At 43.1% G+C, this 71,732-nt stretch overlaps 2 protein-coding genes across 2 annotated transcripts; one reads left to right on the top strand and one right to left on the bottom strand.

Annotated features, from left to right (window-relative positions):
• Positions 1-18,630: 18,630 nt before the first annotated feature.
• On the bottom strand, positions 18,631-22,769 carry CIAO2B (cytosolic iron-sulfur assembly component 2B). The gene is made up of 5 exons (XM_084644593.1): positions 22,481-22,769; positions 21,561-21,640; positions 20,711-20,836; positions 19,416-19,461; positions 18,631-18,849 (listed from the first exon to the last, which is right to left on the bottom strand). The coding sequence occupies exons 1-5, from the start codon at positions 22,620-22,622 to the stop codon at positions 18,752-18,754; spliced, it is 492 nt and encodes a 163-aa protein (XP_084500719.1). The 5' UTR covers positions 22,623-22,769; the 3' UTR covers positions 18,631-18,751.
• Positions 22,770-23,658: 889 nt separating this feature from the next.
• On the top strand, positions 23,659-71,164 carry LOC311528903 (uncharacterized protein). The gene is made up of 26 exons (XM_084644398.1): positions 23,659-23,783; positions 33,682-33,886; positions 35,297-35,435; positions 36,144-36,277; positions 36,858-37,011; positions 37,493-37,597; positions 38,465-38,578; positions 40,805-40,945; positions 41,747-41,827; positions 42,411-42,558; positions 44,646-44,795; positions 45,611-45,683; positions 45,785-45,966; positions 54,775-54,897; positions 56,395-56,599; positions 58,522-58,660; positions 59,534-59,667; positions 60,964-61,117; positions 61,625-61,729; positions 62,708-62,815; positions 63,943-64,083; positions 65,514-65,594; positions 65,947-66,094; positions 68,571-68,717; positions 70,050-70,128; positions 70,912-71,164. Exons 1-26 carry the CDS (start codon positions 23,708-23,710, stop codon positions 71,093-71,095), a joined length of 3,450 nt encoding a protein of 1,149 aa, XP_084500524.1. The 5' UTR covers positions 23,659-23,707; the 3' UTR covers positions 71,096-71,164.
• Positions 71,165-71,732: the final 568 nt, after the last annotated feature.

Below are 71,732 nucleotides of genomic sequence, written 5' to 3'. Positions count from 1 at the left end.
GCTGGTAACTATGATAACAACCTCGCAGAACCTGTGTGTGTGTGTATGAATGAATGTGTGAATAAATATGAGATTGAATGGAATGTTATAACTATAACTAACTGCTTACTATGATTCTTTCTGTATTCACAATAAATGTGGTATTTTGCCTTTTCCCCTTTAATAAGATCCTGCTGGTTTTTATTTTATTGGTACAACATAACCTGTTAGGGGGTTTATTCCTTCACCCACTTACTTCCCTGGTCCTTCTCGCATGAACAGAGAGCAACAATACCCGAAGTCCAAAGGTGCAAACAATTTGATGTTTATTTGGGTGAACTTCCAGCAAACGTGATTCCAGGTTCCTTCCTTAGTGTCCCCCTTCCCAGCTCTGACACCACAGAGCCTTACACCTGTGTCCCTGTTCCCATTCCTACCCTTAGCCAAACATGATTCCAATTTCCCCACTCCCATTCCCTGTTCCCATTTCACCCACCCACACCCTCCCTGATTGACTGCAGACTATATAGTAAAATGTGAGTTCTGCTTAGCTATACTTTAACCAATCATTTTCCTGAAATTTAACTAACCAATCCTAACATATTGTAACATGATTATATAACCAATTATATCCCACCACCTTAATTAGTTTACACCCAGCAAAATTAATTATACAGCAGACAGAAACAATCACAGAACCAGACAGAGATTATACAGACAGACAATAGGGAAATGGGGACTACAGTGATAGAACAAACACAGAAATAAGGATTTCACATCCCAGCTATCGATAAGTGAGTTCTTGCCAGACAGGATGCTATCAAACTAAGTTTCCTTTTACATTTTCTAGGCACTTCCCTTTCTCTGGAGGCGATAGGAATACAATTCTGTCCTGATAGTGCCTAACAGCCCAATAGCACCTTATTTCAATGTGACTAGTTTGGAATGTGAGTTGACCAGTCGCTTCCCAGCTTGTGGCTGCCTCTGTTGCTTAGCCAAAGGCCTTAGCCTAAGAACAGGGCCTCAGACTGTCATAGTAAGAGAAGGACCTTACACTGGCAGACAGTGATTTTGATTTTCTTTCTTTTATACCTCTAACTAGCCAAGTGATAATAATACACTTAAATTCTTAGAGTATAGGCCTTTATAGACAGGCCTGAATATCTATTTCCTAACATAACCCTTTATTTTTGCTACAAATGACTCAGTGCTCTTCTTTCTGGAAAAAAAAATGCCAACAGCTCATCACTCATGCGAAACCCTACAATAACAATCAGTATGTGACCTCAATATGTGACCAGTGTCTTGCGAATGTGCAGAATGAGGCCCTGAACATCCAGCGTGCGGGGGGGGGGGAGAAACTGGCTCAGAAACAAACGTCTGTTTCAAGCTCCCCATCGCTTATTAAAAATAGTGACCATCATTAATGGAATGTAACTTCACAAGGTATTTTTCAGGATCTGCCTTCATTGTCCAAAAACAAGTTATAAAATAAATCATTTGCTCACGTAACAGGGTCCACAACCCATCCCTCTTCCTGGGGCCCACTTGCTGCCCCCAGTAAGGTTCAGAGAGGCTTCAGGGTTGTGCAACACCCATGTCTTTATTTACCTGCAGTCATCCCACCACCAGTGTTTATCTATTTACAAGCTTTACAGGACTATTCAACCTCTTTTACAGGCAGAGTCAGCCTTCAGCTAGGCCTCCAGTTCCCTCTCTGCCCACCTGTCCCCCTCCCAGCCTTTATAGCCCATGGCTTGTCAGGTCAGCAGGTGTTGCCAATCCTCAGGCCAACATCAGGCCTTTTCCATCAGCCCCAATCTGTTTCCCCTGATTGGAGCTGACTAGGCAGGGGCTAATTAGGTGCTTTTGCACCAGCACCCTGCTACACTATGAAAACAGAAGCCAAAACTGAGATGGAAGAGTCTGTCGGTCATTGCTGTTTATCAGATTTTTCTTCTCTATCCCAGAAGCAATTGCCCTTAATAAAATGTTGACTACAATGCTAATGCAACCACTTTTTTCAAACACTATATTTTAAATAGCCAGGCCTTATTAAAAAGATGTGAAAAGCTGTTAGTGTCCTTCAGTTTCCACTGTGAAGGTTTCAGATTATTTGGATGATTTATTTATTACTTTGCAAGGGGGGAAAAAGATGGCTGAGTAACTTCTTAACCCTTAAATGCCAGCACTTCCATTAGCACAAATCATCTCAAATTGGAGAATTGCAACCCTCTGACATCAAGGGTTAAGAGCTCTTTCTAATAATACAGCTGCCCCTATAATCCTTTGAGGCTATTGGAGTCTAATTCCTATGTGTTTCGGATGTGATGGCAGCCCACATGAAACCTGACTAGATACGTTGTGAAAATAAGGAATACTATGAAGAACACAAGTGTCTATGAGAATAATAGAAATTCCCTTCACAAAAGCTAAGGGGAAGGTGCTGAACGTGATGGGAGTTTCCCTGACCTGCCAGGGATTGCGTCCAACTCCAGCAGCAGGGAAGGAGAAAAAAAAAGCCTTTTAATAACAGAGAGAAACAATGTAGCATTATGTTGGGGAAACACCACCAACAGGATTCATAACACAACCCATGAGCAAACAAATCCACCCCAAGCAAATTGGGGCATGCCCTTTCCCTTTGGTTCTTGAGTCCAGCAACCCCAAATCACCCAAAGTCCCAAAAGTCTAATGACCCAAAAGTCTCTGTCCCTGGTCAGGGCAACCCCAGATTTCGAAAATTTATCTGCAGAGCTTTACGTCCCAACCTGGGTGGAGATGGGGGCAGGGGTAAGAGGCACCTTACATGATCTGAAGCTGACCGCCCCACAGCTCCATAGGCTTTCGCTCCGCTCCGCCAGCCGCCCCACGAACTGCTTCACTCAGATCCGCTCTGCTCTGCGGCCCACCAGCTGTCCCACAAACTGCTCCGCGTCCCACCAGCAGCTCCCGCTATCCTATGAACTGCTCCACCAGCCTGTCCACAAGGCACGCCAGCTGTCCCACAAACTACTCCACAATATATCTTCAGGCTCCCTCACTACTTAACACAATGCTCAGTGATTTCAGCTCTTAGGTGAATTCAGCTTGTAGTAGGGGAGCCTCAGTGCTGGTGCACTATTAGCCCAAAGTGAGCTCAGCAACCCGTAACTAGACTTCTAATGAAATCAAAATGAGCTCTCAATATTCCACAATGGGGAAAGAAGGAAGGACAATTAGCACATAAGGCCCTCACCAAGGGGCCCATACCACCAAGTATTAATACTTGTCCCCAACCTCTTTCAATTCACAGAGTTTTGGAACCCATGACCCTTGCCTAGCGAGTGCTACTTAGTTGATGGTGAGTCCCTCCATCATAACAAAAGGCCTAGTACAGTTCCAAGCACAGTTCCCATAATCCGGGTAATAACAATTTATTCTTCCTGCCCCAATAACAGAGACACTGGGGATCCCACAGCAGCCAAAGTGACCATTTGGGCAGCTATGGCCTCATTCTAGGCGGGGTGGGTATGCCCATGCAAATGAGATCAGCCCCTGAAGTTCTTTTCCACAACTTGCCACACCTCACCACCAGGTGTCAGGGTGGAGCTCATCCTGACACTGCTTACACAGTATCTTTGAGACTCTGGGCCCAAGTCCCTAGCTCAGATCAATCCTGCTCTGCCAAGGCTGTGTGCAGCTGCTATTCAGGCCTGTTCTGGTTCCCACTGGCCCCTTCACTCATGGTGTCTAGGGGCTCATGGACTCCCTGGTTATATTCTCTCTCATCTTAACAGCCTAACTTTCTGCCACCTGAAGATCTGGGTATCCCCCAGCTCTCCTGGGCCTCTATGTTCCTAGCTGCTGTTTGGGGGCCAGGGATTTGGAGTGACCTATAGGGGGCAGTATGGGATTTCCTTTCCCGTGTGCTGTCTGAGGGAAGTAACAGGGCTGCTTGAATGGCAAGGAAATGAGGAAGAGCTTAATGAGAAATACAGGGCAAAGTTTATCTGCAAGGGAGACAACGGCTGATCCATGATACCTCAACCCCACCCCCATTAGTATCACAGTGCATCACTGAGTGGCCACGACTTGGAAACTGGCTTCTTATCAGATCCACCTCTGAGGACTTATTTTAGGCACTAGTGACACCCTAAGCATGGGGCAGGGAGAGCTTACTCATGTCGGCCTGCAGGTGGGAACTCCTCAGGACAGCAAGCAGCCACTTGTAGGTCTGTCTCCTGCCATAGGCTGAGGGGGACTGAGGCCGGACGGGTAGTGAGGGGTGTCTTGGTGATAGGAAGCACCTGGGTGTGGGGTGCAGCGTGGGAAAGAAGCAGCCAGATTGCTCTTGACTGGTGGGCTTGGGTGTGGCTGCAGCACCTGCTCCCTCCACGCACCATGCTCCAGATCTGCCTGTGCTCCTGCTATGCTGGAAGGTAACCTCCTGCTCCCTGGCTCTCCCCAGAGCCCCGAGAGTTCTCGGGCTGGGCTGGAGACAGCCTCCTAGCTGGGGTGCATTGTACCCTGCCTGCGTTGTGGGGAGCTCTGGTTGGACATGTTGCGGGAGCGTGTGGGGTGGGTTGTACTGCCTGACGAGCATGCCCCCATGGAGAGGTGGTTGATTGTGACTCCTGCGGGGTTTGGCTTGGAGTTACTGGTCCAGTGTGATGCTGAGATCACAGCTGTTAATGCTCAGCAGTGAGGAGTGGTAGAGATCTGTGCCTTGTGTGGACACTTGGCTCTGCTCAAATACATGAGTCTAGCAAGGAGTCCCCAGGCTCAGTGTGTACAGCTGGTTGCACTAGTCGGTTCATACCGGGATGTGCGGGTCTGGCCATTGCGTAAATCACAATCGTGGCACCAGAGTCTCAAGCTCTAGGCTTTGTAGAGCATAATCAGGTTCCTGAATTGCTTGGTATGCTCAGGAAAAATCTTGGTGATGCTGTGAAAGAACAAGCATTGCATGTCCTAAATAACTTCCTGAAAGGCTGGGGGTGTCCAGGCACAATGGCGTCCAAGTTCTAATGCCCTTTCTCCAGAAGGGATCAAGACAGTTGCTGCTTGGCTCGGCAAGGGCCATTTGTGCAATTGCCCACGACAAAAGCTTTGCTGAAGCGCTGTGCTCGGCTCACTCTTTCCCAGCACATCCGAGGGTACTTAAGTGCAGCTAGTAGAGGCAGCAGCAGCAAGTCAGAGAATGGCAGTGAAGAGACTATTTTAACATGCGCTGTCAGGGGCTGGGCCTTGAGGGCTGAAGCCTGTGAATGCTGTGAGGATCCTGGGAAAGCAGCCTTGCTTCCTGTCAGGATCGGTGAGCTGTCTAGAGCATTGAAAGTATGGTGATGAAAGGGTTCCCATAAAAATGACACTGCTCCTCATTGTGTTGTAGGAGTGAACATGCTGGTTGAGTTTTTGGGCTCTCTGTTGTGGAAGCTCCACCAAATAAGAATAGAAGTACTTAGTGTACTTTTGCAAGGTCCTTGTGATGTGAGAAATGCCATTTCCTCAGCAAATGGAGTGGAGCATCTTGTAAGGTTGCTGCTTTCCCAGAGAGAAAATATGGTGTTAAACACAAGCTGAGCTCTTCACTATGTGTGTCTTGGTGTTGGTAGGTGTGCCATGTGAAATCTGGACATGTCTTTAGCATCTTGGGCAGCTAGGAAACAGGCAGTATCATAAAATTACCTTACTGGTAATGGGTTTGCCATAACACTTCAGTGGACTTAAATGCACAAATAGCTGCATCAATTTCAATAGGACTTACTTGAATAAAGTACACAGGATATGGCTCCTGTGGATGGCATTCACATTCTCAAGGGAAAATTTGCTTTTGCTTGTTATATAAAAGTCTCCATTTCAGATGAGGAAACAAACATAAACCATCATTCGCTCACCCTCTCTGTTTATTTCAAATTATCTTTTGTTATGAAGGGGAGAAGTGGCATAGCGGCCTGTTCGACAGACTAATGGGAAACATTTGCAATAACTATAAAACCATTGCAAAAAATGTAGTTTATAAAATGAGATTCCAGAGGGAGATATTTATCAAACTGCTCCATGGATATAAACACATTAATCTCAAACACAGGCAAAAGACCAAAATAACAAAATATTCTTTTTACAGGCTGTTCCAAGTGTGTGTGGGATATATGTTATAACAGCCAGGGATATGAGAAATGACCAGGAAAAGTGTCATCCATCGGTATGCAAAGTTAGGCCTAACACATTTTCCCTGGATAGTGTTTAACTGTGTCTCTAGATACAAAGCTAGCCCAAACCTTTAATTATCCACGCATGGGGCTCTCAGAATCCCCAAGATGAGACTGCTGGAAGGCAAGGACTACACAAATGTTTCCATACTCCATGGAGCAGAACTCTGTGTGCTGGCCCAGAATATGTCAGTGAGTAAAAAGTGGGGGAACTGAGGGCTTCCCAGGAGCAGAGATACTCAAACCATAACAGTGCAGATCCAGTGGCTCAAACCCACCTTAGTGCGCGTATTAGCTACAGCAGCTATTCCAACATCTAGGTCAGAATAGTGCCTGTGGGTGGTCTTGTATTGATGCCCTGCAGCTTGCCTGCAAGTTTGGAGGAATTAATTCTATTCTCCAACCCCCATGGAAATCCTGGCACAAAGCCTATGAACTTCATCTTTTCTACCTTGCTCTATACAATGTCCAAGCGGAAAAACTTTACGGTGCTCTGTGTGAGTTTGAGTTTCTTTGTATCCCATGTGCCTCGTAGAAAGAGGGATATTTTCTGAGAGGGCATACTATATTATGAAGCATTATAGAGACTAAAATACTTTCAAAAAGACAAAGTTTGGTGCAAATTACTTATAAAGCTGAATCTATGTTCAACCTCTTCTCCCACCTTTGTTTTTTGCAACTCACGTTCTTGCCGCCTTTGCCGATATATTCTCATTCAGAATCAATCCAAGTGAGGCAGCCTACAGTGTAGGTTGGGTGGTCCTAGATAAAGCACTCTGAATAATGCCCTAGACTGAGTTCAACTGTAAACAAACATGATAACAAGGTAACTCGGGGTAGCTAGTGGGTTTGTTCTTACTGTGGATTCATGCTTGGAACTGTCATCACTAATACAACATCCACGTTGATCAAAGAAATACAGCAGTTCCAAAGCAATACAGCGTTTCCTCTTCACAAAGCTCTAACGGGTGGTGCCCAGCTGCGTTTCATTGATAGCCTCCAACATGTTCCCTTCCCTGAAAGCTCCTCCTATGTTTAATTAATACAAAACCAAACACTTTAACCACATACTGCTGACTAAGTGACCAGGCAGGTGAGGCAAAGTGCATCTCCAGAGCTGCTGCCTGTGCCAGGTGTCACCATACAGATGCCAACACCGCCAGGGAAAAAAAGCACCAGGTACCACCAGGTAGTGTGCAATCAAGGCCAGCGCTGAAGTTGTTAAACATAATTTCCAGACCTCTCCCATTAGAAGACAGAGTTGTGAATAGAATCCAAGGTTTCCTTCCTGCCAATGCATTACTTTAGACCAGTGGTTCTCAAACTTTTTTTTTTGTGTGGACCACTCGAAAATAGCTGAGGGTCTTGGCGGACTGCTTAATGATCTTTCCAAATGTTGTTTGTACCATTAGCTAACTATTGTAAAGCGCTTTGGATAAAAGTGCTATATAAAAAAAACAATTAAGGTTTTTTTGTTCTACAAATAAAAGCACACAACTCATATTTTTCTATCAGTAGTCTTGCCTTTGTAATGCAATGGATGTGCCCTCTCTCCCGCGCCACAGCAGTCCCCAAGCTGGGGCTGGGAAGAAGAGGGGGTCTCTACCTTGCCACAGAGCTGAGGCTGGGAAGGAGGGCCATCTCTCCCCAGCAGCTACAGCCCTAGAGCTGGGGAAAGTCGCCTCTTTCTCTGGCTTCCGCAGCCTTGCACATCCCAAATTCCCCCCCACCCCCTCTTCTTACCCCACTGCCCCCTCCCACCTACCCCCTATTCCCCCCAAGGCCACCACCTCACCTTACATGTCGGTCTTCTCCAGGGTCCAGGCACCTAATTAGTGGAGCCAAGCCTGTGCAGCTTCTAGGAGCCAGATGCTTACTGAATGCTAATGAATGAGTAATACAATGGTGAAAAACTCTTTTATTTAATAGTATCCATTTTGCAGTTTGCATAGAAACCTGTAGTCACTGATGGGAATGTATTTTGGCAGATTAGTAGCTTGTTTCCATCCTGCTTTCAGCCTTTTAGCTTTCATTTGATAAACAGTACATCAATTATTTCCTTTGTCTGAAAAATTAGTGACTAGTTGGTCTGCTTCTAGAAAAAAAAAATTACTGGCATAAGTATCTTATGCTGTTTTTAATGAGATGACTGACTCCTTTTAAATGCCTGTATCCAGTAGTTTACTACAATCTTAGGACCCTTATGTAATATGCTGGTTTAGTTCACATGACCATATCGGGTTGCCAACTTTCTAAAGTTTCGCGCAAGACCAAACACCCTTGCCTTCCCGACCCGCCCATTCTCTGAGGCCCCACCCCTGTCCTGCCCCTTCTCTGAGGCCCCGCCCCTGCTCACTCCATCCCCCCTCCTTCCGTCGCTTGCTGTACCCCATCTTCACTCATTTTCACCAGGCTGGGGCAGGGGATTGGGGTGCGGGAGGGAGTGAGGACTCCAGCTTGGGGTGCGGACTCTGGGTGGGGCCAGGATGTGGTAGGGGGCTCTGGACTGGGGCAGGAGGTTGGGGTACGGGAGGGGTGAGGGTTGCCAATTTTGGTTGGCGGTATTCCTGGAGGTTTCATCACATGACATGATCTCTAATTAAAGATTAATCTGTAATTCCTGAAGACTCCAGAACAATCCTGGAAGGTTGGCAACCTTAGAGGGGGTGCAAGTTCTGGCTGGGGGTGTGGGCTCTAGGGTGGGGCTGGGGATGAGGGATTTGGGGTACAGGAGGGGGCTCACAGCTGGGGCAGGAGGTTGGGGTGCGGGCTCTAGGATGGCGTTTGGGTGCGGGAGGGGACTTCGGGCTGGGGTATGGGGTTGTGGTGTGGAAGGGGGTGTGGGGTGTGGGCTCCGACCGGATGATGTTTACCTCAGGCAGCTCCCAGAAGCAGCTGGCATGTCCAGCTCCTAGGCAGAGGGGCCAGAGGGCTCTGCATGCTGCCCAGGCCCATAGACACCGCCCCCACAGCTCCCATTGGCTGCGGTTCCTGACCAATGGGAGCTGTCAAGCTGTCACCAGCACTTGGGGTACGAGCAGCACATGGAGCCCCTGTGGCCACCTCTGCACCTACGATTTGGACATGCCGGCTGATTCTGGGAGCCACGCGGAGCCAGGCCTTAGCCCCACTGCGCTGCCGCCCGGAGCCACCAGGATCCCTTTTCAACTGGCAATGCTATGACCATATGACACTCCAGGGACTGGCTCCAGTGTTGACGCTCCGCAATTTACTCTTGGCTGAAGGAGTTTCCCTTTAGCTCAAGAGGTAGAGACTTGTGTGTTCACTGCTGCAGATCCTATGATGCTCACTGACAGTGAGGAGTGTTTGTTGTCCCTAACCAGCTCTCATAGAAGTCAATAGAGAGATTTGCATTGATTTCAATGGGAGCTGGATTAGGCCCTGTGTATATGCAGCTGTGGCTCATTCCACTAGCATCTCTGATTTCATACAGTGAGAGTGTAATGTCCAAAGGGTCCAGAGAGTTCCACAGCAGTTGAAAGCCTTTTTCTATGTAAGCAGGGTGACCATACTTCCCATTTTGGCCAGGGCAGTCCCCTGGTTAAGCCCTGTCGCGAACATCGCAAAGTCTGGGCATTTGTCCCATTTGCTCTTGCCAACTGATCATTAGTTGGCAAATGCCCAGTTTTACCAAAAAAGTGGGGTGTGCCCCCCCAGGGGGTTGTGGAGGAATGTTCAGGAGGGGCCGCAGTGATACCAGGCACTGGCTGGGCAGCAGGGCTCTGGCTGTCAGCCCCAGCCCTAGGCAGCGGGGTGAGTGGCGACGTCAGGCAGCTAGGGCCAGCCCTAGGCAGGGGGTTTGGGAGAGACTTTGGCTAGCCCCATGGGGGAGGGGGTGAAGAGGGTTTGGGCCAGCGGGAGGAGCCGTGACGCCAGCCCCGCATGGTGTCCCGTTTTCACTTTGGGAAATATGGTCACCCTATAAGAGGGGCACGATTGAACTCTCTATGTCTTTCTTTCCAGCTCTTCTTTCACATCTCTCAGTGCCTTTCCCTTTAACATACCTTATATAGCAGCTCTCCCCCATGCTCCCAAGTACGTTATATGTACTCAGATTTCAAAATGCACTGCTCCGTTTTACCAGAGTCTTTCTGGCTGTATTAAAACATCAGTCTTCAGCTAATCCTTGTATTTCTGTTTTCCTTTGTTTTATAAATAAAGAAGACATTCAAAGAAGGCTATGCGTGAAATCCTTGGCCTAACTGACGCTAACGGCAAAACTCCTATTGACTTCAGCGGAGCCAGGATTTCACCCAGTTTATGGTGTAAGGGATTTATTGTGTAAGGGATTTATTTTAATACAAGCACAGATAAAGAGAATTAATTTCAGAGCCACATTCTGAGCACTTTTCAGTTGTAGGTATGAGCTGGCTCATAACTCAGAGTTTCTATTGTGGTTTTGGATTGGAATACATAAATGACTTGTTTCTACTACTGTGTTCGGCCAAAAATGAAAATCTGGAATACAGGCTTCCAATGTACACACATCCTTCTTCTGTTATAGCCCACTGAAGGAGAGAAGCATCTCCTGGCTGCTGGTACCTTAGCAACATTTGCTGGACATACACAAGTCCATGGGGCCAGATGCAATGCATCCGAGGGTGCTGAGGGAGTTTGCTGATGTGATTGCAGAACCATTGGCCATTATCTTTGAAAACTCAAGGTGATCGGGGGAGGCCCCAGACGATTGGAAAAAGGCAAATATAGTGTCCATCTTTTAAAAAGGGAAGAAGGAAAATCTGGGGAACTACAGACTAGTCAGCCTCACCTCAGTCTCTGGAAAAATCATGCAGCAGGTAATCAAGGAATCCATTTTGAAGCACTTGGAGCAGAGAAAGGTGATCAGGAACAGTCAGCATGGATTCACCAAGGGCAAATCATACCTGACCAACCTCATTGCCTTCTATGATGAGACAACTGGCTCTGTGGATATGGGGAAAGCGATGGACATGATATACCTTGACTTTAGCAAAGCTTTTGATATGGTCTCCCACAGTATTCTTGGCAGCAAGTTACAAAAGTATGGATTGGATGAATGGGCTATAAGGTGGATAAAAGCTGGCTAGATTGTCGGGGTCAGTGGGTAGTGATCAATGGCTCAATGTCTAGTTGGCAGCTGGTATCAAGCGGAGTGCTCCAGGGGTCGGTCCTGGGGCCATTTTTGTTCAACATCTTCATTAATGATCTGGATGATAGGATGGATTGCACCCTCAGCAAGTTTGCGGGTGACTAAGCTGCGGGGAGAGGTAGATATGCTGGAGGGTAGGGATAGGGTCCAGAGTAACCTAGACAAATTGGAGGTTTGGGCCAAAAGAAATCTGATGAGGTTCAACAAGGACAAGTGCAGAGTCCTGCACCTAGGACAGGAAGAATCCCATGCACTGCTACAGGCTGGGGACCAACTGTCTCAGCAGCAGTTCTACAGAAAAGGACCTGCGGATTACAGTGGACGAGAAGCTGGATATGAGTCGACAATGTGCCCTTGTTGCCAAGAAGACTAATGGTATATAAGGCAGCAGTAGTAGGAACATTGCGAGCAGACTGAGGGAAGTGAGTATTCCCCTCTATTTCATAGAATCATAGAATATCAGGGTTGGAAGGGACCCCAGAAGGTCATCTAGTCCAACCCCCTGCTCGAAGCAGGACCAATTCCCAGTTAAATCATCCCAGCCAGGGCTTTGTCAAGCCTGACCTTAAAAACCTCTAAGGAAGGAGATTCTACCACCTCCCTAGGCAACGCATTCCAGAGTTTCACCACCCTCCTAGTGAAAAAGTTTTTCCTAATATCCAATCTAAACCTCCCCCACTGCAACTTGAGATCATTACTCCTCGTTCTGTCATCTGCTACCATTGAGAACAGTCTAGAGCCATCCTCTTTGGAACCCCCTTTCAGGTAGTTGAAAGCAGCTATCAAATCCCCCCTCATTCTTTTCTTCTGTAGGCTAAACAATCCCAGCTCCCTCAGCCTCTCCTCATAACTCATGTGTTCCAGTCCCCTAATCATTTTTGTTGCCCTTCGCTGGACTCTCTCCAATTTATCCACATCCTTCTTGAAGTGTGGGGCCCAAAACTGGACACAGTACTCCAGATGAGGCCTCACCAATGTCGAATAGAGGGGAACGATCACGTCCCTCGATCTGCTCGCTATGCCCCTACTTATACATCCCAAAATGCCATTGGCCTTCTTGGCAACAAGGGCACACTGCTGACTCATATCCAGCTTCTCGTCCACTGTCACCCCTAGGTCCTTTTCCGCAGAACTGCTGCCTAGCCATTCGGTCCCTAGTCTGTAGCTGTGCATTGGGTTCTTCCGTCCTAAGTGCAGGACCCTGCACTTATCCTTATTGAACCTCATCAGATTTCTTTTGGCCCAATCCTCCAATTTGTCTAGGTCCTTCTGTATCCTATCCCTCCCCTTTGGCTCTGTTGAGGCCACATCTGGAGTATTGCGTCCAGTTTTGGGTCCCCCACTACAGAAAGGATCTGGACAAATTGGAGAGAGTCCAGCGGAGGGCAACGAAAATGATTAGGGGGCTAGGACACATGACTTATGAGGAGAGGCTGAGGGAACTAGGCTTATTTAGTCTGCAGAAGAGAAGAGTGAGGGGGGGATTTGGTAGTGCAGGAAGGGGCTCAGGACACGGGATTAGGGTGCAGGGGGGGTGCAGGCTCTGGCCTGCCGCCGCTTAACTCGAGCTGTTCCGGGGTGGCAGCGGCGCACAGCGGGCCTAAGGCAGGCTCCCTGCCTGCCCTGGCTCCGCACCGCTCCCGGAAGTGGCCAGCATGTCCAGCAGTGGCTCCATTGGCCGCAGTTCCCCGTTCCCACCCAATGGGAGCTGCAAGGGGCAGTGCCTGCAGGCAAGGGCAGCGCACGGAGCCCTCTGCCTTCCCTCCCCCAGGGGTTGCAGGGATGTGGTGCCAGCCGCTTCTGGGAGCAGCACGGGGCCAGGGCACGTAAGGAGCCCTGCCTTAGCCCCGCTGCGCCACTGGGCTGGCAATCCCATGGGCTGGATTGAAAGCCCTGACAGGCTAGAACCGGCCTGTAGTTGCCTTCCCCTGCACTAAAGCTTAAACTGCTGGGAAAATGGAGTCCTAGAGAATGTGGCTAGGAAATGTGCATTATCTGATCATGGGCTGCACAAGAGTGACCTTCATGCACCACTGGGTGATCACAGTAATGAAATAAGAGTACGGCAAAGTAGAATTTCCTTCTCTTTATACCCCTGCTGCTGGCCCAGAAGTTATGTTACCCTCTGCTAGAGCAGGCAGGGAATGAGCACACTGTCATAAACTCTTTTACATCCTTGTGATTCCCCCACAAGCTTTATGCTCCCTTCCAAAACCCCCCTCATACTCTGTCTCTCTGTCTCTGACAGGCATTTCTTTTCAGTAAGACCAGCAAAACACTACATGTTTGGAGGCTGCAGGCTAGGGAAGTGTGATGGACCAAAACAGTTAAATTGCCTTAATAATGTCAATGACAGGGACATATGTAAACATAATTCTTAAATTCCTTTTCTGATCTGTTACAAACTTCCCAGAAGAATTCTACCCTGGGCTAAGACGTGGGCTGTGAAATTTCAGAGTGATTCATTTCTTTGGGGGAATGTGGGGGCTCTTTCAAATATTGGGTTTAAATTGTAAAGCTGGGTTCAGCTATATACCCACTACAAAGCAGCGTTTTGGTGCCTTTTTTTTGCAATGAGCCCTCTATAACCTGCCTAAATAAGCTAGCGGTGGAACAATAATACATGGGGTCAAGTCTGTATTCACTTGAACGGCCTGGCCTGGAAATCTGAACGGCCTGGCCTGGCCTGGCCTTGAGGCTGAACCTTGAGGTTTGAGTTCTGTTTAATGGGCAGTTCCTTTATGGCCACGCAGACAGCTCACACACCCTTACTGAATGGCAGTGACAAAAGAGAGCACAGGAAAGGGGGAGACATGGCTGTGCTGAGGCTGTTACTAGTGTTAATAATTGGCAGTGTTGTTAAGGGCATAATAGTGCTGCAGTTCCTCCCTCAGAGCTCCTCCAAGAAGTCCAGCACTGCATTCTCCAGTCTCTTTGCTCCATCTGCACACTCCAGGAGCTCTGGTTGGCTCTCTCCTGCCAGCTGGGTCTCTCTCTCTGATATGCCAAGACTTGGCTCTGTCTACTACCTTCTTAAGTTTCCTTTTGGTCCCTTTGATTGTTTCTTTCAGCTTCCCTATGCCCCCAGTGGTTCTCTTCCCCACCTCTACAGCCACAGCTAGCCACAGCTGGATATAGCTGAAGGGTGGATTCTTAAAAGTACCTTTTACAAAGCACTGCTGGAGCTCAGCCACAAATTACCAAGGCTCTTCCATTCTTTAAGACTGTTGCACAAATACATCATTACCATTATACATAGGTGCTTCACAGCCATTTGTTAAATGACAAGTCTTTAGAGTCTACAGTCTAATTCAGACATAGCACCACAAGAAATGACAATAAGCCAAGTTGTGGGTGGCGTGGGAAGACAACGGCGAGGGTAGTAAAAGTCACCATGCATATGTTATATGCACACCATTATCACCTGTGTCTGCATTCCTTCAGGAAGCACAGCATCGATGCCGCTCCCATAGATGCAGATAGTTCACTGTTTTGCCTGCTCTCCATCTCTGCAGACCAAGTACAGGATTGTACTGCTATTGCACTTGGTTATCTAAGCGTCAGTCACATAGCCGAAAGACAACTGCTGAAAAAGTAGAGTACTCGGAGTGCAGCTGGGGGAGGCAGTTACTTTACAGTGTCAAATAAAATGACAAAGTCTGTTTGCAAAGCACATTAAATATCAGCCTAGACATGTTCATATAGGCAAGCTAAGGAAAGGGGTGGGGAAGTAGCCTTTGCATTCCGCTGATCTTTGGCTGTGCCACAACTGTCCTCCAGAGTCACTTAGAGCTGCCTGAGGAGGTTGATTTCCTGTAATAGCATTACATTGCAGTTTGTTAACCCTTATGGTACTGTCTCTGCCTACAGCTGCAGGAAGGAGCCTCATCTTGCTGAGATATTGTCTCTCTGCCCCAGAAGACACAAGGTATCCTCAGCTTTTCTAGAAAGGTGGCAACTCTCCCAAGCATTAAAGCTGCCTCTTATTTGGTTAGTTGTAGTTTACACAGGTCTAGTCATGGTAATTTTATGAGCCTGAAGAGTTGTTATAATTGTAACTTATGCATTTATATAATATCTCATCTCAGGAAGGCACTTGAAGCATTACATATTATAGGTGTATATATATAGAGAGAGAGAGAGAGAGAGCGCGCGAGCGAGCTTACTTACCATCAGTCCAACTGTACCAGGCTCAGAGGAAGCCCTGCAATATTGTTTTTTGGGGGGGGAAACCTCTTACTAATGGTGTAAAACTTCAGCAAGATATTAGACTTTAAAGAAGTGCCATTTTTATGTACAGGAAAACTCTCACACACCCATAATAAATACTGTTTGTCCTGAGCTTGACTAGGTGTAGCTCTGGGGGGCAGAAGAGGAATACATATCTCTGGGATGCTTTTTTTTTTTTTAAATGATGTCTGTCTGAATCTGTTCAGAGAGCTTGGAATGTTAGAGTAAGTCCCATGGAGATGTCCTCTGCCCATGAATCTTAAGTGTGGCAGTCATGATAAACTCTTTTACAATAGGGATATCATCACTGCATATGTGGTGAATATGTGCACATGCATACTGGACATATGTGTGTAAATACAGATTCCCACAGAGCAGCATTTGGGTTAAAATGCATCATCAATTAAACACACAGGTTAGGAGGGACAGGAAGCACACACCTTATCTAACAGGAACTCAGGAATTGAGAAGCAAAATTTAATTACTGAAGATGGAATCTGGTCAGGTGACTGGCACTAGCCTTAATTCTTGTGAAATATTCCCCAGGATCTTTAATGATCTCAAGCAATCAGCCCGTTTTGTGAAAGACTAAAAACCCAGCAGCAGATTTCCCCCATCTCTAGGTTGGAACAGTGGTTTGTTACCACAGAATTACCAGCATCGATATTGTTCCTGTGACCAAAGCACATTGTTTATAAAAACTACAAAAAAATCTGTATTGTATAAACGTAAGAGGCTTCTGAAAGCCATTTAGTCATGACAATCTCAATGTCTGATCATACCAATGGAATAAGACTACATTTGCATCATCCAGCCCAGGAAAAGTAAACTTTTCAAAGTTAAGACCCTCTCCAGTAAGAGTCTTATTTTTATTTTCTATTCCCTCATATTTTATCACCTGGCAAGAGGAGCTGAAATAGACACATGTGGAGATGATGATGTGACTAATTCTGGAAATACAGCAGCTCATATTGGATTGCCCATTTGTTCTCATTGCACTCTCTGATTCATGCCTAGCTCCATAGTTTGTATTTAACATGCAGAAATAACAGGTGCTGCTGAAATATTCAAGGTTTCCCTTTGGTTTTTCTTATAACTAACAACTGGCCCATGAACAATTTTCTGTTGCTACAGTTCTCTGCTGTGACTGTTTTTTTTCTCCCCACCAAAAACCTGAGGTGCCATTAAACTTATGTCAAATAAATGGGTCCCACATGGACTGATTTGGAGGTAAAGGTGTCATAGACAGAGCTGGTATAACGGACAATGAAAACAAACATCTACCAGGTTGTTCCACAGCCACGAGCTGGTTTTATGTATCACTGTATTTAAAAATTGTCAGTTTCCTGTTTTGAGTTCTAAAGACTCACTAACCAACAGTCATAAAACAAGATCTATGAGCAATCTGCATGAAGATACCAGCCACAGCCCTGGAACATTCTTACAACTCTCACTAGCACAACACTCTTTGAGAACACACACCATGCCCAAGTCTGAATGTACAATGGCATAATGAATAGGATAAATATCTGTATTTTCAAATGGAGGCCAATTTGTTACCCTTTCTACATTCTCCAATGCTTTCAACTTCTGCAGTCTCTATATGAACTAGTTGTTGCCTTCATTAAAAATAGTTCTGTCTCTAAGGTGGCACCAAAAAACACTCTGAACTCAGTTGCGTACCTGCTTTGGACTGAAAGCTATACAGAACCTCAGAGTTACGAACATCTCGGGAATGGAGGTTGTTTGTAACTCCAAATAAAATGTCATGGTTGTTCTTTCAAAAGTTTACAGCTGAACATTGACTTAATACAGTTTTGAAATTTTACTATGCAGAAGAAAAATGCTGCTTTTAACCATCTTAACTTAAATGAAACAAGCACAGAATCAGTTTCCTTATCTTGTAAAAAAAAAAAAAAAAAAAAAAGTAACAGTACTGTACTGTATTTGCTTTTTTTTTTTTTTGGGGGGGGGGGGGGGGAAATCTTTGCTGCTGCCTGTGGGTAATTCCAGTTCCAAATGAGGTGTGTGGTTGACCGTCAGTTCGCAACTGAGGTTCTAACTGTATACGTTTACTGTCACTGTAATATGTATACACTGTATATGTTCACTGCCAAAGAACACATCTACAATACTTCTAAGGAAAATGCCATCTTCCCAAACCTTGTAACACAGGATAGGCGTTGCTGTTAGCTGGCCAACTATGATGCCTTACCCCTTGCTGACATTTTTATAGTGAAACTTAACACATTATTATTATATTAACATTGTGATTCAGCCGCCAAAATTTGCAGGGGAGTACAGTGAAGTGTTGCAGCAAGGCAGAACTGGAACTAGCTGTAAGCCACCTTTATTCCCCCTCCTGAACAGAACTGGGCACAGAAGAGCCAGTCCTAAGGATCTTTTATATTATTTGTATTCTGGTTGAACCTACATGCCCTAGTCAGGATCAGGGCCCTGTTGTACTAGGTACTGTATAAGCGTACCACTAGAGGTTGCTTTATCAACAAAAGCTAAGGAATTCAGACTAACATATTCCAATATGTTGATTATATCTTATACCAAATATTGGATGGCTCCTCAGGACACATGAGTTAATGTAGCAAAACAGGTCAGATTTTTAAAAGTACATGCACACTTGTGTATATGCTGTGTGATATACACAATTAAATTCAAAATTCAATTTGCACACTTGTACTTTTAAAGATCTCAACTTCTAAGACTGAATATAAGCAAACTAACAGTCCAGTACAAGTGTGCATAAACTGATCTGAATTTAAAGATTAAACTATTCCATGGCTTAATGTCTGTATAAATGATCAGAATATAAATAGTCTTTGGTTTAGGATAGTGATGACTGGTCAAAGCAAATCTATATTTTAAGGTAGGAGTTCCTTCTCTTTAAGGAGAAGTCACACTGTTACAGGTGATGAATTAAAATATAAAATTATAAATGTTAAGTTCCCGGATTCCAAAATAAAACTGTCATCTTAATTTATTGGTATCTTGGCTGCACCATTACTACGTTAATTTCCACGTTAACTCTTGTAATAGTAGAACAGTCATTTTTAAAAAAAATTATACATTTTAGTAGCTTTATTTTACCCACAGAAACATATACAACTACATATCAGAAATCCCGTTTATGTATAAAATTATCTTAACACACCAGAAAAACAAAGATTTCTTCATCAGGCAATTATGATCGAGCAGACAAACACTGGTTCACCACTTCCAGCAAATGAGAATTCTCCAAAGCAGCTGCTACTCGTTCTTTGTCAGCAAGTTGTTTATTAACTGTGTGAAAAGAAACCCACAATAGATCGGTCAGTACACATTTCTATAGTGATGCATGATAACATTTTACATACAAATTGTTTACCTCCCACACTGTTGTAATGGCAGACATAGCCCCATGTTTTTCTTAATTCTAATGTGCCGCAGAATTGCACTGTACAGTGTAAATTAATGATTTAATGCACAGTACTGCAACTTTTTCCAGATGGCTGGACGTAGAGTCCCTAATATTTTATTGGAGCTCCGTGTGAACGCAGGGGTTCATCGGCCTGGAACAAGTTGTAGAATCAGGGCCTACACTTATTATCTCAGTATTTTAGCACTTATTCAGCTACCATGCTTATCCATTGTTGTTGGAGTCAGTGGCAGATTTTGGTAAGGGTAACTTTGCTGTAAAGGGTGCGGAACTAAGAGTTTAAAGTCTCCTCTGACTTCCAATTCCTTCTCTATCCTGCACTTACAGGTCAGTGAACTTGATGACAGATCTATTCCATCTCTCAATTCTAATATTTATTAGATAATTATATTATAATTATTAGCACCCCTTGGACTTAAGAAAAGCTCACCTGCATGCTCAGAGGCATGGGTTCCTGGTGTTATGTGAACATCCATCTAAAAAATAAAATACTCTATTTGTAATAGTTATTTATAAAACTTGTTACACTACAATAGGTCAGTGTTTACTTTGACTTCACTCTTGAAGTCTTTGTGAAGTTGTTGGACAAAAGCTATAAAGATAGAAGGAAAATTTATTCAGCAGTTCAGAAAGCAGAATGTAGCATTCTCCCACAAAAAATAAATGTAAAGGGTCTTTATCAGCTTCAAACTCATGCCTGAAAAGTCTGGACCTCCCATAGTTACAAGCAACACCTTGGTAAATACTGAAGTTGCTGAGTAAACGCCAATCCTTTCATGTATTTCTACCTGCTCCTGTATTTTCACTCCATACATCTGATGAAGTGGGTTCTAGCCCACGAAAGCTTATGCCCAAATAAATTTGTTAGTCTCAAAGGTGCCACAAGGACTCCTCATTGTTTTAATTAAAAAAAACTGTTTACTTTGTGCATTTGACAGCTCAGAGTCCCCTCTCCTTTCCCCCTCCCACTCTTATGGTCAGTTTCTCCCTTCCTGAAAAGATTATAGACATTTAACAGGACAGCAGAAAAAAATTCTTAAGATTTTTTTAATGCGTTTATCAAAATTCTGGACATACTATTTGAAGGATGTTTTATCAGACTGGGTTTTTTCAATATTAATCAATTTTTTAAAAGAACATGTTAACACTATCCCTTAAAGGAGATTTAACGTTATGACAAACCAACAAAACTCTGGAATTTTGGAGATAAACACTTTCATAATTAAACATGAAAACATTTCTACACAAAGGAATTTTTACTTGGACCAGTCACTTTTTTTTTTATTATCTGAATCAGTTTTCTTTGGGACAGATGCGTAGTTTAATGGTCTGAGCCCAGAACTATAAGTCAGAAACTACTGAATTCTAATCCTACTTTTGCCACAGACTTCCCTTATGGACTGGAACAAAGCATTTAACTTTTCTCTAGTGTCAGGTTCCCCATATATAAAAATGAGAATCTCTTCCACAGGGCATCAGTTAATTTTGAAGTAGTAAGTGTTATTTCTCACACAAATCCAAGTTACCATTTGCCTTGAGCCTGCAGCGATTACTAATTCTGTGCTAGTTGCAAATTTATTGGGGTTTGGGGGTTTTTTGGTTTCATGGAGCATGTCCTTGTCCCAGAGCAGGAGGAGATAGAGAAGTGGTAGTTATTTTTCACTTTAGGTTTTTCTCTTTAAAACACTTTCCCTCTTCTTCTTTGGGGCTGATTTTATTACTCACCTTAAACCTTTCAGGTAGTGATCTGATCAACTTTACTTTTATTGATAGACCAATTAATGTTGCCATGCTGCAGTGAGGAATTGTGGGAGTAAACTCCACCACTACTGTGCTTTCAGCATCACTCACCTGTTGAAAAACAAACATTTTCCATATACAAAACTCACTGATCTGACCACAAGTCAATACTAGCCATTTTAGTTGAACTTCAACTTAATTAATAGTCCTTAACTCCTCCTACTTCCCTGCTTGTTATTTTATCTACGGTATCACTATTGTCAAATGCAGTTTTTTACCATGACAGCTCTAAATATTCGCTTTCCATACCGGAAATGTGTGATAAACTAAGTAGACAATGGACCAAATGCTGTTCTGTAACACCTGTGCAATCTGGCCTCAGTTAGGGGTAACAAACATAACTGAGGACAGAATCTGTCCCAATATACATAACTGCTAAAATAGATATAGATCATATAATTATTTTACCAAAATGTTATAAGCAGAACATAATCCAATAAATGCTCCATGGCAATTTAATAACATTTAATTTGTATAAATAATAATTGTATTTCTTAAGAGATTGATGTTATCTAACTTTGTTGAAAACTGAAGCCCCAACTTTTCCTTGCCTATTTGAGTCATTGCCAGCACCCCACCCTTGGAGGAATGTGATATTTACTGGAAGTTCTTTACTCCAGTTTTAAAACATCTCTACGTTGCATTTCCTATGTATGTTTCCTGAGACAATTATGCGTTTTGCTTTCAAACATGCCAGTACTGAGACAAAATGTGGTTAGTATACCAATGCTTGCTAAGTCCTCTCTATTATAATTTTGTTACTAAAGTAACTTACGTTAACTCTAACTTGTTCAACAACATTCAGCTCTTCCAAAGTAAGGGGATGTTCTGGGTCATTAATTGAACGAATAAGATGTATAATGTAAAGGAAAATAAAGCAGTAAACAGAAATAACAGTGGCACCCAGTATCAATGGAAAGGGACATCAGGTGAATGGGTGATGACCCCCCTCCACACACACACACTCTTTAGGTTTCTCTCTTTTCTACCTATAACATAGATATCCCTTTGTTATTCAAGGAGCAAGTGAGAAGAGACCTACAACTTTCTGCAAAGCTACAATAAAGTATTAGATTAACTGTTTAATTTACTTTTATACTAGTGTAGCTTTCAGAGTTTGCTTTATGGGGGGGAGGGGGGAGGCTCATCCAGCTGTTTGGGATTCAGAGCCCTTAAGTAGTGCCACAGAAGGGCCTGGAGCTTTACAATGTTCTGTAGGACTGACCTAGCAAAGAAACACCCCCACCCTACCAAGCCACTACACGCACAATGCTTTCCCCTGGCGAGGGCATGAGGAAGAAGGGCGCTGATCTGACAGTCACGTCACAGGGCACTACTGGAAGGTGCTCAGAGACTGGGGGGCTGAGGGCGGAGTAAGAACCACGCAGAAACACACAGACGTCCACGAATGTCTTCGTACGGCACCGGCCCTGTCAGGAACGGAGCCCGGCCCTGTTAAGCGCGGGCCGAGCCGCTTACCAGGGACTTGCACCGCAGCTGTTACCAGCGCAGTCAAACCAGAGAAAATGCATCCCACGTTTTCCCACACAGGGAAGAAATCTGCAGCTGGCGGGCAGGGGCTGCCCCAGCCCAGGGGAGCAGGGGGCGAAATGATGGAGCGTGAAGAAAACTCTCCCCCCGCCTCCCCAAAAAAAGCCGCCGCCGCCGCCCCCGGCCTCCCCTAGCGCAGGATATCGAAGATCTCCCGGTCGTCGATGGAGTCGGGCAGCTCATCGTCCTCTTCGCGCGCCGTGACGGGCCGCTCCCCCGAGCGCCGATAAATCAGGGGGTTCGCGTTCTCCAGGGGGCTCCCCCCCCCGGGCCCGGGCCCCACCATCGTCCCCGGCCGCCAGCACCGGCACCCAGGGGCAGGCGGAGAGCCGCGCTCGCTTCCGAGAGATGGGGGTGATGGGTGGGTTACCCGGTCACTCGTCCACTTCCAGCGCTAGGGAGGGGGAAGATGTTCTCTGGTGCACAGACTGACGGGAGGGGCCGAGATTCCTCGCTCGCTCGGACACACTTCCGGTAACGGAAGGGGGCGGATTTGTAGCGCGCACACTTCCGGGCAGCGGAGAGGCGCGCCTGCGCTCTCGCGGCCCCTGCTGGGAGGAGGGAGGTGAGTCTCCTCAGCAGAGGGCCGGGAACGGGAACGGAGAGGCGGGGCCGGTAGAGTCCGCGCGGTCCCGCTCTCGGAGGACAGGCCGCGGGGGATGCTCTGGGTCAGGGCCCGCTCGGGGCTGGGGCTGCCCTGTCCCGCTGCAGCCTCCAGCCCAGACAGTCAGCATCGCATCGTCCCCGCACGCACGGGCACCAACAGGGAAGCGAGTCACGTCCAGTGAGGTGCCTGGGATCGGGGGAGCATGCAAACGAGCCCATAAAGGGCATCCGAACAACACACGTGTGAAAACCACTCGTTCTGCCACCGAATTACAACAGGAGACGCTCTCAAGCTCCCCCGGCACCTTCCTGTGACCGTGGCAAAGCAGTAACTCAGCCCAATCCCACGTCCCTTCAAAGTGCTTGTGTTTGCCAGCAGGCTGAGCAACCCCAAAATGCAGATTTTTAGGTTGCAGACTCACTGGGGCCAATGACCTGTTTGTCAAAGTGCCAGACATACCAGTGGTCAGGGAAAGAATGATGAATTGGAGAATTCCTTGTAGTGGGGTTTGTTGTAGATAAGTGATCAGGGTTGGTCTTGGTAGCTCTTGTTCAACCTGTCTCCAGAACTGGCTTTTTTATTCACTTAGGGATGGGGTGGAAATTAATTCCTTTCTAACACATATCTCCAGGGCCTTTTACCTCATATCTGTTTCGATCTAGAGTTTAGTAACAAGCCCTTAGTCACTCTTCTGGCCATGTGACCTTTGTGCCTGCATTTTGGCAATTAGAAGAGAACGAGCAGTGGTTAGTGTAGACGTGAAAATGCAATCTGCTGTCAGGAGTTTGCTGCTCAGATCTCTGATTTGTACTGCATGGTTCCTTGTGATTGCAACTGAAGGTAAATATAACCTCCTTTACTGATGGGAAAAGTCAGGAAGGGATATAAGCACGGGACCCTTAAGATATTTTTAACATTTTCAGTCTGATTCTGTTAGGGTGACCCATATTAGGGGCTTTGTCTTATATATACAACTAATCTTCCCTCCCCCCCACCCCCCAAAAAAAAAGTGTCACAGAAAGCGGCCAATGGGAGTGTGGAGCCGGTGCTTGGGGCAGGGGCAACGCATGGAGCCTTGTGGGCCCCCCCACCCTGCCTAGGAGCCGGACCTGATGCTGGCTGCTTCCAGGGCACAGCACAGTGTCAGAACAGGTAGGAACTAGCCTGCCTTAGCCGGGCAGCACCACCAACGGGACTTTTAATGGCCCGGTCGGCAGTGCTGACCAGAGCTGCCATGATCCAGTGCTTTACATTCTGTGACCCACTACTGGGTCACGATCTGCAGTTGGAAAACCAATGACTCAGAATATGTGCTAACTATGTATGCCAAACTGTCTTGGTTCTCATATTTAGTTGTGACAGTCTAAGGGCTTGTCTGCACTGGCACTTTACAGTGCTGCAACTTTCTTACTCAGGAGTGTGAAACACCCCTCCCCCGAGCACTGCACGTTTCAGCTGGTCCAATAAAAGACTTTACCTCTCCTCTTGTCTCTAATACCCTGGGGATGACATGGCTCCAGCTGTTATACCAATAAATCAAAAACCAGCAGGATCTTATTAAAGGGAAAAAGGCAAAATACCACATTTATTGTGAATACAGAAAGAATCATAGTAAGCAGTTAATTATAGCTATAACATTCCATTCAATCTCATATTTATTCACACATTCATTCCTACAAACACACACACAGAGGTTCTGCAAGGTTGCTATCATAGTTACCAGCCTTAGAGTTGCTCATGCCAAGCCACTGGCCAGGTGGCCTGGACATGAGGAGGGAGCGGGGCCTTGTCAGATGCTCATCTGACGCTCCTGGAAGTTGGTTTGCAGAATCAGACCCCAAAGTTCTCACTTTGTAGAGTCCATTTTTATAGGAATTTCTTCCTATGCCAGTCTATGGGAATTGCTTCATCATGCTGTTGCTGAATCAATCAGCAGATAGCACATTCCTGATGGCGCTGTGCTGCCAGATGTTATCTTGTTCTTTGGTTCTCCCATTCTTGAGGCTGTTGGGTGGATTCCAGTCTGCCCTCCGGGGGGTTCTCTGGTTATTTCCACTTGACGCCTTGACACTGGATTCTTAGTCTGGCACCTCCCTGATCATTCAGTTATTATCCATACCAAGCATCCATCCACAAACATCCTCTATCTCTATTTTAATCACAATTGTTAATACAACAAAAGGGCGGGGAGTCTCTGGGTGCTGTTTCTGTTGTTACAGAGTATTGCTTTGAGCTCTCTCTGTGTGAATTGCTTTGAGAACAGACTCTGTCTTAGAATATACTAACGCAATTAGCAGCTTGCAAGTTTCACACACAGAGGGAGAGAAACAGTACCAAAAACCAAGAGACCTCTTAATACCCTGGAATTTAAACTCTGGGGAATCAAACTCATTTGTGATTTTAATACGGAACTTCTTTAATATGATCCGACATAATAACACTGCACAAAACTAAGAGGTGTTACCTTCACAATTGTCTGTTTACAGTGAGGCTGTGCCTCACTCAGAGGCCAAGGGTGAATGTATTTTGTTGAAGTGTAATTTTTAGTATCTAGGCTTTCCTCTGGTTTTTTTTGTTTGTTTTTTGTTAGTTGTAAAATGAAAGTGGTAGAATTTTATTCGGTGCTATGAAATTTATTATCTCATAGACATAGTGAACCTCTGCTCTGGGAGTACAAAAAGACAAAGTGCCTAGTTACAGGCAAACTGGTAGGCAAAACTCGAGTGAATTATTAGAAGCATTTTATAATTGTTAGGGCAGGAGCGAAAAATAGACACTGGGGTGAAGTCCTGACTATACTGAAGTCAATGGGAATTTTGCACACACACAAAAAATTTTGAGAAACTGTTGCTGTGGACTCTTTGTTTCTGAAAATATGTAAATGAAATTGGTTGTTACTTGCAAGACTTTTCTTTATTGCTATACATTGATTTTACAATGAAATAGTATTTTTATCTCAAAGTGAAGGACGTTATGATATAAATCAAGCCCTCAACTCATAGGCGGCAGCAGGGCCGTCCTTAGGATTTATGGAGCCCTATGCAGTATTTTTACACTGGTGCCCCTATGCCTGACAGCAACCCGGACTCGCATGTATATTTTAGATAAGGGTGGTCTTTTGAAGGATTTATTTAAAAATCTATATGTTTGAAGATCCAAGCATTTCAGGCTAAAGGTGAATACTCAGAGTGTGCATCTAAAAATTTATGCAAGGATTTTTTTCAGATGTGATTTTATAATCTTCAGCAACACACTAATGAAATATTTTTAAAGCAAATTTTAAACTAAGGTCCTGTAGACTACATGTTCTGAGTAAATATTACAGTAATGCACAACTGTTTTTGTCAGTAAATTCAGAAATTAACAGTATATGCCTGGAGGTTGGCAAATGCCTGTTAAATGGCTTCATTACCACTTGACAGGTTTCAGAGTAACAGCCCTGTTAGTCTGTATTCGCAAAAAGAAAAGGAGTACTTGTGGCACCTTAGAGACTAACCAATTTATTTGAGCATGAGCTTTCGTGAGCTACAGCTCACTTCATCAGATGTATGCCGTGGAAACTGCAGCAGACTTTATATATACACAGAGAATATGAAAAAATACCTCCTCCCACAGACATGAAGGTCGCTATCTTAAAACAAAAAAACTTCAAATCCAGACTCCAGCGAGAAACTGCTGAATTGGAATTCATTTGCAAATTGGATACTATTAATTTAGGCTTAAATAGAGACTGGGAGTGGCTAAGTCATTATGCAAGGTAGCCTGTTTCCTCTTGTTTTTTCCTACCCCCCCCCCCCAGATGTTCTGGTTTAACTTGGATTTAAACTTGGAGAGTGGTCAGTTTGGATGAGCTATTACCAGCAGGAGAGTGAGTTTGTGTGTGTATGGGGGTGATGTGAGAAAACCTGGATTTGTGCTGGAAATGGCCCACCTTAATTATGCACATTGTAGGGAGAATGGTCACTTTGGATGAGCTATTACCAGCAGGATACTGAGTTTGTGTGTGTGGTTTTTGGGAGGGGGGTGAGGGGGTGAGAGAACCGGGATTTGTGCAGGAAATGGCCCAACTTGATTATCATGCACATTGTGTAAAGACAGGTTTCAGAGTAACAGCCGTGTTAGTCTGTATTCGCAAAAAGAAAAGGAGTACTTGTGGCACCTTAGAGACTAACCAATTTATTAGAGCATAAGCTTTCGTGAGCTACAGCTCACTTCCTCAGATGCATATCGTGGAAACTACAGCAGGCTTTATATATACTCAATTTATTAGAGCATAAGCTTTCGTGAGCTACAGCTCACTTCCTCAGATGCATATCGTGGAAACTACAGCAGGCTTTATATATACTGTGTATATATAAAGCCTGCTGTAGTTTCCACGATATGCATCTGAGGAAGTGAGCTGTAGCTCACGAAAGCTTATGCTCTAATAAATTGGTTAGTCTCTAAGGTGCCACAAGTACTCCTTTTCTTTTTGTGTAAAGAGTTGTCACTTTGGATGGGCTATCACCAGCAGGAGAGTGAATTTGTGTGGAGGGGTGGAGGGTGAGAAAACCTGGATTTGTGCTGGAAATGGCCCACCTGATGATCACTTTAGATAAGCTATTACCAGCAGGACAGTGGGGTGGGAGGAGGTATTTTTTCATATTCTCTGTGTATATATAAAGTCTGCTGCAGTTTCCACGGCATACATCTGAGGAAGTGAGCTGTAGCTCACGAAAGCTCATGCTCAAATAAATTGGTTAGTCTCTAAGGTGCCACAAGTACTCCTTTTCTTATTACCACTTGAATGGCTCTTTAACAGTTTCAATGTTGTGCTAATAGGTCTGGCAGGTTTTTTCACTTTTAAGTACTAGATCCCCTCTGGAGGAAGAGTCAACAGGCTGCAGCAGCCAACTGTGGTAGGAGCCTGCAGGATGGGTCAGAACTGGGATAGGAAGAGGCGGGAGGGAGGACACTAAGACCCAGGGGTGCTCCAAATTTTCGAGGGCGGCAGATATCATAGGCAGAGGTAGGCTGTGCTTACCTAAACAGCCTAGTGTGGCCCTGCCCACACTCCACCCCAAGGCCAGGCCCCCTCCTGCTGTTCCCAGCCCTGGCTGGCCCAGGCTAGCTAGCTGGCTGGCCTGCCTCCTTCAGGGAGGCAGGGCGGCTGAGGCTGGAGCCATGCTGCCCAGTGTACCAGGGATGGGGGCTCTGCATCTGCGCTGCCTAGCGCTCTGGGGCTGGGCCACAGGGCACACTGGGGCTGGGGGTGCTGCCATCCGGGGCTGGGGCTTCATCACCTGGCCTTGGGGCCAGGGGCTGCAGTGTGCTCTGGGCTCCTGCGGGGAAGGGAGATAGAAAGGGGCGGCCTTGGACACAAGAGGAGGGGCTGGGGCTGGGGCCTAGCCTCTCCCAAGGGCCGGGTCACTGACGCCCCATGCCTCAACTCCTTTCATACATTTGTCACAGGTTTCACATAACCAGGTCACCTTCTTTCTCTGCCTTTCATTTCAATTCAATTTAATCACTCCTGTGCACGCATGTTGCACAAAATCTAGTTTAATCCCTTTGCTGCACACCTATATAATGGTTCTCATGTCCTTTAGGGGAGAGTAACCGCTAGCCATGGGAACAGATTTTATGTTTAGCTTGGCACTTGCTAGACTTGCAATTGCCATCCTTTGCCTTGTGGTAGATGCTTTTTAGGTTTTTAATTCCTTCCTTCCTCTGAACAACTGTCAGCTTGATCCCCACTTCTTAGAGATATGTATCATACAAGTGCAGATTTTGGATGCTTCTCCCAAAGTCATGTTCTTTGCTGTAGTCACACCAGAGGTTAATCAGAACCCTGGTGTGATCCTTTGGCTAGCTAGCAGCGTGCTTGCTTGGCATCTTCTAGGGCTGTTTGGATGAGGTGAACTGAATACTGCAGAAATGGAGCATGGGTGCATGGAATGAAGAATTAAATGCTGGCCTGGTGGGTATAAACTGGCAGGTAGCTTCAGGCACATAGGAGGCAAGTAGGAAGTGAGTAGGTAGGAGGGCCAGAAACTACAGGTTTAGAGGGCTGACAAAACCTGAGCTGTGACCTGGGCTACATCTTAATTGCAAAGTGGGCTGGTCAGAGCCCACCTTAAAGAGGACCCTGTGCTCTAACCTGAACCCCCAGATGGGCAAAAAGGTATAGGTTCAAAACACATGCACATGCATAAGGGTTTTGTGTGAGGATGATGAGGGGTAAGAACATGGGTTAAGCCTGCAGCGTAGGCATGTCGTCTTTGTTTAATGGTCACATATTGATTTCTTGTGTTCAGTAAATAACAAACGTTGCCTATTTTACCTTATCCTTTTTTATAAAAGTCATTACATATTCATCAGGAAGAGGAAAATTATGTTGAATGAAGTCTTTTCTGCCTTCTGGTGGTTCATATAGATGCTAGTAACTCTGAGTGGAGCTAATACTTGCCTCCTCAAGAGATTTGTGGGAAAAGTCATGCATTATGCTGCTGTTGCCTAATACTAAAGTACAGCCCCCATAATTCATCCAATCGTAATTCTGGTTATAGTGAGCCCAGTCAGTCATACAAAAAGTACAAACCAACATGGTAAAACTGTGAGAATAGACAGATTCTTATTGTTTAAAAAATGATTATGTTGCCACAGTAGATTCGATACTGAGTTCAGCGTTCTGCCTAATTAACTTTTATATTTCAGTCAAAGGACCAGGTCCTATGGAGTACCAACACCTCTCAGAAGTACTGAATGCCTATGCCTTTGCTTCCCATGGACTTAGTTGAGGGCAGTCAGCATCTCTCATGATCAGGCTCAAAGACTTTAGTTGAAAAGTTGGATACATAAGGAAATGCTTATCTACGTGATAAATTGTGCTAAATAGCACACTGTCTTCTGCTGGTCAGAGCTGACCTATAACCACCTGAAGTCTAAGGAAAAGTCAGAATGGGAGAAAGAAGAGGAAGAAATGAAAAATATCCATATTACATACATTTAATAAGTTAAACCCTAAGAAACTGCACCTCACTGCAAAAGGTTTATGGAGTATTTTATTATGAAAATGATAGTAGTATCTTTATGTATTAATAATAATGTGAAGTTCTTTACTATAGTGAGAAGTTAGTAAACACTTCTACTACTTCCTTTTTGTTGCAAATCATGTATGTAGTGTAGCAAATGTACATTGTACTTTAAAAACATAGAAAGTGACATATTCCTTGCCTGAAAATGCTGACAGTCAAGGGCATGTGCACAGAGAAGACTCTTACTCCTGTGTAGAAACCCATTGAAATAAATGAGGTTCTTCACAAATACCCATATGGATTAGTTCAGGATTGGACCTAAGTTTGAAGATACCAGTTTGTATTTTTTTCCAGTTAATAAAAATGTAGCTGCCATTTTTATTTGTTTTAGTTTTAAAGGTGTACACGTCTTTACAGAAAGACCAAGTTGAGTAATGCTTTTTATAAGCCTTTTCCTGAATGTATTATGTACTCCACTTTTTGTAAAGAAGAGACTCTTTGAACACAAGTTATTAAAAGATGTCCATGCCATCTAGAATTCTGCAGACTATCATTACCTTGTATGTGTGCAAAGACCAAAGAAAATCAAACAATAAATTATGGGTGAGATTTTCAAAGTTGCCCGAGGAATTTGTTTCAGAGTAGCAGCCATGTTAGTCTGTATTCACAAAAAGAAAAGGAGTACTTGTGGCACCTTAGAGACTAACCAATTTATTTGAGCATAAGCCTTCGTGAGTTACAGCTCACTTCATTGAATGCATTCAGTGGAAAATACAGTGGGGAGATTTATATACACGAAGAACATGAAACAATGGGTGTCACCATACACACTGTGAGGAGAATGATCACTTAAGATGAGCTAATACCAGCAGGAGTGGGGTGGGGGTGGGGGAAATAAACATGGGGAAATAGTTTTACTTTGTGTAATGACCCATCCATTCCCAGTCTCTATTCAAGCCTAAGTTAATTGTATCCAGTTTGCAAATTAATTCCAATTCAGTAGTCTCTCGTTGGGGTCTGTTTTTGAAGTTTTTTTGTTGAAGAATTGTCACTTTTAGGTCTCTAATCGAGAGACCAGAGAGATTGAAGTGTTCTCCGACTGGTTTTTGAATGTTATAATTCTTGACGTCTGATTTGTGTCCATTTATTCTTTTACGTAGAGACTGTCCAGTTTGACCAATGTACATGGCAGAGGGGCATTGCTGGCACATGATGGCATATATCACATTGGTAGATGTGCAGGTGAACGAGCCTCTGATAGTGTGGCTGATGTGATTAGGCCCTATGATGGTGCCCACTGAATAGATATGTGGACACAATTGGCAATGGGCTTTGTTGCAAGGATAGGTTCCTGGGTTAGTGATTCTGTTGTGTTGTGTGATTGCTGGTGAGTATTTGCTTCAGGTTGGGGAGCTGTCTGTAAGCAAGGACTGGCCTGTCTCCCAAGATCTGTGAGAGCGATGAGTCGTCCTTCAGGATAGGTTGTAGATCCTTGATGATGTGTTGGTGAGGTTTTAATTGGGGGCTGAAGGTGATGGCTAGTGGCGTTCTGTTATTTTCTTTGTTGGGCCTGTCCTGTAGTAGGTGACTTCTGGGTACTCTTCTGGCTCTGTCAATCTGTTTCTTCACTTCAGCAGGTGGGTAGTGTAGTTGTAAGAATGCTTGATAGAGATCTTGTAGGTGTTTGTCTCTGTCTGAGGGGTTGGAGAAAATGCGGTTGTATCGTAGAGCTTGGCTGTAGACAATGGATCGTGTGGTGTGATCTGGGTGAAAGCTGGAGGCATGTAGGTAGGAATAGCGGTCAGTAGGTTTCCGGGATAGGGTGTTGTTTATGTGACCATCGCTTATTAGCACCGTAGTGTCCAGGAAGTGGATCTCTCGTGTGGACTGGTCCAGGCTGAGGTTGATGGTGGGATGGAAATTGTTGAAATCATGGTGGAATTCCTCCAGGGCTTGTTTTCCATGGGTCCAGATGATGAAGATGTCATCAATGTAGCACAAGTAGAGTAGGGGCATTAGGGGACGAAAGCTGAGGAAGCGTTGTTCTAAGTGAGCCATAAAAAATGTTGGCATACTGTGGGGCCATGCGGTACCCATAGCAGTGCCGCTGATTTGAAGGTATACATTGTCCCCAAATGTGAAATAGTTGTGGGTGAGGACAAAGTTCAGCCACCGGGTTTGCCGTGACATTCTCGGGGATACTGTTCCTGACGGCTTGTAGTCCATCTTTGTGTGGAATGTTGGTGTAGAGGGCTTTGACCAAAACCTATTAAAAATTAATAGGAATTAGACATCCAAATGGTTTAGATGCTTTGAAAATTTCAGGCTACAGCTTCTCTGTGAAGTACATATGAAGCAGAGAAAGATTAACACCCAAAAGAAAGAAATCCTTTAAGCCAAAGCAGTCAGTAACAGTGACTAAAGCAAGAGGTCAATAACATATTTGAAGGTATTCCTAAAATATCTAGCGCAGACATTTTTTTCCCCTTTTCAACTGTAAAGCAGCTTTAAAAAATGATCAGTAAAATACCTAGTTTGAGCCAACCCTTAGGCCTGAGAGTTAGTGCTCTGCATGATCATATAACCTGCTGTTGTGTGATTCCTGAATCTGGCCTCATGTATCCTTATCCTGCAAGGTACCCAGCACCTTGCTGGATCGGGACAATAGTTGACCTGCTGAGGGAACACAATGGAAGGAACCATTTGTTTTCTTAGGCACAATGTTGGGTCAACTGAAGGGAATAAATCCCTCTTACTTATTAAGATAATTATTTGTTACCAGCGTCACCCGAACAGTGTCTGAGCTCACGTTCTACAAGAGACAAAACAGTGAGATAGATGAAAGGTCATGCAGGGGAGTATGCTAAGTAATCAAAGTGGTGATTGGCCACTTTTCAACCATATAGGATCAGATAACCCATCGTTTTTGTTGTTTTTTAAAAACTTGCAGCCTATTCCTAATTACACCCCAACTCTCACTATCAGAGCATATTTCTGCTTCGGAATTGGAAATACCATAAAATTCTTATAGTGAAATACTGTAAAGGAAGAAGTAATTATTTTAACAGTACTTTTACTTTGATGTATGATAGCAAACAAATAAAAGGACTATGCTAAAAGCATCGAAGAAAGATTAATAAATTGTAAGGCCAGAAGGGACCATTGGGATCATCTTGTCTGACCTCTTGCATAACACAGGCCATTAAATTTCCCCCAGTAATTCCTGCATCAAGCCCATATCTTGTGGTTGAGCTAGAACATATATTTTTAAAGACATCCAATATTGATTTAAAGACATAAAATAATGGAGAGTCCATCATATGACTTGATAAGTTGTTCCAGTGATTAATTACTATATTGTTGAAAATTTACAACTTATTTCTAGTCTGGGGTTATCTAGTCTCGATTTAGCTTTCAGTCATTGGATCTTGTCATGCCTTTGTCGGCTAAGTTAAAGAGCCCTCTACTATCTCAAATCTTCTCCCCATGTAGGTACTTATAGGCTATGATTAAATCATCTCATAACCTTTTCTTGGATAATGTAAATAGATTGAGCTTCTTGGTATTTCTTACAAGTACAACTTCTTACAATACTTACAAGAATTTCACTGTAAGGCAGGTTTTCCTGGAAAAAAAGTGGAAGATTGTCTGAGCAGCACTTGATGCCCTGGGAAATCTGCCTCATTGAGAATGTGCTAATATCTTATCAATATGTTGCACAGGGCATAAAGGTGCACAACCAGAAGTGACTACCAAATATGGGCGACTTCAAGGAAAACAGACCAGCGTGAAAGGAGCAGACAGGCTCGTGAATGTTTTTCTTGGAATTCCTTTTGCAAAACCACCTCTTGGATCCCTGAGATTTTCCCCACCACAACAAGCAGAGCCATGGAAAGGTCTGAGAGCTGCAATTTCCTACCCACCAATGTAAGATCCGATTGTGTTAGGCTTTGCCTATCTACCCTGTTTAGTAAATGAATCTGAATTGCATCATGTATGCCTTTTTTTGGTTAATGAGGTTGTGTAACATTATGTATCCTAGCAAAGGAGTTCGGCTTTATTGAATGTGTTTGCATGATAATGGTGGGTCCCAAAGTGGAAAATGTGAAATTCCTAAAATCCTCCAGTCGTTTCTCTTGTGAATTGAATGGTGTCCTTGTCCTTTACTAAAATAGCCCAGTAACATCACAACACTAATATATCGTTAGAGATCCATTTGAGTGTGAGCTGTGAAAACCGTTGCTTTATTTTAGAAAAATAAAATGAGAATAAGAGTCTACATTTAAATTTTGGATACTCTGCCAACCTAGTTAATGTTGCCCTCAGTAAATAAATCTGGAATGTAAGCCCTGCTAGGTCAGTTTAAGTGGGGTCAAGCTGTCTGGAAAAGATTTTATATGTGATTGATTTTTAACTGTAATTTCAATTTTATGGCCATTGCAATAAATAATTTTCACTGTTCATCAGTGATGTTCTCTCCCACTTCCTCTTCCTCCTGCTATGCAGACTCAACTGAGGTCAGGGAGACTACTCTCAGTAGAAAGAAAAGGAGTACTTGTGGCACCTTAGAGACTAACAAATTTATTTGAGCATAAGCTTTTGCGAGCTACAGCTCACTTCATCGGATGCATTCAATGAAGTGAGCTGTAGCTCACGAAAGCTTATGCTCAAATAAATTTGTTAGTCTCTAAGGTGCCACAAGTACTCCTTTTCTTTTTGCGAATACAGACTAACACGGCTGCTGCTCTGAAACCTATTTTCAGTAGGAGTTTATAAACAACTGTGCTGTTGACTTCATTATCCAACATCTCCAGCATATTGGCTGGAGGGAGCTGTAAATGAGCAGGCAGCCCCTTGTATACTGAATATTTCCAAATAATGCCTTTTGTAGTATTTTTGAAAATAAGTTGATAGCTTAGTTATTGTTTCACACATTTCCAAGCAAAATGATTCCCCCACTGATCCACTGAGTTGAACTTTGATAAGGCAACCTGAAGCTTTAAGAGCTCTTTTGGTTATATCTTGACTTTCATGAGTTGTGCAGAAACAAAAATAATATGTGTTCAAAGTAAGAGGCAAATCTACATGATTATAATGCCAGGAGGATATAGGTGACTGGGGTTTTCTGTTGTAACTCAGATCAATTGCAATTCTTACTTAAAGCTGGTTTCCTTATTTCAAGATTAATGTGGTGTTGTGAATTTTTGGATCACTCTGTAATTGTGTTCAGCTTTAGAAATGCTATTGTCAGAAATCTAGTATCAGATAAAACTAATATTATGATCATGTGTTGCTATCATTTTACTGAACACTGGCATTTTCATTATATCATTAAAGGTGCCTACAAGTCATGGAGTGGATAAAGACAATAGAAAGAATGTTAAAAACTGAATTACCTCCCTTAACAGTTTCTGAAGATTGCTTATATCTGAATGTTTACACTCCTGCCCATTCAAACAAGAAGGCTAAGTTACCTGTAAGCAAACCTACTTAATGGTTTAACCTGCTAATGTTAACCTACTAACGTTAACCTGTCCTTCCTCTCTCAGCTTCCCACTACTGTTCTCTTACCCCTTTTCATTGTGTCAGATCCGAAATTAGCTTTTCAGAGTAGGGATCATGTCTTCTTATCTATATTGCAAGATGTTCATCACTCCCTTGGGTGCTGTAAAATAATAAAAAATAATCATCCTAGTTCTGCTGAGTCACAGGGCAGGAGCACCTTTGTTAGAAATACAAAGTGAAGAGCCATATATGAATTATAGCGAACAATCGAACAAAAGAAAATGCTGAACATTATTTCAATAAGATAACTTGGTTAGCGTAAATAGCCTCTGATACCCTTTGAAATGTCAAAGCACTGTACATAAATATAAGTGAATGACACTGGGTAAAAAGGATATTTAAAATGCATTATCATGGTCTTGGTGACAAAAGTAAATAAAAATGTATTGGTCCTTAGCATGGGTCACTTGTCACACTTCTAACAGAGTAAATGTTGTACATAAACAAGAGTTTGTTTTCTCTTTGTTGAGCATTATCTAAAACTAAACTGTTGCTTTAAAAATAATAATCCTGTTTATATAAATTGCAACCTGCAACCCTTTGATTTGTTTTTGTCATTTATTACAAAATTAGCAAGTTCATCATTACAAATAGTTGTAACTGATCCTGCTTTTTTCAGGTTATGGTGTGGATCCATGGAGGAGCTTTCATGATAGGTGGGGCTTCGATATATGATGGGTCGGCATTATCCGCCTATGAAAATGTGGTGGTAGTAACTGTCCAGTATAGATTAGGTATCATTGGATTCTTTAGGTGAGACATGTTTTGTTACTATGAATCTGCTCAAACCAGATACTCTGTTAACTAACACACACACACACCCACCATGATAGGAAGTACGCTCATGATGAGTGAACCTTTCTTACTGCACAATTACAGCATCTTTTTTCCAAGTAATTAATTTTATTATTACCTTTCATTTTTAATGACAAAAAGCACATATCCCGTTCTACTCTGGATGCCCTGACAGCAGTTAAAAATTCACAGTCAAACAAAAAATTATAAAATACAGAAAGCTAATCTGGTCAGCCTAAACCTATAATGTAACTTGATATGTGCCTGTTGCTAAATGCTCTGTCTGTAATATTATGTTGTCTGGAGTTCACATGTATAGTGCAAAACTATTCCTTTGAAAGTCAAGCAATGATCAGCAGTGGCCTGTAGTACTCAAAGCCATACGTTGGGGCTCAGAAATAGACTTTGAATAAGCTGGTGTAAGAATAAAGTAACCACATGGTTTTTGTTCTGTAGAGCCAGTATTGTATGCCAGACAATAAGGAATAAATAGCCGGTGGTTTTACAACTGATACCCTATATACACTTCTGATTTCAGTACTGGTGATGAACATGCTCGTGGAAACTGGGGCTTATTGGATCAAGTGGCAGCTCTGCAGTGGGTTCAGGAAAATATTGAGTTTTTTGGAGGAGATCCAGAGTCTGTTACTATATTTGGAGAGTCTGCAGGAGCATTCAGTGTTGGAGCACATGTAAGTTTCCAATAAATACCTTTGTATTAAGAACACTAAGTAAGTCTAGACCAGGGATCGGCAACCTTTGGCACGCGGCCTGCCAGGGTAAGCCCCCTGGCGGGCCGGGCCAGTTTGTTTATCTGCTGTGTCTGCAGGTTTGGCTGATCGCAGCTCCCACTGGCCGCGGTTCGTCGTCCCAGGCCAATGGGGGCTGCGGGAAGCGGTACGGGCTGAGGGATGTGTTGGCTGCCGCTTCCTACAGCCCCCATTGGCCTGGAGTGGCAAACTGCGGCCAGTGGGAGCCGCGGACATGGCAAGTAAACAAACCGGCCCGGTCCACCAGGGGGCTTACCCTGGCAGGCTGCGTGCCAAAGGTTGCCGATCCCTGGTCTAGAATCAAGCCTCACTTTTAAATCTAGCTTCTGAAGTAAAGTCAGTCATGGATTGTATCAAATCTGCATTTTAACATGTAAATTATATTCTTGTTTTTCATTTGTAGATTTTATCTCCATTGTCAAAAGGTTTGTTCCATAAAGCCATATCAGAAAGTGGAGTTGCTCCACTTCCTGGCTTCTTTATTTCCCATGCTCAAGCCATTGCTAACGTAAGTTTTCAGTATTACCTTAACCGTATTTCTCTAAAATACCAAGTTTCCAGTGCCTGAGACCTTTTCAAAACTGACTTTCAAATTAACCACCATATGTTTGCACCCTCCTGTTCTTTCCTGATGGAGAAAGATGATCTCAAAGGTTTTATTTATAGTTTCTCCTACTTCAACAAAAATTGTAGACTGAAAATATCAGGTTCTGATTTCCCTCTTTTTCTGTAGGACCTCTGCAATTGTAGGAAGACTTTGAATGTAACATCACAAGAGGCTAATGCCTGAGCTGCAATAATCTGCCAAACTCAACAGATTCATTTATTGAACTGGGAGAAGTCAGTGTCCTGTGCTGTTACTTTCCGAATCCGGGAGGAAAAATAGGAGTTAGAACTTGACTTTTCTAATGTTTTTAAAAAAAATGTTAGGAGACAAGGAAGCCTTAGACATTACAAAGGGAACAGAAAAAGGACTGCAATCAAAGGAACCCGAATTTACCCCAGAATTACAACTGAGACCCATCAAAGCATATATCTGTTGAAGATTAAGCTTTTATAAATAGCCTGTTTTGCTTTGAATATTGCCGAGAAAACAGAAAGTATTCTTCAAACATGGGGCCTGCAGACTCCTGTTCATATCTCCATACACCATAATCTGAGTGTATCTATATTTTGACACACCCACCATTTGATCTAAGGCAAGAGATGTATGGAATGGAGAGTTGACATAGGAAGCATCTAATTGCCTCTGCACACTGGTAACTTGTCTGTGGCGGGCACTTTTTAAAATCCATCATACTAGAGCAGTTTTGGTTATTGATGGATGATTTGTTTTTATCACACCTCTCTCATCCGTTTTTTTTTTTATTAACAGTTGCAGGTAATCGCTAATATATCTGGCTGTGAGACAACCAGTTCTGCCATGGTTCACTGTTTAAGGAAGAAAATGGATAAGGAAATAATGACCCTGAGTGCTGATCTAATGAAGGTAGGTGAGAGTTGCTAGTTTGGGAGCTGCCAGAAGGCTGATTAAGCTCAGTAGAAAGACTCCCATTGACTTCCGTAGGCTTTGGATTGGGCCCTTACTGCAGTTACTGATATTTAGGGCTTGTCTACATTTATACTGTGCCATTGTAGCCCTTCAGTGAAGATGCTACTTACACCAACAGGAGAGTTTCTCTCATTGGTGTAGGTACTCCAGCTCCCCAAGAGGTGGTTGCTGTGTCAATGGGAGAAGCCCTCCTGTTGATATAGTGCTGTGTACAATGAGGATTAGGTCAGTATAACTATGTCACTCAAGGGTGTGGAAAATCCACACCCTTGAGTGATGTAGTTAGACTGACACAAGTTCCTAGCATAGACCAGGACTGAGTGTTTCATACAAGGATGGTCCACTGAGCTGCAGAATTTTAATCCACATTTCAAACTCCACAAAGTCCAAGAGTATCTGAATCCAGGACTTGGATTCAAGCCCATTTTTAATTTTATGACATTTATTACTTGTTTATTCTGCTACCCACTGATTCTACACCCACGCAACGTTTATTGCAGTTTTATTTCTGATTATTTATAGTACATCTGCACACCGAGGCTTCTGTATCAAGCATTAGAATGGGAAAGTAAGCAGGCTTCACAGAGCCAGCTGTCAGCAGATAGAGTGAATTCAGGAATGCCTCCATTTCTGTGAAGGGGATTTCAGGGTAGAGAGGAAAAAGAGGAACAGCAGCAGCTGTGGGGAATGGAGAGTTGGCCTAGGAAGTATGTTAGTGACAGTGGAGCTCCCAAATATAAAGTTAAAAGACCATTAATGTTTTCTTTAGAAGGAAGTTCTGGTGGTTTAAAACTCTCTTCTGTGGCCCAGAAGTCCTTAGGGGACAATTGGCTGACCCTCTCCCCAATCCTATGATCTTCCAGAAGTGTCCAGAAGGCTCACTTCAGCCTTCAGAGACTACAGGGGAGCCAACAACTGTCCAGTGGACTATTGGCCAGGCCAATAAAGAGCCTTCTAGAAGAGAAGCTTCTTCTCTGTTTCCAACCTCCGTGGTCTAGCAGTGTTGCTGTTGCTGCTAAACTCAGCCTGGGATCAGAGACATGCAGTGTTCTGAGGACTTAGGCATCTACCAGATTTGCATCCACAAATGCAGTTTCAGTATGCAAACCAGATATTATGTGCACTAAGTGTTAGTCATGGAAACAAAATCTTGGCACCCTCAATTTTAAACACCAGGTGAGGCCACATTTTCGATTCCATTCTGTCATTTCCAGATATGTTGTTCCAGAAATGTATGTTTGAATTGCAAGAAAATATATCCTCTATTCCAGAAATACTGGACGTATGTGTGCTCATTTTAGCATGTGGCCACACCCTTACCTGGGATTATTTTCATGTTCTTGGGCTTGCCTCTTCGGGTCAGTGCTGCTGCTCACCTGTTGTGAAAAATAAATTAATTGTCCCTGTCAAACTGGGAAATATAGCTAGCTCATAGGGAATGTTTCCAGTGCCAGAGTCATTTTTTTCTTAGAAGGCAGAATTAAAGTATGTTACACAGCAGTATAAATGCCACTGCTGGGAATTTACCATCCTCTCTTTTTTATAGTCATGTGAAAGGTTCTTTGAAATTCTTCTTCCATATTATTGAAGTCTTAACTATACATCTTATACAAATCAAGCTAATAACACACATTTCCAAGGTACATTCAGCTGATGTATTAATCTTGGCCATCTGGAATGGAACATTCTAAAGTTCTCGGTCCAACTTAACTGCTCCTATTGAAATAAATGAGTGTTTTATTATTGACTTCAGTGGGAGCAGAGTTAGGACAACAGAATGGTGAAAATCTCACACCTAGTATTTATTTTGTTGTAACCCTCCTTATTTATTTCCCAGTATGCAAAACTCTGCCATATTTTCCCTCCATGCACCCACATATTTCTGACATGGAAAAGGTGAAATAGACCTAACGTACCCCACACATACATTGTGTAGATATTCCACAAGGAAGCACATGACAAAGTAATAAAAATAGCCTGAGACTTGAGGGCTTTGTTAATGGCTTTTACAACCCTCTTCTGTGTTGGATTGTAAAATGTTAGAACTTGTGAGTACTTATTTTAGTCTTGGCTCGGCTTGGCTTGGCTCAGCAGTGGGAATTTTTCAGTGTCATCTAGAGGAAGAAATAATTATAAAATAATATATTGATTTTTTTCTTACAGCAAGGGGCATATTTCTTTGCAGTTATAGATGGTGTGTTTATGCCAAAGAAACCCGAAGAGCTGCTGGCTGCCAAAGAATTCAGTACTCTCCCATATATAATAGGAGTAAATAACCATGAATATGGCTGGCTTATTCTTTCAGTAAGACGTTTTTAATTACTTTTCTACACTAATTCCTGTGTTACAAAATATGAGATTGTTCCATAGGACCAGAATCAAAGTACAGTCCCCTAACATGTAGTGTTTTAAATATAGCTCTGCCATCCCTGCTCTACATTGTCTACACTCTGTTCTTACTCCTATAAATCAGACAGCACTCTTTGATGTCATTGCTATCAGTGGACTATGGATCAGGTTCATATTGAATTAGCCTTGCCCCTCTTTTAAATGCATGGGGGTTGACATCTCCCAGCAAATGTTTTAATATCTTCTCCACTGTCTCACAGAGTCTAAACATATTGTACATTTATTGGTCTTTCCAAAGAGTTTGCCAGGAGCCTAGAACACACTGCCAATATGTCGTGTGTTCTGTGAGAGTTTTGATTAATCCCACAATTTATATTGTCATTGATTAATAACTCTAATTTTTGTGTGAAGACTTTTAGACATGTAATTTTTGTTAAAGGAACATGTTTTAACGTGTGCTGTCAAACTGTCTTCAGAGAATGGTACTAAATCTGATCTCTGGTATCAGTATGTCCAAATGGCTTTCAGTAACTCAGACTGTCACAACTTTTGGTGCCCATCTGCTCAACCATCAAGCATTTTTCCGGTTACTTAAATAATTTCGTATTTAAAGAATAAGTTTATATTTAATAAATGATTAATCATAATTACTGGCTAGTATAAAATGGAGCAGTAAGTAGTTATGAATTAAATATCACATGGTATCAAATCATTTTAATCAATATAAAAAGGAAAAACTATATTTTAACTATACAGGCACTTAACTTTTCTGGCATAGAAGAAGGGATGGAGAAACAAACCATAATCTCATCATTGCAGCTGACATTTTCACAACTGGTAAGAGACCAGCAGGTTAATTTGGGTGATATTTTAATATTCATTTTAAACCCACTCCACATTTGGGGCTATATGATGCTATTGGCGAGATCTCATTTTTGCCGTATTTATGCATTCAGTGGCTTAGTAGTGGATTCCAGACCTAACTGTGGCTCCTCTGGTGTCATCCCCTGTGAAAGGATGGAATATTAGGAATTGTTGGCTCCATACTGCCATATAATATGAGGCACAAGGAGAGTAAATAAAAGAAGGTTCCCACACTGAAACTAATAGTATCTTTTGTGCCCCTCCAGCCCCTTCAAAGAGGTGGTTTCCTTTAACATAAGCTGTGTATGACTATTCTTTTGCTGTTCTTGTTTATAGCTATTACATTGTTTTATAATTGTATTCCTTAGGGAATGTGTATACATTGAATCTCTACTGTCCAGAGTGATGTTCCAAAACGCCACATCACTTTTGGCTTCTCCAGCACTAATAAAAAACCAATTGATAGTATTTATTAATTCACGACTGAGAAAGAACTCGAGAGAGAGAAGCACACTAAACGCTGCCGTTAATGTTGTATTTCCATCCTTCATTACAGAAGTTTCCATCTGAATCTGTGTCTGTGGTAGCAGATGAATATTTAGGAGACACAGATGATCCTGCTGAGCTGCGAGACCGATTTCAGGATCTGATGGGAGATTTCCTCTTTGTTATTCCAGCTCTTCAAGTGTCTAAATATCATAGAGGTGAATTTCCAATCAACGGCAAAAATTCAGACCAACTCCCAGTTGGCACTCAGCTGAGAATAAATCATTGTAGCACTAAATTTGTATTATGCCAAAATTCTCATTGATTCAAGATTTGGCACTTGCACATGATAATTTTCTGCCATGCTGCTCTCTCCTCCTATGCTGTTTCTTTCAGTGGAGAAACTCATTTAGGACAAGTATCCTCATTTAGGATCTGATCCAAATGGAAAGTCAAGGGAAAGACTTCTGTTGTCTTCAGTAGGCTTTGATTCATGCCCTTATTTCCCTTTGTTTGGAAAAAATGTTGTCTGCATTTTTCTCCAGTTTAGACTGTGCTTTCTGAAGAGTAAAACTTGGTACAGTAACTCCTCACTTAAAGTCTTCCCAGTTAACGTTCTTTCGTTGTTACATTGCTGATTAATTAGGGAACATGCTCGTTTAAAGTTGGGCAATGCTCCCTTATAACGTCATTTGGCAGCTGCCTGCTTTGTCCACAGCTTGCAGGAAGAGCAGCCCGATGCAGCTAGCTGGTGGGGACTTGGAACCAGGTGGACTGGCAGCCGCCTATCAGCTCCCCACTCTCCTAAGTTCCCTGTGCAGCAGCCACCCAGCTGGCTATCAATTTCCTGCAGTTCAGCTGTCCCTCCCCCACTGTCCTGTGCTGCTCCTGCCCTCTGCCTTGGAACTGCTTCCCTAGCCTCCTGCTTGCTGGGGCGGGGGAGAAGAAGGGGGTTAATGTCAGGGTGTCCTTGCTCCTGCACCCTGCTTACCCATCTCCATAGAGCAAGGGGACACACGACAGGGCTCAGGACGGAGGGAGCTTCCTGGCAGCAGCTGTGGTCTCAGCTTGCTGATTAACTTAACAAGGCAGTGTACTTAAGAGTGGGTCAGCGTACTTAAAGGGGAAATGCGCATCTCTCTCTCTCACACACAGACACACGGTGTATGTGTCTGTCTCTGTCTGCCATGCTGTCTCCCCTCCCTCCATTCCTGCTGCCTTTTAGAGTGTGAGGCTACATTAACAATGAGTTAACCCCTTGAGGGCTCAGCCAATTGCTAGTTCATCATTTAGCAGTACGGCATTCCCTGGGAAATATCCCACCCTCTGACTCCTCCACCTCAACCAAGCTTCACAATCATCATCGCTGTGTACCGTATTAAATTGTTTGTTTAAAACTTTGTGTGTATGTGTAGTCTTTTGTCTGGCAAAAAAAAAAAATTTCCCTGGAACCTAACCCTCCTATTTACATTAATTCTTATGGGGAAATTGGATTCGCTTAACATAGTTTCGCTTAAAGTCGCATTTTTGGGGAACATAACTACAACGTTAAGTGAGGAGTTACTGTACTGGTTATCCTTCTTCAGTCTAGCCCACCTTTACTTTGTCAACGCTTTCTTGGTTACTAGATCCTATTGCTCTTTCTAGTATCTAATATTGGAGAGAGTACTCTAGAGTTAGGCAGGATCAAGTTTTATGCAGCAGAAATAAATTACATGAAAGAACATAACATGTTAACACTGAGGTTGGATTTCCTCACCTAAACCAGGAGCTAATGGATGTTTCTCCTATGGTAGCGCCCTCATATTTTTCAGTCAATATGCCAAAACATTGTTTCTTCATTTAGTATTGGATGCAGATAAAAAAAATATTGGCCCCAAGTTCATTTAGTTCTAATTATTCTGTATCCAATACTATTGTCGGGTTTTGGGTGGTGGTGTGTGTTTTTTAGATCGAAGGAGAGGACGGGAGGGATATTAAATCAGTGAATTTAGTCTGCTTGTACCCCAGCCTCTTGTACTTTCTGAAATCTAGTTCAGAAACAACTGATTCTAAACCTTAGCTGAGCTAGAATTTTAGTCAGCATCTGATTTCAAGATTTAATCTATTGCAGCCTTTTAAAATATGAAAAGAGATTTCAGAACATGCATGAAGCTGTTGATCTGATTTAATCTGTTTATTAATCTGTTTATTATTATCTGTTTATTTATTATTTATTATCTGTTTTGTTTGATTTAGCTGTTGATCTGATTTTAAGCACAGTAATTGTAATCTTGGCTTTGATTCTCAATGTTATCTTGTTTAGACTCTGGCGCTCCTCTCTACTTTTATGAATTCCAGCATGGACCCAGTATTTTTAAAGATACTAGGCCAGATTTTGTAAAGGCGGATCATTCAGATGAACTTTTCTTTGTCTTTGGTATGCCGTTCTTGGGAGATGATACAGGCATAACGGGTAAGGACTCATCTTTCAGATATTATCCTTTCATTGTAAAGTAAACCTATTTCACAGTATGGATGCATACTTGTCTTTTAAACAAATACGACCCACACTTTTCACTTCGTTGAACTAAGTACTTTTGCTAACAAAGAAAAGATGGGTACGTTATTTTTTTCATTAACTTTGGTTTTTTTCCTTATAACACTGATGTACTTTTTTTGTCCTTCCCTTCTTCCTTCCACATAATTTAAGCTCGTACATTCTTTTATTGAGGGTTATCTTTAGAGTGGTACTTACGGCATTTTCTTTCTACACCCTGTTGCATCTTTTAAACCCTGTATGTGGAAATACATGTATATTGACAAACCAGTTTTCCGCTTGTGCATCAGGACTATGATGTGGTTTTGAATTTAGCACACATCTATGCTGTGAACCTGTCTTCACAGCTTTTTTTTTTTTCTCTTCACTGTACCTTCCCGCTTCTCTAAGGGAATGACTAGGAATAGCAGCTTTACACGATCTGTTGAGATGCAAACATATTTATGTATGATTTTAGAACAAGGACTGAATGCTCAGGAACATATATAATGAGCCAACTCATCATTCTTTTGGCTGGTAAACTTTGAAAATACTAGCATTAGACAGGCTAGAATAATATCTAATCAATAAAAATCTGTAAGCGTCATTCCCTATTAAGCAATTCTGTTGTAACTTGTATCTTGAATAGTCTAATGCACTCATGCTTTGATATTATGCATGTATAATTTCAAACATTTTGTTTTGGTTTTTTACTTTACAAAATTGTTACATTTACATATTCTCCCTTTCAGCTGAGGCTACGGAGGAAGAGAAACACCTCAGCCGAACGATAATGAAATATTGGGCTAACTTTGCTCGAAATGGGTGAGAATAATGCTATAATAAAATATTATGTTGTAACATTTGAATTTGCTTAGTCTCAATAGATTAAATGGGGATTTTATTCTTCATTCTGTCATTTCCAGAAATCCTAATGGCAAAGGTTTGGTTGAATGGCCAGTCTATGATTTGAATGACCAATACCTGGAATTAAATTTAAAGCAAAAGAAAGCAGAGAAACTGAAACAGAACAGAGTGGAGTTCTGGACAGAGATCTTCCCTGAAAATGTGAAGAAAATAACTGAAGACAGGAAAGAGCACTCAGAGTTATAAATGATAATGTTTAAATTTGTATCTTTCAATTTGTCACAGCAAAATTCTACCAGATAATATTGGTTCAATAGAAAAAGTTTAATCTTATTAGCACATTTTTTAGTTTGATTGAGGGAAGTGAGAGCAAAGCTCTGGACATTATAGAGATTTTGTTGCTAACTAGCGAAATATGTGACAAAGTGGAAAACTCCAGATCATTTACATTAAATAATAGGAGATATTAACAATTGAAAAAGTCCCAACAGAAGTAATTGAGGCACTAGGGGCATTGGAGGGAAGACTAGATATAGCATTTAGGGATTTAATGTAAAGGATAATCTTGTATTAGAGGAAGTACAGGGAAATAGAACTCTGTATCTCAGGAAGAGACCCATCTTCTGAGATATGAATCCAACATGGTGTGTATCTTTTAAACAGCAAGACATATTCCCCTCAAATATCTACATTTTGATAATGGACTGGAATAAAATTTGGAACATAAATGATTTCAAATATCAGAAAAGTCTGATGGGGAAATGTTAAAAATATAGGGCCAAATTATATCCTGAGATGCATGCTTCTGTTTCCTCAACCAGACTTTGAATGATGCTAGGTAGGGTTTTTTGGTTTATATTAATGCTGTGTGAGGGGGTTTTTAAACAGAAAATGAAAGATCACACATGCAAAGGTTGTTAGCCAATCTCAATGTACGTACACATATATGTAATATTGCTAAAAGCTTAACCACACTCTCCCATACCAAACACAGTGCAAATAACTTACCAAGAAAAGAAACATTAACATCTTTTTCCAAAATTAAAACAATCTCTTTTATCATCTAACATTTTTCAGTAATATTTTCACTTGTAAAATTGCACAACATTTGATTTTGTATCAGATAATTTCCCTTTTTTGATTAATTTGTCTTTTACTCTTCCCTGGATAAATTAAAGCAATGGAAAATGAAATAATCTGAGCCACTGAAATTTTCTTTGTTTACTGATACGTCAGAGATTATGTCGTTGTGTGTGATCAGGGATAGATAAAACTGATAAAAATTGTAATACAATAACAGGAATAAAGATGTGAGCCTCAAACAAAAATTAGTTGCCTGTATTAAGTAACTATTTAAAAACACAGCAAAAGTTGTCCCAGTGTCACACACAATGTTACATACTGAAATGCTCATCATACAAAGACAGGATTCTACTTATAATCAAGATGAATAAGTATGTATAGTACTGCATGTTTCAGCCTGGAATATCTCTTTGAAAGACCCCTTCAGAAGCTCTGCCCATGATGTTCATACTGTTCTGAAATTGTTTTCAAGCATGTTAAATCCATAAGGCTCACAGGTCTCCCTGCAGGGTGGATTAAGGCTAAGGAAGGGTGCTTATGATTTGTAACTCATGATGCCAGCTAGATCAAGAAGGGAGAGCAGCCAGAAGCAACACAAAGCTCAGATGATTGCTGTGGACCAGCTGGGTTGATTCATTTAGAAGGAAGCTCAGGGACTCAGATGTGGGAAAAGGAAGAAAAGAACCCATCTGCAGAAGCTGAAAGGGAACGTTAACCCTGCAAAGGGCCTAGACTGAGAGAGGACTGCTTGTGAGAAACAGAAGCTCGGTGGATCTGAGCCCAGTGTGGCAAGATTGTTCCCCAAGGCTGTAGTGGTTTCAAGCTGTACTCCCCTGATTAATACTGCAGGGGTTTTTGTATCTGAAGACACAAAGCCCTTCTGGAACTCCACTGTGGCGTGCTGAGGAAAGGTGCCTGCAGCTCTGTCCCTTGAGACTGCGGCATACATGCCTGCTAGTCAGCTAGTTCCACTCAGCCCATAGCCCTATCTCTTCCTGCCGCTTTTGGGGTAGTTTGCACCCTATGGGGTGCTGGCAGAAAGCCTACCCTGTTTGTAGAATTGCAATTTTGAATGGCTTCTTGTGCCCTCTCTAACCTTGCGCACCCTGCATAAGGTGGTTATAACCTGACCTTTAATTTTTAACATCCCTGGTTCTTGCTCTAAGGTAAACAGCAATGACTTTCAAACGTGCAGTTTTATTTTTGTTACATGAGGTGAGAGGGGAGAATTTATTTTAGAGATGAAAAATTTGGTCTCTGGAGGATACAATGTAACTGTACAATTCCATCAGTGCAATGTCACTTTCCAGTGGGTCTGATTAATGTTTACATAAGGGGTGGGCAAACTTTTTGGCCTGAGAGCTGCATCAGGTTTCTGAAATTGTATGGAGGGCCCGTTAGGGGAGGCTGTGCCTCCCCAAACAGCCAGGCATGGCCCAGGCCCCAACCCCTATCCGACCCCCCCACTTCTTGCCCCCGACAGGCCCCCCCTCTGACCACCCCCTGAACTCCCATGCCCTTGTCATAAATATAAAGGGAAGGGTAAACCCCTTTAAAATCCCTCCTGGCCAGGGGAAAGCTCCTCTCACCTGTAAAGGGTTAAGAAGCTAAAGGTAACCTCGCTGGCACCTGTCCAAAATGACCAATGAGGAGACAAGATACTTTCAAAAGCTGGGAGGAGGGAGAGAAACAAAGGGTCTGTGTGTCTGTCTATATGCTGGTCTTTACCGGGGATAGACCAGGAATGGAGTCTTAGAACTTTTAGTAAGTAATCTAGCTAGGTATGTGTTAGATTATGATTTCTTTAAATGGCTGAGAAAAGAATTGTGCTGAATAGAATAACTATTTCTGTCTGTGTATCTTTTTTGTAACTTAAGGTTTTGCCTAGAGGGGTTCTCTATGTTTTTGAATCTAATTACCCTGCAAGATATCTACCATCCTGATTTTACAGGGGGGATTTCTTTATTTCTATTTACTTCTATTTTTATTAAAAGTCTTCTTGTAAGAAAACTGAATGCTTTTTCATTGTTCTCAGATCTAAGGGTTTGGGTCTGTGGTCACCTATGCAAATTGGTGAGGCTTTTTATCCAACATTTCCCAGGAAAGGGGGGGTGCAAGTGTTGGGAGGATTGTTCATTGTTCTTAAGATCCAAGGGTCTGGGTCTGTAGTCACCTAGGCAAATTGGTGAGGCTTTTTACCAAACCTTGTCCAGGAAGTGGAGTGCAAGGTTTTGGGAAGTATTTTGGGGGGAAGGACGCGTCCAAACAGCTCTTTCCCAGTAACCAGTATTAGTTTGGTGGTGGTAGCGGCCAGTCCAAGGACGATGGGTGGAATATTTTGTACCTTGGGGAAGTTTTGACCTAAGCTGGTAAAGATAAGCTTAGGAGGTTTTTCATGCAGGTCCCCACATCTGTACCCTAGAGTTCAGAGTGGGGGAGGAACCTTGACAGCCCTCTATCCAAATCCCCGCCACCCCCTTACCGCACTGCCTGGAAAGTTTCACCTTTCTGTCTTATAGCACTAAAATGGATCTCCTCCTCTGCCTTGTCCTTGAAAGCTAAAGGTGAAAGTTTTCTTTCACATAGTTAGAACAATGTTTTTTAAACTGGCATTGCTAAAGTGAGTACAAGCTAAAGTTACATTCTAGGAGGATGCTATTATTTGATTGTGCCACTTTAAATAATGAATGCCAAAGCACAATATGATAATAAAAGTAATAATGATAATTACTCCAGCCAGGACAAGTTAGGCATTTTAGAACTCACTACTCAAAGAATTCAATATAAGCCTAAGAGAGAAATACAATTATGAAATGCATAGCCCAGTAAAAAAAACTAAAATAACAGCCCTTTGAAAGAATACAATTACAGAGAATATATGTGCACTGTAGGAAGTACCAACAAGTGACGACGACAATATCAGCATGTACTGGGCCACGGTGGCCAACCTGTGGCTCTGGAGCCACATGCGGCGCTTCAGAGGTTAATATGCGGCTCCTTGTCTAGGCACCGACTCCAGGGCTGGAGCGACAGGCGCCAACTTTCCAGTGTGCCGGGGGGTGCTCACTGCTCAACCCCCAGCCCTGCCCCCACTCCACCCCTTCCCACACCCTCCCCTGAGCCTGCCGTGCCCTTGCCCCCCCCCCCACCGCACAGCACACCTTGAAACAGCTGATCGGGAGGTGCTGATTGGCGGGGCTGCCGGTGGGTGGGAGGCGCTGGGAGCAGGGTGAGGGGGCGAGGAACTGATAGGGGGGCTGCTGACGTATTACTGTGGCTCTTTGGCAATGTACGTTGGTAAATTCTGGCTCCTTCTCAGGCTCAGGTTGGCCACCCCTGTGTTGGGCGGTGATGAGTGTGAAAGAGACAGTGTGTGAGCTGGGGGAGTGTGTGAGAGACACGCGCTGCCCCTTTAAGGGAGCGGCAGGCAGCAGTCTGAAGGAAAGCTCCTTCAGACACAGCAGCAGCAGCCGCCAGCAGCTCTGTCCCCCCCACCCCACCACCCGCTGTGCGGAGATGGCCGGGTGCAGGGGACACCCTGACATTAGCATCCCTCCTCCCCCCCATCCCTCCCCCCTCTACACAGCAAACAGGAAGATCCCAAGAGCAACTGCCCGGGCGGCTCTAAGGCAGCGGACAGGAGCTGCAGACGCCAGCTGAGCAGTAGGGGGGAGGGGCCCCCCCTGCTCCGGAGGCGCCCCGTTTGTAACGGCGCCCTGGGCTTTCGCCCCATTCGCCCATGCCTAAGGCCGGCCCTGCTCCCAAATGGGCAGGCCACCCCTTACGCCCAGGTCAGCCCAAGGGGCACAAGGAGGCCGAGTGCGAGTGGAACGCCACCAGTAGGCCTGCTAGGCACCCCAGACATCTGAAGCGTGGCTCATAGATGAAGGTCTAGCCCACATCCCGCAGGCGAGCTGCCCTCAGTCTGGGAAAGAGGCTGGCAACCCCAGCCCATTAACATGCTATGCTTGTGGGCAGATGGCACATATCGAGGGAGTGCCCACTGATGGCGTGTGAGTACGCCCCGGGCTGGATGGTGGAAACCCGGGCACGGAAACACCCCCTCCCCAAGTTGATGGCACCGGTGATGGTCCAAGGGAAGCTGCAGCCAGACAGTGGTCCAGGCCTCCATGGTGAGAAGTAACACCACTCCCAAAAACACAATCCACCTTCAATGTATCCATGGCAATGTCAAGACCTACCCCAGCCAGCAGCTACAGCTGATGGTGGGAGCCCATACTGCAGTAATAACCGCAGCCTTAGCAGAAAAATTGGCCTACCCCATGATTATAGCCTAGATGATCCTTTTTATGGCAGGTTATTAATACCCAGGCCTGGGCCGCAAGTGAGAACGGGGCCAAGTGGCGACACCAGCTTGCCAGAGCTTGGCAAACCTTGGGGAAGCCAATGACCCCAGAGAAGGGACATCCTGAGCAACACAGCTGCAGACCCTCACCGAAAGAAAGAAGCAGGCCACCAGGAGCTGGCAGTCCTCTTACGGAATGGGAATTTCTTGTTAGAACAGAGGAGCAACCCTAAGTTAAGCCATGCATATGAGCAACTAGTCCCCATTAAAACAGAGTCTCAGGAAGGTGAATGGTATCCACACTTTGCACTCAGGAAGGAGCGCTTATACCAAATAGAGAAGAATCAGCAAACTGGATTGGTGAGAGACCAGCTGGTGGTACCATGCTGGTACCACCAGGCCGTGTTGCAGTTGATACGTGATATCCCCTACATGGGCCACCTGGGGAGAGAAAAGATATTGGCCCAGATATTAGTTCAAGTCTATTGGCCAGGCGTAAACCATGAAGTGAGAGAATAATGTTCCTCCTGCCCAGAGTGTCAACTAGCTAGAAGCAAAGGGATTCCCAAGGCACCCTAGGTCCTTCTGCCCTGATTGACACCTCTTTTGAAAGGATCGCGGTCGACATGGTCACCCTAGAAAAAACTGCAGCAGGGCATCAGTACATATTAGTTATTGTAGACTATGCAGCAAGGTATCCAGAGGCTGTGCCTCTCCACTCCCCAAAAGCAACAGCTATAGCTCCAGAGCTCTTGAAGCGCTTCTCACTCAGAAGGTTTCCCTGCGAAATATTAACAGACCACAGGACTAACTTCACTTCCCAAATGATACAGGAATTATGCTTCCTTCTGAAGGTCAAGTCTCTGAAGACCTCAGTGTACCACCTGCAGACTGATGGTCTAGTAAGGTGGTTTAATAAGACCCTGAAGGGGATGCTGAAGTGACAAACCCAGGCAGTGGGACCAGCTCTGATACTGGAGAGATTCTTTGGACTCCATTTTGTGTCCCTAGCTTCCATTTTGAATAGGCAAAAGTCAGTCTACCATTAGAAGCTGCAGGTCATATGATACTTCATTGCTGACAGTAGGCCAGAAAGTTGAAAGTTCAGCTAAAAAAAAACACCCTCCATAGAATTGCCACAAAGCCAAACAGGTGCGGCATAACTCTGTGGCATACAAGTAGTGATAAGCATGTGCAGTAAAGATCTGATAGCTGAGAGCACTGTATAAAAGGTCGATGGTTAGAACAGCTGAGAGAGAAGAAGTGAGGAGTCAGGAGAGCGGCTGCCGGAGCAGAACAGACGGCGAGATCAAGCAGAGAACTGACCTGACGGAGCAGAACAGAACGGAACAATCTGGCAAAGCAGCAACAGCAGTGGTAGCGGCTAAAGTCAGCAGATAGCGTAAACCCATTAGTTTTAATTACAGTATAAATATAAGTATGGTATAGTATAGCGTAGTGTAGGGTATAGTATTAATGTGTGTGTATGGGTGTTAATAAAGATGCATAAAATTCTGTTGTTAATCATAAGTTACCTATGTAAAATTTAGAGTACGTTTAAGAACTGCTGTCAGCGATCTGTAATGGACCAGCCTTTACAGAGCGCATCCACTCAGTATCATAAAATTATGTTATTGTGGTTTAATTGCTCTTTAACTTGCAATAAGGGATTTGTGTCTGATTTTTATTTGTAGATTATACTGTGGTAGGGATTATTAGTTACATTCGTAAAAGATACTTTATTTAGGAGAAAATACTGCCTGTGTCAATCATTTTATCGGAAGGTTATAGCTATGTCTTCTAATGTTTCCTTAACTGCCCTGGAAACCCATATCTTAGGAAGGACAGTTTAAAGGGGTGATAGGCAGGTTATTCTAGGGGTGCCCCAAAATCCATTTTCCGGGTTACACTACCACTCCTGTTTGCCATAAAGGAGGTCCTACAAGCCTCTACAGGATTCTCCCCGTTCTAATTGCTCTATGGTTGCCAACTGCAGGGCATCTTAGATCTGCGACAAGAAGGACAGGAAGAAAAAGATGTGGGGGGCCTTAAGCGCAATTCAATATATCATACAGTTAAGTGAGCAACTCAGAAATATAGGGGTGTTCACCCGGGAGAATTTGAGGAAGGCCCAACACACCCAGGAACAAAATTACAGTGGGGGGGAGGTATGACTATGGACTCTTCAGACGGGTGACAATATTTTTCAGCTATTGCCCTCAGCCAAGTCTAAATTAATGGCCTGATGGCCAGCAGTCTCTGGATGGAGCACCTTCTTCCTCTTCAGCACCCCTTCCTGTAGTAAATTCCCCCTTTTAAGCTCCTCCTTCTCCACCAGGCTGAACAAACCTAGCAGGTAGGTCTCCTTAGCGTGGAACAGGCCCAGAAGAGCTCGTTAGCCTCTTCCATATCGGTGTGAGGAGACAGCCACAAAACCCACCGCTCCCAAAGCCCCCCTGACTTATAGTGAGGCAATACACGGCAGGAAGAGAGGTATAAGGTAAACCTTGCAAAGGGGCAATAGACTCTGGGAGACCAAACCCTTCAAACTGAATGTCCTGGGGCTGTCTGAGAGACTGACCCTCTTTCCAGACAGATCCTCATCCCTTGCAAGGGGAAGGGAAGAGGAGGAGTTGAGCCTCTGGCTGGTGCAATTGCCTTAGAGAGCTCCCTTACGTGCTGCCAACTGGGAGGGAAGTGAGGGTACACAACAGGCATTTGGACCTGAGGGGGTTCAGGTTGCCTGACTTCTCCCCCACTCTTGAGTCTGGGTCTGTGAGGTGTGAGCAGTCACATGTGCACTCCTCTCACAGTTCTGTATTGTGACTATTATATTGAACAATATCCCCTCTGCAGGAAGAAGTGCAGGTTTATTGAAATACTCTCAGTGCACCAACCTAATTTTGTAGTGAGTCCTATCAGCTTTTCCTTGCTGAATTGATTTCAAATAGTTTGTACAACTGCTTTGTCTGCCCTCCTACCCTGCATTTCAGAAAGCAAAGAGGAACTCAGAATGATTGTGACATAAGTGTGGCTCAAAATGGGGGAGAGGCAGGGAGTGTGATCATTACTCCAGGCAGGGCCGTCCCTACCCATATGCAAAGTACGCTGCGTACGGCACCAGGAAATTTGGGGCACCACATTTCCTGGTGCCCTGTTCAGCTGCATGCTGCTCTGCCCCAGCCCCGTCTCTTTCCACCCCTGCTCTGCCCTAGCCCCATCCCCACTGCTTCCCCAAAGCCCCTGCCCCGCCCCCACTCCCCTGAGGACTGCCACAGGGTCGGGCCTGCACTCACCAGCGGTGGGAAGTGTCGCAACCCGGCCCCAGCCGCACCGCCAGTGAGTGCTGGGGGGGCAGTTCCCACCTGCCCCCGAAGCCAGCCCCACCCCCGCAGAGGCTTGGGACCACACCCCCCCTGTGGAGGGGCTGCATAGGGCCCCAGAATAGCTAGGGATGGCCCTGCTCCCAGGTGATTTTCTGTGACAGGTACCATATTGACTTCCTCCAAAAACTACTGACTCATTTTCAGTCAGGGCTTAGGTCAAAACTGAGTTTTAAAAACAGATTTCAACATATTTCTACCATGTGTTTGAAAGAGAATGTAATTGTGAGTTCATAGTTGGGCCCTTGTAGTGTGACTTTTGGGTTTGCTTTTTCAGCAGTTAAAACAAGGAAGACAACACTGTGTTCAAGCGCACAGAAGAAAATGTCTTTTCCTGGCAGGAGTTCCTTGCTTTGGTCCCTGATTTGTGCAGCATGGGTGCTTGCAATTCTAGTTGAGGGTAAGGAATAAAATGTCTTACTTTAAAGGCAAACACTGAGTGGGATTCAGGGATTCCACAATCAGTTTCTGTCTGGTTCTGTGTAGTTTTTTTAATCAAAATCCTATTTCATTTTAATTTTCCCCCAAATGAAGTTGGCAGACAGTTTACAGGACCTAGTTTGTACTGGAGACAAAGGATTATTCTCAGGAATTGATCTATTTCACTTTTACAAAGACAATGTGTGACTTAGTCTGTACATTTTCTGGTCATTTGTCATCACAGTCTTTCTTTAGGCTAATTTTAATATTAGTACATAAAATATTTGAAAGGAAATCTGCATTGTCTGAAAGTAGAAATGTTAAGTTGACTATCAAAATCTATCCAGAGTGCACATGAAGGCTGCTCATTATATGGTTAACTCTGTTGGATCAGCAGTTGAAATTACTTCAACTTTTATCTAATTGTTGTTTCTACAGCAGAGTTCTTGGGTCAAATTCCTACCTGCTGTAACTCCAGTTAAAAAGTTTATCCACTAAATTACAATAGAGTTTCACTTGCTTACATCAGATCTGAGCTTATCTTCTTGTGTTTGTGGGCTCATTTCTGATCTCCAATGCTTAGGCTGGCTGTGTTCTGAACACAGCTTTAGATTACTATTTTTTTCTTATTAAATCTAGTCATCTTTGTATCCATACTTCATAGTTGTTTTTGCTGTGCTTTTACAGCACCTCACTACTTAGGAGAGCTGAAGGCAGTAGAATGGAGAGAGTGCCAAAAAAAAAAAAATCCCACCATTCCTATATTTCAGAGCAGGTTCTTTTCAAGAAAAATAAGGAGCCTTTCTTTTGCTGATAGTCTGGGAAGAGTGTGGCTAGTACTGACCAGAGCCATGAAATATTTTTGCTGCACTTCTTTAAATGTTAGCTCTAAATATTAGAGCTTTCAAAGACGAAGGGGAAATTTACCAGACTACACAAGACATTGAACTTTGTGATGTGTGCTAGCCTGCTCAGCAGCAGGACCGAGTATAATGATTGATAGGATAACAATTGTACTCTAGTTAACTTTAGACCCTGCTTTTAAGTCACGTACTGTAGATAGGGAAGGACTCAAGACTTAAGTCACAAAATTTCAGATTTCAAACATTCAAAAGTTTGGTGGTTGTTTGATGGTTGTTTGGATCTGCAGTTTTCACTGTGGCCCATCTCTGGGACTGACTGCAAAACGGTGGCTTTTGAGGCTCTTTTTTCCTAGCTGCTGAAAAAGCTAATGACGGGAAAATATCTGAAACTGGGGGAATGTACGCTGCAATGGAGAAATCAGTGTTTGTAATAGCTACATTTACTGTGGCCACTGAAAACAATGGAAAGCTTTGAAGAGAAGGGGTAAAAAAGCAAATTCGATGGGTACTAGTGTTTGGTGCTAGTGGGGCCTGATCCAAACCCCATTAAGTCAGCAGGACTCTGAATCAGGCTATTAACTTGTCCGGTTATTTATTTATCTTATGTTATACAGGACAACAAACCGAACAACCAGAAGTGGCTACCAAATATGGGCCACTGAAAGGGAAACAGGTTACTGTCAAGGGAACTGACAGACTTACAAATGTGTTTCTTGGAATTCCTTTTGCAAAACCACCTGTGGGAGCCCTGAGATTTTCCCCACCACAACCAGCTGAACCATGGATTAGTGTGAGAGATGCAACTTCTTTTCCACCAGTGTAAGAACCCTTGTGCTCCAAATTATACACCTTTTACTTTTTTTTAATGTAACATTTTTGGCCTAAATAAATTGAATTTATTCACTGGGGAAAGGCGTTTATCCTTGAGGAGAACTTCGGCCCAATGAGTATGCTTTTACAATAATGAAAAACTGCCCTGATGGTAAATCTAGTCACCCAAACTGGTGCAGGCTTAATACTGTTTTAGCAATACTAAATACTGTTTTACTCTTGCACTAAACCCCTCAAACAACAGTGTTGGGGTTCCTACTTGTCTAGGGCACGCTGGGTCTTAACGGGACACACAGTTACAGATGTGATAATCCTATGGAATGTGACTGGAGAACATATAGACTGTTTCATAGAAGTCCTCCACACCCAAATTCTAACTGGGAAACTCAGCTGAAATTGATGAGGATTTGCTTGAGATTCTTGAATAGAAGGTGCTACACAAGTTTAAACTATTACCAGTGATAGATGTTAACACCTCAAACAGTTAATTTTAAACCGCATTGTTGGTGAGGTCTTGTGAAATACAGTATGGAATTACTATTGCTGCTTACAGGAAGAGCAGAGAAACTGGTTTGGCACTTTTTTTCTTTTCTTCTTTCCTGCTGTATATAAGAAATATGGTGAAGGAAGCATTCATTACAAATGCCTAAGTTGCTAAAATGACCTAATTGATATCAAATTTTTAAATCATTTTTATACGGGAAAATTGAGCCGCTGATGAAACAGGGTGGTGAAATTTAAATCAAGGTATATTAAATCACTTGATTTTCTTTAAATCATTGACTTAAAACAGGTTGAGGCTTTGTCAAACTGATTTGAAAACTTGTGCTATTGCAATTTTAGATTTAAATTTATAATGAACTAAATTCTAAATGCTGTTTTAACAACAATGGTGCTACTGGTAGGGTACCTTATTTGAATTTTACAAAACTGCTATAAGCAAAAAACCCCAGATATTTGAAAAATTAACATCCTGATTCTGTAAATATTTAACCTGACTCATATGAATAGTCCCACTGACGTTATTGTGACTAGTCATGTGTTTAAAGTTAAACATGTGCAACAGTGTTTGCAACATTAGCAGGTAAAACTGGTATGTATTTTTTTTAATTCTATTAGTGACTTCAAACAAAATTCCTTCTGTGTTAACAATGAAAAGTTGCAGTAACTTTCAGTGCATGAACCAAGTTATTGTGAACTTTTTTATACACGCACAAAATCTGTAAAAATAGAAGTCAGTTTTAGGCATAAGTGAGCAAATGTCCCTTTGACTTCTGCGTGCAAACTGTAATGGAGGAGTATAGCCTTGTTGAAGCATTTCAACCTTCTTGACTTGTGGAAGGTCAGTATATTGGAAAGTAGTGTTGGTTGGAAATATAGCATGTGCTATTTGCTATCAGTTTCGGGGTTGGGTTTGTGGAGTTATCACAGTAAAGATGTTAATGAGGCCCTGTGTTTGACTTTTTCAACAGAGATGAGCATTTTAATGCCCTGACCTTGCAAACACTAACTATATTCCCATAACTAGCTGAGTTGGTTTCAGGGGGTATACCTACAACAGTGAAGTTAAGCACATGTGTGTTCACTGAATCAGGGCCCCTGCCTGAAACTTTTTACTAGAAAAAAATCTCCATGAAAAAACTGAAATTCTGCTAATTGGCAAACTAATTGATGAAACAAGTACAAAACATCCACATTCGCAATTTCAGACTATAAGATGGGAAGAAAGAACTAGCAGCATGTAAACTTTAAAAAAATCTGAATTTAAATAAAAAGAATCATGATTTGAATTTTTTAAATTATTTTTTAAAAAATGTATGATGAAATGTAACATCCTCCAGTGAAACTGATAATGGATATTTTTGTCATCATAACAGTGAAGAACCTTCTTCTCCTTTCTGTTCTTTAAGGTGCTTACAAGACCAGGCGATACTGGAAAAATTTGAAGAAATGTTTCCACCTAAACAACTTAACTTCACAATTTCTGAAGACTGTTTGTACCTGAATATTTATACCCCTGCCCATTCCAATGAGAAAGCCAAGTTACCTGTAAGCAAAGCTACTGTACAAATGTAATGTTTTCAAACCATGGCAATTATTACAAGTGCTCAGAGATCTCCTCCAATAGTACGGGACAGCAGCCAAGACAACGTCTGCATCCCCTTAATTTTGTAGAGCTGGAAGTACTCACTTAAGCCAAAATTCAAGCTAAAGAGTAGTTTTTAAGAAAGGTGTTTTGGAAGTAATTTTTCTGGCAGCTCTCCAGACGAGGAGAAAGAGGTCCTTTTCCTAGATCTACTCCTCCAAGCTTTTTACACATCTTTCATTGTTTAAGAGTTAGGGAGGGAAGTGTGTTTTTGTTGGAAAGACATAATTGGGAGTTGTATCTAAACTATTACAGGTTCCTTCTTAATGTCTTTCAAAAGCCTTTCTGAATCCTACCATATTATTTACATAGTGCTTTACAAGCAGTAATTAACTCCTAGGAGTAATGTGGGGATTAGCTTGCTATTTGTCATTATTCCCATTTTACAGATAAGGCAGAAGAGGTTAAATGACTTGCCTATGGCCACAAAGGGAATCTGTATGAGAGCGAGCATCTCTAGCTCTATTGGACCATGCCTCCCTTTCATGTAATTCATGTCTGCATTTTAGCAGTCTAAATCTCGGAACAGGGGTCAATGTAGCCCATGTTTATCTAAGCTTTATGTAACTGACTACACCTGAAGAAAAGCGGCTCTGCCTCTGCCCTTGTTTTCCCTGTTGGATGGATTTTAGTCTCCAGGACAGTCTGTGTAACACGAGCACTAGCTTACGTCCAGTCTTCAGTTAGTGCATCTGCATTAGAACTTCAATCTGCAATGTTCTGATTTGGGTTTTTACATATGAGATCAGAGCTGTAACCAGATTTGTTCTTTTCAGGTTATGGTGTGGATCCATGGAGGAGGTCTGTCGATGGGTGGAGCTTCAATGTTTGATGGGTCTGGATTATCTGCCTCTGAGAATTTGGTGGTGGTAACTATACAGTATCGATTAGGTATCACTGGATTCTTTAGGTGAGTCTTTGTATCATCACATCCCCATTAAAACACAAACAGTTTGTATACAAGGATATAATGGGTGAAACATTTTAATGATATAAAATATTAAATATCAACAGTAGGAGCACTGTTCTGCTGCATTCCTCTAAATATTTGTCCAAAAGAACTATTTTACACGCTTGCTTCTTCAAATGACGCCTCCATGAAGTCCTAAAACACACAGCTCACGTGAGATACAGAAGCATGTTTATAGGTTCATTCTTTCAAGTACCTCTCTTTATGGTCATGGGATCCCATTACATAGTGATGTTCCTCAATTTACTGGCTTATTGTACAAGGTAGGTTTGGTACCATTCTCATCAATTTGAGGAAGGTTTTAAACCCACAGCAAATGTCATTATATCCGCTGAAATAGTGTTAACTTTCGGGAGACAAATTGTGCATTGACAGTGAGTGATGCTGATAGCCAATGTCTATAATGTACATTTAATGCATGGCCTTTAGTTCCTAACCTTTAGAGAGTCCCTTGAATAATAGCACTAAGGTCCGTCTGTACTACAGACCTATGTCAGTATAACTAGGCTGCTCAGAGATGTGAAAAATCCACACCCCTGAGCAGCACAGTAATCTTAATCCCTCTGGGTAGACAGCGCTATGGTGATGGGAGAGCTACTACCTTTCGGGGAAATGGATTAACTACACCAATGATGGGAGAACTCTCTCAAGTCAGGGTAGGCGCATCCTCACTTCAGTGCTACAGGGGCGCAGCTGCAGCTGTGCAGCGTTTTAAGTATAGAGTTGCCATAAACCCTTTCCAGTTCTGCATTTTGGGGGGATTTACAATTTTGTCTCTTTTTGTTTTCATCACCCAGAAATGCACAGAAGCCTATAACCAAAAGTCAAACCACAAATAGGAAAAAGTTTATGTATCTTAGTTAACTTGGGCCAAATTCATACCAGAAGTTACTTCACTCACCGAATGACAGGTTTCAGAGTAACAGCCGTGTTAGTCTGTATTCGCAAAAAGAAAAGGAGTACTTGTGGCACCTTAGAGACTAACCAATTTATTTGAGCATGAGCTTTCGTGAGCTACAGCTCACTTCACCGAAGGGGAAGTTACCCCAGGGTTGAATTAGGCCCATTCTCTGTAGGTATTTGTAGAGGTAGGCTTGTAGAAATACGTATCTTCAATAAGGTTATTCTAAACAATGTACATAAGTGATTATTTTTGTTTTCTGGAGACAGAACCATAAACTTAATAACAGCAAAATAAAGTCTATTGGGACTTACTTAGAATCCTCTTGCTTTCAGTACTGGTGATGAACACGCTCATGGAAACTGGGGCTTTTTGGATCAAGTGGCAGCGCTCCAGTGGATTCAAGAGAATATCAAACATTTTGGAGGAGATCCAGGATCTGTCACTATATTTGGAGAGTCTGCAGGAGGCATTAGCGTTTCTGGCCTTGTAGGTTTTATAGTGATTAATGCAATACTTTGCATTTCTGTGCTGCCTTCCATCCATGGGTTTCAGTGTGTGTTACAAACACTGACTGATCGAGTCTCATAATGCTGCTGAGAAGTTGGGAAGTATTATCCCTATTTTACAGATGGGGTGACTGAGTCATAGAGAGCTTAAGGGCATAGCAGGCCAGTGGCAGAGCCAGAAATAGAACTCCTGTCTTCCCTTTAGTCACAAGGCCACACCCTTCCTCTCAAATGCTATAATGGATACAGATGAGGCTTTGAAATACCTCCCCCCTACAAACTCCTGGTTTTACTTTACGTTGGGAATAACAATGAGTATCCGTCCTACACTACAGCAAGTCTGACAACTGAACCAGCCCCCCAAATAGGAACAACCATCCCAAACTCTGGGAAAGGTTGCATGTCCATCTGAAACTGGAAGCCTGGTCCATCTCTACTGTAAACTGACTATAATGTTTGAACCCTACTTTTTTCCAATCTCTTCCAGGTTCTCTCTCCTTTGGCCAAGGGCTTGTTCCATAAAGCCATCTCTGAGAGTGGAGTTGCACTTTTTTCTGCCGTGTTCAGTTCACATCCTGAAGTGACTGCTAAGGTTCTGATATACCCATTCTTACTAACTATGTTAATGAAGCAGCACAGTTATGATGACACATCGTCTGCCCTCTAAGCTCTGTGTCTCATTCCAGAGGAGTTAACATTTTTTCCTTGTTCAGCTAGATTCTTTGAAACTTCATCATGGGGCATGTGCATTGCAACCTATTACACAGAGATCAGATTCCATCCTTCAAATGTTACATATTGTTTTTCCTACGTGGAAACTGTCATCTGCCTCCTTTGCGAGTTTCTTTCTTCCCTTCCCCCTCAGACTCAGTTTTTGACTTAAAACTTTGTATGTAGCTTCCTTTTTCTTCATACCCCTATATAGGTACTCGTGGAGGGCTCATGCTGGGGAATGTAAGTCTGCTTCAGTAGAATATAAGGACTCTAGAGATTGATTGCTGTTTTATTGGCACAATCTAAAATATTTTTTTAAAATATTATTACATCAACCAAAAGCAGCCAAGCAGTTCAGAAAGAGATGCAGGATACTTTATTCTAAACTCATGCCAATGATCAGACAAGATGATCAGTTATGTGAAACTAGAGTGCTGCGCTTGGCTTCGTTCATTTCTTGTGAGGTTTATAAATGTCCCTTTAAAACAACATGTTTTTTACACTTATCATTTGGTCTCTTGTTTAGATTCCAGACCTACCAAGCTGATTTGTAAGCATATTCAGCTAGTATTCTATGCTATGGGTGAGATTTTTCAAAAGCATCTGGCATAAAGACTAAATCAATTAGGCTAACAATGAGCAGTTTTGACAATCCCATCCTAGGACTTCAGGTGCATGTTATGGAAAAATTGATGCTCATTAAAGATGGACTTGTAAGTGTGTGTGCTAGGTTAGCTTCACAAATTCCACTTTCTATTCCTTGTAACACTTTCTTGTTTTTACTATTTAACATAATCTCCCTAGAACCTAAAAGATTTTAAAAGATCTAATTTTTTTTATTTGTAAATAATTGCAGATAGTCGCTAACATAACTGGCTGTGACACCTCCAGTTCAGCTGCAATGGTTCATTGCCTAAGGAAGAAACCAGAAGAAGAAATGATTTTGAACGTTCAACAACAACAGGTGGGTGAGGCTGACTGAGATATCAAATGCAGCCACAGTGCATGCAGTTATAATGGCACTGACATCTATAGAGGTGTGTCTGGGCTGAACTGGGACCAGCATCATAATTTTTTTTGCATAACAGTTTGTAATAGGGTCACACTCACCTTTCACAAGCACCCCCTGGCCAAGTGTGTGTGCCTGGACTCTCTCTGTTTGTGGTGGGTCTTCAGTGACTCAGCCCTCTGGCCAAGTCATACACAATCTGTCTGTGAGATAAAAGCAAAAAGTCCAGCAGGGGCCTCTCCCAGTGCTCTCTGTAATGGCTCCCTCAAGTTTTCCCTGCTCCAGAATAGAGCAGTGCCCCAGGGCTCCTCCCCTGGAGGTAGTGACTTGGCCCTCTCAGGGCCTTTCTGGCCCCAGCTCTTCAGCTGGGTCACTACAGTTCAGTTCCCCTTCTGGGGTGCCTCAAAGTCCAGGCCACTTTCCTAGTGGCTGGCAGGGAACCTGGGTCCGCCCTCTACTCCAGGTCCCAGCCCTGGGACCCAACAGATAGCAGCCGACCACAATGTCCCTTTAAATAATCTGCATTGCTGCTCTAATTCCCTGGGCTACTTCCCCGTGGCTCCAGCACATTCTTCACCCTTTCCTCTGGGCCTTGTCCTGGTGGAGTCCTAGCAGCCAGTTCAGAGTACCATCCACTCTCCTCCAACTCAAGCAAGGAACTGCTTAATCTGGCCCTGCAGCTCTTCTTATACTACCCTGCTGGGCCCTGCTTGGCTGCCTCCCACACAGCCACTCTCGGCAGCTCGGAGGACTCTCTCCACTGCCCTTTTCTGGGGTGAGGTGTGGCAGGGCCACAAGGCCTCCAGCAGGGGACCTCAAGACCTAGTCCACCCCATCACACTATTACTAATATTTGTCTGATTTTTTTTTTTTTAGTCTGGTCTCAGTTGAAACTTTGCAATACTGTCTATAGGAAAACCAGTAAGTCCGCATAACAATTGAAAATGTGTAGAGCCCTACAAATCCACAGATATTGGCTCATATCCACAGATATCCATGGACCATTTTTGCAGGTCGCAGATCAGATATAAATTTTGTATCTGCACAGGGCTCTAAAAATGCGTTCTTTTTTTCTCCTCCAGCAAGTCGGAATTATCCCAGCAGTTATAGATGGTGTGTTTATTCAGAAGAACCCTGAAGAGCTAATGGCTGGCAAAGACTTCAGTGCTGTCCCATATATAATAGGAATAAATAATCATGAGTTTGGCTGGTTGCTTCCTTTCGTAAGTAATTTCTAATGGCTCTTCTACAGCAGTCTTTGCATTAACTGCATATTAGTGGCACATTTCCCAAACCTTTTTATACCAGCCTCCTCTCCTATTAAAAACAAAGTTTGGTCACCCATTCTTGTTTAGGAAAGGCCCTCTTCTCTTCCCTTCCCCCCCCCCCGCCCCCCGGCCCCAAGCTGCTCCTGTGCATTTTTATAGTTTTCACTCTTTCCAAAAAATTACTTTATGTTCACAGAGGGCCTTTCTTTCTGAAGGATCCCAGAGTTATTACATACATAGACCACCTCTGGGACGGAGGGTAGAGTAGCAGAAAGTTAAGTCTAAGAATTAGAAAAGACTGGAAATTAAAGTAATGATCATCATTCCTCACCAGGCTCCCCTCAACACACACACACACACACACTCTTATAATCTGAGCTCCAGTGTGTATCTGATGTCACCACAGAAGTCCTCTAAGAATTTTGCCATGGTCCTCCAGCAAAGAGAGGGAAATTTGATGGCCAGAATTTTCAAAATTGACTAGTGATTTTGGATGCCCAGATGGTTTGTTAGAAAGCGCTGAGTGCCACTCTCTGGGAATCAGGCACATTTAAGGGCCTCAGACTGGACATCCAAAAATAAATTAAGGCACCCCAAATCACTTATCTCTCTTGAAAATTTAGGCTGATATTCAAATGTTAAAACACGCAGGGGAAACCACTGTCTTTGTTAATTAATAAATAAAGCTTTTGAGGCATCCATACATCAAAAAAAGTTGGTTTCTCTGCGTCACTACTACTTTGTGCTTTGCAATTCAACTTCAGGAGTTTACAACCTCACTCCCTCCACATCACCAGCTGCGGGTTTCTCCAAACTGAGAGCCTCCTGTACTAGGAGAACTCCCATAGCTTGAGTTTGATTTACTTTATAGTGAGAACTTTAGGGATTTATATCTAGATCTACCTTCCCCTAAAAACTTGGCAAAAGCTTTACTTATTCTATATTTTGTATCTACTTTTCTAACCTTAACTAGAACCTAGCAAGACTCAAAAAGGGATTGGACGCACATATGATAAGAGTATCCAGAATTGTTGTTGTCATTTTGGGAGGGATGTGAAATCTCACATTTAAGGTCTGAAACCAGTCTCTAACTATTAGAGATCAGGATGAGACATGATTCGGGTGTGGGAAGGGAGACAGATTACCCACACCTGCCTACTGTGTGGTTCTTACACCTTCCTCTGAATCACATGGTCTTGACCACTGTTTGAGACCTAATAGTGTAGTAGATGGACCTTGGGTCTGATCCAGAATGGCAGTTCCTATGAACTTTTACATTTTACAGAACCTTTCATTTGTGGGTTTATATGTAAATCTCTGTGTAGTTGTTAAGGCTCTTGGGCTATATAAACATAAATGATTATTTTTAATATGTTCCTGTGTAGTTATTGGACATACCTGGCTTGAAGGAGGGGATGCAAAAAGAAACCATCCTCTCAACATTACAAATGCTGCACCCGTTCTTGGTAAGAGACCTGCAGATTTTCTCATGTTTCTTTCTTTTCAGATGTGTTGAACATTTTGGACTTGGGGGAGTGTTTTGGGTTTTTTTGTACATACATTTTTTTAGAAATCCCACAGATGCTGAAGGACCTACGTGCATTTTTTCACACGTGGGCACCTACTTATCTGCATGTACTTAACACAAAGCTGGGCACAAATAGGGGTTGTTCTCAAAAGCTACATTTATTGCTGGGCTGTCTGGTTCTGATTTTAAAAAAAGAGATTTACAAGCTAATTGCAGACTTGGAATTCTAGATACTGACACTTCTTTTTAATGGTTTTTGGTTAATTTCTTCTCCTTATCCTTCCTTCCAGCCTGTGCCAGCTGAATTTGTGTCTCTGATAACAGACGAGTATCTGGGAGACACAGACGACCCTGTCGCTCTGCGGGACCGGTTTCTGGATTTGTTGGGAGATGCAATGTTTTTAGTTCCAGCTATAAAAACATCTAATTATCACAGAGGTAAGTTTCTAGTTAATATTTGTTAAATAAAAGGTCACAAGTTCAAACCTACCAAGACTCAATTGTCACTTGACTTCAGATAGCACACTTAATACGTCCATGATCTGATTTCAATTTGGTCACCGCTCTTTCTAGTTAGGCAAAGCATTCTCAGTTGTATTCATTATTGAAGATTATTGGGTCACTTTTTAATGTGCTTTGTGACGGGTTCCCCCTAGGGTGCTGCCTGGAACTAGAGTACCACTGACACCCTCCCTCCCCCTGACCCATCAGCTTGGGGTCCCACTCACCCTGTAATGCTGTGACAAGCTGCTGTGACAAGCTGACATGTCCCAGTCTCACACTTTCACCAGCACACAGGTAGGGACACACCCAGCTGTAATAACATGCAGACAGGCCTTCTGACCAGCCCCTGCATGGGAAGGCTATACAGCTAGGACACTTACCAGCTTCCCAGGCACCTACACCCCTCTGGATTTATACCATCTTGTGCTGCACAGAGAACTATACAGCGTAAGCTCATAAAATTCGCCCTCTCCCTCAATGTGGAGAGACATATGCAACAGCTTTCTGCCCAAAGTTATGATTTCCACACACTTGTTTTAGACAAAACGAAAACAAGCTTATTAACTACAAAAGATAGATTTTATGTGATTATATGGGATAGCAAACAGATCAAAGCAAATTACCTAGCAAATAAACAAAATGCAATCTAAGCTTAATATACTAAGATATTGGATATGAGTAGCAAATTCTCACCCTAAATGATGGTTTAAGCCAGTTGCAGAGATTCTTAAAGGGCAAACTGCACTTGCTTGCAGCTTAAAACCCCAGGTATTCCTTTCACAGGCTAGAAATCCTCCTAGCCAGGGTTCAGCCCTTTCCCCCAATTCAGTCCTTCTTCCTCAGGTGTTTTCAGGAGTCTCTTTCGGTGGGGAGGCAGTGAAAAACCACAGTGATGCTACTCTCCTGCCTTAAATAGCTTTTGCCTATGTGGGAACTCTTTTGTCTCTAGGCTTAGTTCCTATGCTTTTCAGGGGGAAACACTGGTATTTCAAGATGGAGTCCAGAACCAGGTGACTTGATCACATGTCCCTGTAAGGTCACAGCAGCCATAACTCGGAGGCTGTTTGTAGTGTCCTCAGGAAGGCTCCCTGGTGGGAGATTAGGGAGAACAACAGGTCTTAGAAGAAGCTAATGTCCCTTCCCAGCCAGTCATCTAGACTGATTGCATTCTGTCTAGTGGGCATTCCCCAGGTGTAAACACATTTGTAATAGATGCATAGACAATGTTCCTAACTTCAGATACCAAAATAATACACGCATACAAGTAGGATAATTGTATTCAGTGAATCATAACATTTTCAATATCTTACTTGATCTGTCTTGCATAAAATATATCCTAGTTATAGCATAATCATATAATAATATTACTATGAAGAATATGGGGCGTAATGCCACAGCACTCTTCCTAATCTTGGTGATTGAATAGTGGGCTGGGGACAAGACATATACATACTTACGGTGAGTATATTTCCACCTTTCACTTGTATAAGCACTTTAACTCTCGAAGACAGAACTCAAGTATTCCTTGTGTTAAGCAGGCTTTAATTATTTCTTCTGTAATATCTCCCTAATCTTTTTCAATCACTGTGCCCAAACTGTTCCCCCTTTGGTACTGGATGCAGCCAAAAAGCCTTTGTATGCAGGTCACTCTTGTTACCGATTTAGCTATTTTAGGATTTTACACTGCCACCTGTCAGCATAGTATTTGGCTGTCTTCCAAGTAAAATGGACAGCAATAGCAAAGTCCCTAGTGGACTTCATGGCATCATTAGTCCTTCTCCTTTTGTGGGGAAAAAACTCTTCTTGGAGTATGTGTTGTGTTTTGTTTTGGTTGGTTGGTTTTGTTTTCAGCTTCTTTTTCGGGGTGATGGGCGGTTGTGTCAATGGGATTTTGTTGGTGTCATTTTTGCTATGGTGGAAAAGCTTTTTCAAGAGGTTCTATAGTGTCTCCTAAAGATGATGAGATTCTAGATTCAGCTGATTTCTTCTGGAAGTTGGTTCCATAGCAAGATTGGGGGATTCAAAATGCTTTGCTCTCAATGCTCATGTGCTTTGTCCTTTGGTTTGTCCTCTGCATTGTCCCAAACGAGAAGAACTCTTAGTCGTTCAGAGATCAAAATTAAGTCTTTAATGTGTCTGGGGCTTGACCCATTAACTGCTTTGAATCTGATATCCTTCCTTTTATGTTTGGAGTTCATGTCTCATCTGAAACTCAAGTCAGAAACTATTGATTCCAATCTCCAGTTACATGCCTAGAATTGTTTTAGCTTCTCACTGTAAAATGTAATATGTTGTCCTTTTATTTTTTTTAAATCTATAACTTCCATTTCCCATGCAGCACTGAATAGGCTCGGTGCCTTTGTGGATTTGTAGTGGTTTTTCTATTTATTTTAATTGTGTTTTCTCTTAGACTCTGGCTCTCCACTCTACTTTTACGAATTCCAACATCGTCCAAGTTCAGCAAGTTTCAAACCAGATTTTGTAAAAGCGGATCATGGAGATGAAGTTAGTTTTGTCTTTGGAGGGGCATTTCTTACTGATGAGACGTCACTGCCTGGTACGGAATTTTGTAACATAGTGTATGTTTATTGTTCCAGTATAACCGCAGGTTAGCCCAGTATTTCTCAGATGCAGCCACCATGGCCACATGCGGCCATGAGGGACTTTTCGTGCGGCCACAGCCTCCTGGGCGGTGATTGCAGGGGGCGTGGACAAAGCAGCGGCCCCCTCCCACAGAGCCGCCAGCAGTGGTTGGGCCCTGCCCACCTCTGGAGACACACAAGCTGGCGGAGCAGGCAGTCAGTGAGTTCCCCACCTTCCCGGGGCTGGTGGGGTCAGGCTTCAGCCCTTGGGTGGTGGGTGGCAGGCTCCAGCCACGGGGCTTCAGGGTCCGTTCCCCGACCATATGGTGGCAAGCTCTGGCCCCAAGGTCACACACCTCCACCTTCAGTGTCCCTGGCCCCCGCTGCTTCCATATCCACCTTCCCATCCAAGGCTTGCTGGGGCTGAGTAAGTCCGCTGTGAAAAGTGATATATTTGTATGTTTATTAATATCACTTTTCACTGCAGACTTAGTTACTAGCATGTCTTGGGGGGAGGGGGAAGCAACCCAAAAAAAAGCAAAAGACAAGAACGTACAAGGCACCTTATTTGTGATTCTATTCTGTTTAGGTCCAGTAAAGAATAGAGACAACTGTACATTATTTTAATTGAGTCTGGGAGAAAAGATTCTGCATAAACAAATTACAATGATTTGGACATGGATATGTGCATATTTATTTACTTTTCCTAAAGTTAATTAAGTAGTTTAGGAAAAATTGTCAGACCAGCCACCAGCAAGAGATCGTGGCCGCATTCTGAGGCCCCCCCTCAGAATTGTGAGAACCCCTTGGTTAGCCATATGTTGTTCCCTTTGGTATTGAGGGCTGACAGGTACCTGCTAAAATCAGCAGAGTTGCACAAGTGGGTGTATGAGAAGGCAGACTTTGGCCATATTTAAATCAGCCTTGCAAAATTCTACTTGTAAAATTAAAAACATATATTTCCTTCTTGCTCCTCCCATTACAAATTATTCTGTTTGATTAATTTGGCATAGGAGAATAATGGGTAGTTTTTGTTTGTGACACTTTTTCCCAGTCCTTACCTGACAACATGGATTTACATCCAGGCTTCCTTTTTATCCAGCAATATATGGTAATTTAACTCCTTTTTGGAGGCTATAGACACATACATTCCCTTTCTGTAACACACACACCCCCCTCAAAGCAGTAATTTGACTGGCAGCCTATAAAATACCGAGGTTCAAAAGGTTAACTGTAGTTGGTGCAAGGTGGTTCTGAATCTACACCTACTACCTGTTTTCAAACAAAGCCTCCTTTGATATTCCCAGCTTTCAGAGATGCTACAGAGGAAGAGAAACACCTCAGCAGGACAATAATGAAATATTGGGCTAACTTTGCTCGAAATGGGTAAGATTCATGGCTTCTTTTCGAATAGAGAATTTTGCTATTTGAATGTACAGCCAATTAAACAGCCCAGTTATGCAGACCCCGTAATGTTTCCAAAGTAGCTTCATGGATAGCCCTAGAGACTTCAGTCCTCTGCTTAATCACAGAAAAGGTACAGCATGGGTAGTGACAGTGCAAGCTGCTACCCAGAGCCTCACTAAAATGTGTCGGAATTGTGACCTGGGACCATCTTGAGAGCTAGGAACAGAACCCAAGGCCTAATCTACATCTCACCCTAGGTCTACCTAGCTAGCTCCAGGGCTGTGGGAAAATTTTGTACCCTATGTGACATAGTTATGTCAACCTAATTCTCACAGTGGACACCTCTAGCTCGATAGTAGAATTCTTCCCTTGACATAACTACTGCCTCTCAGAGAGGTGGATTATCTACATCAATGGAAAAACCCCTTCCGTCAATGTAGGAAATGTCTTTGCTACTGCAGCTATGCTGCAGTAGTGTCGATGTACCCCAAGTCTCCTGAGTCCCAGTCCTACACCCTATCCTCCACACCACACTACCTCCTCACAGTGCCTATTATTGTGATGACTTCTCTGCTATGGAAGTGTTTGTATTAGAAGCTAACCTGAGCCCACTAACTTATTTCACATGCTAATGAACAGCTGTCAGAAGAAAGTGGCTTTGTTAGTCTGGGCTGGATTAAAATTGAAGGCCTAGAAGTTATGGATTATCCCATTCCCAGTCTATATCACCACTGTATCACCTCTTCATTCTATTGTGTGCAGAAATCCTAATGGCGAAGGTTTGGTGGAATGGCCAGTGTATGACATGAATGAAAAATACCTGGAGTTGAATTTAAAGCAGAAAGAAGCAAAGAAACTGAAAGGGAACAGAGTGGAGTTCTGGACAAAGACTCTGCCTGAAAAAATCAAGAAAATGAAGGAAAAGAAAGAGCATCTAGAATTATAATTCATAATGTGTGGGGGAGAAAGGGCGTGTGTGTATGTCACAAAATAAAATCAGATACAATTGGTTTAATTGTGAGAAATTAACAAATTCTGGAGTCTTATCCAGAGATTTTTTTATACTATTTCATGTATCTGGTGTAAGGATCAGCTTGCAGAATGCTTTGACACCCATAGGATTCATTGCTAGCTCCAGCAGGGAGATCTTCCAGATAACTTAAACAAGGCACTAGCATAGATTTTTGACATTGAAGTCATTCCTTGGAAAAATAACTCACCGAAGGAGGATCACCAAAGGTGCTCAAGAGTGAACTATGTGTGACAGGGTGCAGGGTCCCCAGTAAAGGAGGACTTAACATCAGTTCAGCTCTTCCCCTTGCAGAAGTGCCCCTGGGAAGGGCAATACACTGGGTGCTTGGGAAATGGTTGGACCCCCAGCTTGGGGGCATTTTATTTCATTTTCTGGTATGTTTTTATTCACCTTTTCACATTACAAACATCTGTTCAGAGCAAAAACTTGCTTGACTGCATGTTGTTTCTGCTGAGTCGTTCTACCAGTTTCCTCTTCTGCACTAAGCTGTGCAAGGCTAGACTGAAGCATAATTTTCCCTAGGCTGCATGTGATGCACAGGACCTGCACA

Source organism: Lepidochelys olivacea, assembly GCF_965140295.1.
Source record: "Lepidochelys olivacea isolate rLepOli2 genome assembly, chromosome: 12".
In the NCBI taxonomy this organism is placed as follows: Eukaryota; Metazoa; Chordata; order Testudines; family Cheloniidae; genus Lepidochelys; species Lepidochelys olivacea.
Note: the sequence above shows the minus strand (reverse complement) of the source record. Positions and strands in the feature narration are given on the sequence as shown.

What these genes read in the sequence shown, in the direction of transcription:
- LOC311528903 (XM_084644398.1), top strand. Translation starts at nt 23,708, where the DNA reads ATGCAATCTGCTGTCAGGAGTTTGCTGCTCAGATCTCTGATTTGTACT. An exon ending in AGCTGACATTTTCACAACTG is followed by an intron (nt 41,828 to 42,410) that starts GTAAGAGACCAG and finishes CCTTCATTACAG; the next exon opens with AAGTTTCCATCTGAATCTGT. An exon ending in AACATCTAATTATCACAGAG is followed by an intron (nt 66,095 to 68,570) that starts GTAAGTTTCTAG and finishes GTTTTCTCTTAG; the next exon opens with ACTCTGGCTCTCCACTCTAC.
- CIAO2B (XM_084644593.1), bottom strand. Translation starts at nt 22,622, where the DNA reads ATGGTGGGGCCCGGGCCCGGGGGGGGGAGCCCCCTGGAGAACGCGAAC. An exon ending in TTGAACAAGTTAGAGTTAAC is followed by an intron (nt 20,837 to 21,560) that starts GTAAGTTACTTT and finishes GTTTTTCAACAG; the next exon opens with GTGAGTGATGCTGAAAGCAC. An exon ending in CACTACCTGAAAGGTTTAAG is followed by an intron (nt 19,462 to 20,710) that starts GTGAGTAATAAA and finishes TTTATTTTTTAG; the next exon opens with ATGGATGTTCACATAACACC.